This window comes from Nelumbo lutea, chromosome 2 (assembly GCF_056320005.1).
Source record: "Nelumbo lutea isolate HS-2025 chromosome 2, American lotus-T2T, whole genome shotgun sequence".
Classification (NCBI taxonomy): Eukaryota; Viridiplantae; Streptophyta; class Magnoliopsida; order Proteales; family Nelumbonaceae; genus Nelumbo; species Nelumbo lutea.
In genome coordinates, this window is record NC_142685.1 from 101,912,665 (window position 1) to 101,984,753 (window position 72,089).

At 36.6% G+C, this 72,089-nt stretch overlaps 2 protein-coding genes and 4 non-coding genes across 7 annotated transcripts; 5 read left to right on the forward strand and 1 right to left on the reverse strand.

Moving 5' to 3' along the window:
• Positions 1-25,894: 25,894 nt before the first annotated feature.
• On the reverse strand, positions 25,895-26,728 carry LOC148872366 (DTW domain-containing protein). The gene has a single exon (XM_088972662.1). It carries the CDS (start codon positions 26,726-26,728, stop codon positions 25,895-25,897), a length of 834 nt encoding a protein of 277 aa, XP_088828788.1.
• Positions 26,729-26,974: 246 nt separating this feature from the next.
• Positions 26,975-47,658, forward strand: LOC148872367 (amino-terminal glutamine amidohydrolase). Of its 2 annotated transcripts, none has more exons than XM_088972663.1 (6): positions 26,975-27,152; positions 27,992-28,097; positions 34,189-34,266; positions 34,423-34,553; positions 37,730-37,854; positions 47,297-47,658. In XM_088972663.1, the coding sequence occupies exons 1-6, from the start codon at positions 27,028-27,030 to the stop codon at positions 47,452-47,454; spliced, it is 723 nt and encodes a 240-aa protein (XP_088828789.1). In that variant the 5' UTR covers positions 26,975-27,027; the 3' UTR covers positions 47,455-47,658. The 2 variants fall into 2 exon arrangements, with proteins under 2 accessions (XP_088828789.1, XP_088828790.1); XM_088972664.1 differs by lacking the exon at positions 26,975-27,152 and adding an exon at positions 27,221-27,481.
• A 9,657-nt stretch (positions 47,659-57,315) lies between these two features.
• On the forward strand, positions 57,316-57,412 carry LOC148872368 (small nucleolar RNA Z161/Z228). Its single transcript, XR_016108396.1, has one exon. It is a non-coding gene; the product is annotated as a small nucleolar RNA Z161/Z228 (small nucleolar RNA).
• A 74-nt stretch (positions 57,413-57,486) lies between these two features.
• On the forward strand, positions 57,487-57,562 carry LOC148872369 (small nucleolar RNA Z105). Its single transcript, XR_016108546.1, has one exon. It is a non-coding gene; the product is annotated as a small nucleolar RNA Z105 (small nucleolar RNA).
• A 238-nt stretch (positions 57,563-57,800) lies between these two features.
• Positions 57,801-57,900, forward strand: LOC148872370 (small nucleolar RNA snoR99). Its single transcript, XR_016108390.1, has one exon. It is a non-coding gene; the product is annotated as a small nucleolar RNA snoR99 (small nucleolar RNA).
• Positions 57,901-57,973: 73 nt separating this feature from the next.
• LOC148872371 (small nucleolar RNA SNORD14) lies at positions 57,974-58,097 on the forward strand. Its single transcript, XR_016108511.1, has one exon. It is a non-coding gene; the product is annotated as a small nucleolar RNA SNORD14 (small nucleolar RNA).
• Positions 58,098-72,089: the final 13,992 nt, after the last annotated feature.

The following is a 72,089-nucleotide window of genomic DNA, read 5'->3' on the forward strand; positions in this document are numbered from 1 at the left end:
CAATACACTCTTAATTCCAGGTTGTGCACTTGGAGTGGTCCGTGGAGCAAAATAGCTACTTATTAGCCCTGAAGATGCTTTCCCCTTTCCCGATGATGTAGTTGTTTTTTTCCCTTGATAGGTATCATGTGTAATTGGTGGATATATTTCTCTAATCTCAATATCATCATCATTATCATTCCTTTCACATTGTGCTCTAGTGTCAACAAAATTCATTGGTTGCTTTTCACTTCTTTTTTTGTCATTGATTTCATTCAACGATTGCTCCATTTTGAACCTTACATCATGGGGTACTTTACGACAAATTGCTATCTCACATTTCCTTTGGGCAAGGTGTTGTTTCATCCTATTAATCCCTCCCCCTTTAAAAGTCTTTTGACAATAAAGACATGTCATTGACTTTGATCCATTAAGAGGGTGAACTTTAAGGGAAACATGCTCCCAAGCAAAATTAGTTTTTCCCCTAACTTTTGATGAAATGGACTCTTGTGATGGAGCTGGATCAGATGTATTAGCATTTGGATTTTGAGATTCCATCATCTTAGTTCAATCAAAGAAACCCAAATAAAAAATAAATCCCTTCATACAAACACAAAATATAAAATTTAAAACCTTGCATTGACTAAAAGAATCAACCAAAATGTAAAATCACTCCATATAAGCAAAAAATAATTAAGCAAATAATTAACCAAAATGTAAAATCACTCCATTAGAAATGAGAGTAAATTGCTTGCAAAAATTTAAGCAAAACTTTCAACATCTGATCATCATATGAAAATTAAGCAAAATATGCATATGAAAATTAAAAACAAATTAAGCCAGATTAAATAAATAAAGAACTAAGCATCTGATCATCAAATGAAGTTTGAGGGTTCAACAAGGCATATAATCAACAAGAAACTGATACAAAAATGCAACCAACAATTTTCTGCTAGTAAATCTATCAACTTATCATCTGCTGCTCCTAATTATAAACTATAAAGTATTCACTAAAAGCCTCTGCCTAGCAGGTCAAAAGCAAAATGATGAACCAAATGAAGAGCAAACAATGACTGATGAACCAAATGAATCAAAAAAATTCAAAAAATCAATTAAATCACAAAAAAAATCAGAAAAAATTATACCTTATGGGTTTCACTGCCGAGTGCCGGTAATGGTGGTGTGACAGTGGATTCGCTGTCGGTGGGCTTGGGTAGTCGGGCTTGGTTGCAGGCAAGTTCTCGCTACAAGCTTGCAAGTGCTGAGTGCCAAGTGGATTCGCCGCCGCTGCAAGCCTGCAAGTCGGGCTTGGTCTCGCAAGTGCAAATGCCGAGTGACGCTGCAAGCTCACCATCCGCCACTGCAAGTCGCCGCTGCAAGTGCTGGATCTTCTCGTCGTTGGACGCCGCTACAAGTGCTAGGGTGAGGGTTACTTTTCGTCATTGCAAGCTCGTCGGTCTCCGTCGGATGCCGGAGGTGATGGCCGCCGCAGGTGATCGCTCGGTAGGGTGTGAGGGTTGAGAGGAGTGAGGAGGGAACTCAGGAAAATGGGAAATAACCCTAAAGCTAAAGGGAAAATTGAATAAGGATTCGGATTGGTGGGATATAATGGGTATTTTATTTTTTGTTTTTTTATTTAAAACATTAAAAATAAAAATCTTAACCCACGAACCGTTGCCCGGGTCGAACGGTTTAGTAGTCCGACCGCCCGGGTCAATGGTTTTTTTGACTTTTCAACATTTTTTTCAATTTTTCGGTTTCTAGTAAAACCAGACCCGAATGGCTAACCGACTACCAGTTTTTCTGGTCTGATTGTCCGGTCCGGTCTGGTCCGGTTTTGAAAACCATGAGTGACAAGCATCCAATGTTTTGTCTTTCTTCTTCTTTTCTGGCTTGCCCGCTTTCTTCTAAGGCCTCTTCTTGCCATTCCTCTTTCTCTTGCCTGATTTGCCACCTTCAACAAGCATGGCTATCGGTTTGTCCTTCTTAATCAGTTCTTTAGCCCTCTATAACATATTGCTAAGTTCTTGAAGGCTAACTTGTAGCTTGTTCATGTTGTAATTGATGACAAACTGATTGAAGAAGGGAGATAGAGAGTTAAGGATGGCATCGTTTTTCGTGTCTTCATCGAGCTAAGAACCAAGAGCCTTTAGTTCGTTAATATACCCCATCATTTTCATTGCGTAGTCATGAACCTGTTGGCTCTTAGTCATTTGCATGGTCATCAACAGTTTGAGGACCTTTTGATGGGCAGAATGATTCTGCTCCTCGTATGTAGTCTACAAACTATCTAGAATGTCTTTGCTGAATTCGATCTTATCGAATTGCCTCTGCAATAGCATCATCTAAAGATGCTATGATGTAACACCGGGCAAGAGAATTTTTCTGCTCCCATTCCTGATATTCTCTCCTATGATCTTTAGAAGCCCTATCACCTGGATGTTCCAAAGTAGGGTTCTTAGTAACCTTGTCCAATTTCTCGGACGTCAGAACTAGATTAAGGTTACGATACTAGTCAGCATAATTGGGTCCTTTAAGTTTGTTATCATCCAACAGTTTGGCGAATTGTCCGTGTGCCATTTCTGATAAAAGGCAACAGATATTAGTCTATGACCTAAAATTGATTCATGTTATCTTACATAGAATGGTCTTTTATATATGTTCCATCTCCATTTATTCATCTCTGAGATTTCCCTCCTATCTCAGTGACAGAGACACGATGCATGTCTCTGGAAATGTAGGAAATCACATAGGTGCATGGAGTCAACTGTTTTAACTACAAAACCCCTCCACCCATCTAATGAACTTTTCCTTTGGCCTTTACCAGACAAGGTTGATTGCCATTTTAGGTTAAACCTTTCTGTCTAGCAAGTGCTGACCCATCATATCGTAGACCCCAAGGTACTGTGAAAGAGTCTTCCATTTTAGAATAGGCCTCTCCCACATCAGTCTATGATGCCACTATCATCATATAAAGTAATCCAACCGACTGGACCAACAAATGGATAGCGCAATTTTATGGTGCATCTCCACCCACCAATTCAGTCTGCTTTCATACTAATGATGGAAGGCCTTTAGAGAATTCATCATATGATATTTCCTATCACTTGCACCTATATTAAATTGGAGGGAACAAAACAGTCCCTAGTTCTAGTTTAGGTCAAACCAAAGTGGCTCCCACTGACTTTCATAAAGTCATATTCAAATGGGCCCAAAACGGGCTAGGGTTCTGTGGGGTTCCTCTTGAGGAGGAAATTGATTAGGGGGACCATTAAAAAAGGGAGATGATCCAATGATCTGAGGGCACCATGGACATGATGGGCATTCAGCCATGGTGTTTGTAGAGAGCCACAAACGATTAATCATGGGCCAAGCACTTATGGCCATGTATGAATCTCATTCAGCACATCACAAGCATTGACAACCACAAAATGATCCAATCAATCAAAAGCTTGTAAAACCTTAATTTATTTAAGTTAACACATAATCAACCCATTAAGGCCCATGAATTATCAAATAATATCATCTAGATATATGGGCTAAACTGCAAAAAGTAGTTCGGCCCATATAGCAGTTACGATGAAATTGGGTACAAATCTTTATTTGGATAAGGACTCTTTTAAGTGGATAAGACTTATCCTATTGCTGATCCAAACCGATATCCATACCCATATTCGCCCATGTCACATGACAACTTTGAGCTATCATGTGACACCCTGATTAATCTAATTAATCATGGACCTTAGGCCCATTTACCAAGTGGCTCACGTCCCCTTGTAGTTGTTGGCCAATTTGGCTCTCTTTGTATGGCGTTGGACCCCAACAATGACCTCAAAGCCTGGTCGAATTCACTGCTAAGCATAGTGAACCCCTGAGTCCATCAGTATGGTCTCTTAATGGGCCCAACATTTACACTAAATGGTCGTTGAGTCCAACCATCCTATGAAGGCCCAAAGACAATGAACGTATGTGAGATATAGCCCATCAGGTATAACAGCCCTAAATGGTCTTATGCTTAACCTCTCAACCCTTAATGATCAAACACTGCCCGACAGGGAAGGACCTCTCCTTTGGTTGCAAGGTACAGTGTTGCACTCTCTGCTTGGATGGATCTGGGAATTAAAAAGATTTGCAAACATTTTTCTTAAAACATAAATATATATATATATATATATATATATATATATATATATATATATATTCATAAAAATATATTTTGCAAAACAAATCTCAAGCAAGTTGGAAATTGACTGTCGACAATTTTGGTTTCCATTAGAGAGAGTGTAGTCCCGATCATTCATTTTGTCTGACAAAAGGGGTGATCCTGTCACTGTGATCACCCACTCGAGTGAATTCTCAGACTGCCCCAACATACCCAGGTTTTGACCCCAAAGGATATCATTGATTGGCATATCAAAGATAGCTTAATCTGACACATAGTGTAGTATGATAATTGAGTCTAGGGGTTAGGTGTAACTTTCCAGTTTTGCACATCAGACTCCAAGGTCCAGGGCATAATTGGAAAATGGTCCAGGTTTAGTGTTTCAAACAAATACACACTACATGTGCCTTGAGTCTAACCCTGGAAGCTAAGATAAGCTACCCCAACCTACTTGGCTGCACATTAGTGTCATATTTGACAGGACAAACTTCCCTAAGTCTATCCAACGACTGAGAACATTCTAAACTAACACAAGTCTCATAAGTGTCTAGTTTAGGGGTAATTACACAGAAACACACCGAATATTACATGAATCAATTATGTACTTTATTAATTTACAATAAATAGATGTGTACATCAATCTGCTTTGATCTAAGGGCATACACTGTCTATCAATGATCGCACTTTGAATGTCATTAGTGACGGAATTCTGATATGGAAACTGATCCTCAAAGAAATGGATATCTCACAAAATGAACAACTTGTTCTCTTCCAAGCTATATATGTGATACCCATTTTGTGCATGAGGGTAACCAAGGAACACGCATTTTTGAGAGTGAAGCAAATTTGTTTCTCTCTTGCTAGCATAACAAAGGCAACCAACTGTCCTGAGGTGATCATAGGTGGGTGCCTGGTGATACAATAGCTCATATGGTGTTTTACCCTTCGAAATTGAACTAGGAAGTTAATTGATGATGTAGGCGGCAGTGAGAATGCATTCTCGAGCAACTTTGAGGACGTGCCAATGTTTTCATTCCACCACTCCATTCTATTGGGGAGTGTCTATGCAGGAACATCGGTGAAGGATCCCATGTTCATTGGAATAATATTGCATAGACCTCAAACGGAATTATTGTCCATTGTCTGTCTGTATGCATTTTACATGAGATTGGAACTGTGTTCGGACAAGGTTGTAAAACATAACTAGATACATGTGGGCATTAGATTTACAATTCATCAAATAAACCCAAGTAGCATGAGAATGATCGTCTACATTTGTGAGAAAGTATCTAGCACCTGAAAAAAATGGGGTTCAACCACCCCAAATGTCCACATGTATTATTTCAAAACAATTGTTAGACTTAGTAGTGCTAATGAGAAAATGTAATCGAGGTTGTTTAGCCTTCAAACAAGTGTCACAACGCTGCTATTATTATCTGTAGAGACTTGTATTGCAAGAATCAAGGCCAATCACTAATAAGATGCATGCCCCAATCAAAAGTGCCAAAGACTGGAAGAGACACCCATATTGGAACCTGAGGAGTGTTAGGCTATTGATTGTTGACTGGTACAGAATGGTAAAGACCGTCACACATCTTGCCGAGCCCAATCACTTTCTTTGAGGTTAAGTCCTATAATACACAAAAGGTGGAAAAAATATTGCCACACAGTTCAATTGAGAAGTAATCTTGTTGATTGATAGTAACTTGCACTTGAAGCCATGAATGAGTAAAATATCTGTCAATTGAATATCATGTGTTATGCTCACAGAGCCATGAGACTCGGTGATCAATTTTGTGCCATCAGGTAGATGAACTACCCTTCCAACCATTCCGGATTGACTTTGATCAAGAATGTCTGTAGTGGGAGCCATGTGTTCTGAGGCACCGTTGTCAAGCAGCCAACATTCGGTATTTAAGATTGAGCAGGGATCCGAAGACTTACTAACAAAGTTGGAGGCAGAGGTTGACTGCTTACTCGCATCTAGGAAGGTGATGTGTTGATGATATTGTTCAAGTGATAGTCCAGGAAGAGGGGATGCACCAGTCCCAGGAGTAGGAACAAAGGATGTTTGGTTCATAGAGTGTTTGCTGTTTTGGTCGTTATTTGCCTTATTTTCCTATGATTTGCCTTTTTCCCATCCTGAAGGGTACCCGAAAAGTTCATAGCACAAATCTTTGTTCTGACCTTGTTTTTTGTAGTGGTCACAACGAATCTTGGATCGTTCCCTCTATCTTGTGGATGAATTATTCGAACCAGAGGAAAAGAATGCAACTTCGGTGGTTGGGGAGTAAGAAGTTGAGAACAATTGATGGTTCTCTTCTTGAGTAATCAATGCGTAGACCTTGGTAACCAGTGGTAATGGCTCCATGCATGGAATATTAGATCGTATGGTGTTGAAACGATCATTGAGGCCCATCAAGAATTGACAAACATTTTCCTTTTCCTTTTCTACAATGAGACCTTTGGCTCCGTAGCTGGTGCAAACTGACATTGGAGTATAAACAAAGAGTTCATCCCAAATCCTCTTCACTTTGGTATTGTATGATGAGACTAAGAGATTTTCTTGACATAGAACAGCCAATTCACATTTCAAATGAAAAATGTGGGGAGCATTACCCTGTGAGAATCTCTGCTCCAGGTCAAGCCAGATTTCTTGTGCGATTTCAATATAAGCAACACTCTGGTGTAGTTCTTGTGCCAAGGCATTGAACAACTACGAGACTACCATGTAGTTACATTTGGACCAAGCTCTCAATTCTGTCGGTCTAGTGAGATCTAACATGCTTATTGTTTCGCCCACAAATCCGATCTTATTTTTGGCGTTGAGAGTGTTGATCATTGCACGTGTTCAAGTCAGATAGTTTTCTCCATTTAGCAGAAATGACACTAGTATTGCATCAGGATTATCCGATGGGTGGAGAAAATACAGTGACATAGGATCAATTCTATAGTCATCTTTGACCACAAGTGAGAAAGACAAAGAAAGACAAAAAAAGGTTGTCAGTCAGTGAGGGAGAACGAGGTTTACAACCTGGAGCTCTGATACCATGTGAAAAAGATAAGGACCAAAAGAAAAAGTATGTTTATTGACTTGAGAGTGATAAGTATATATAGACAAGGGTACAATAAACTGCGATGAGATCCATGAGATCTTGGTAGTTCTGTTTAACTGTCCAACCAGCTACTTGACAGCTGTCTAACAAACTACAGTTGTCTGTTACATTTGGTTAAGACTTCAACAACCTCTTTCTCCATTGGGTATAAATAGTAATGTTGTTGACACGAAAAGGTTAAGGTTAAATGTCAAAACAGTAGCCAAAGATCAGTTTGGGGGGAGGAAGAAGATGAATAGTAAGTTTTGCCTCCCTTCTCAATTCGATGAAAATGGGGCAATTTGGTAAAAAAGTCTCGCATATCATTTTCGTAATATATTTCAAAACATATCGGAATTTGAAAATTCATGAAACTTTATTATTTTTTTTGTAAAAGGCCCTTGTTATAATTTTTAATTAATATTTTAATTTACCTTAAATAACAATATGGTTATTATGTACAAAAAAATTATAAAATACTCAAGAATATAATATTAAATTAAATCTATCAAATCCACTAATATATATTTATATAAAAAAATTGTTTGTAATTTAAAATAATTATAGAAATAAAAATATTAATAATGAAATAATTATTTTAGTAATTAAAATTAAGCTGACCTTGGAGCCTAACTTGCCTTAAAATAAATTCTTAAAAACTTCAAAGATGTAAGAATTTGAACCCAACTACTCATGATTACAAAGACTATATTCTCACTTGACCATTGGATCAGTTAAATAAATTGATAAATTTTCTCCAAATTAATATTTGAATGTGTATAATAAGTAATGTAAAAGGTATATTCATAAAATTTAAATCACAATGATAAGTTTTGAACTATATACTATTATTATTGAAAAATAAAGTTAAACATTTTATGATTGTGATATTATTATTATTTTTATAAAGAATAGGTTCTAACCGGAATCGACCTCAGAATTGCCCTTACCAGAACCATCCTTAGAACTGACTTGACATGATAGGTTTTAGACTTTTAGTTCCAAAAACTTGGAAACAATCCTTACAAGATGGATTCCAGATTTTGCCTTGGAACTGAACTAAGCTTACCTATGCTCACCCTTAGACTAGAAGTTTTGGCCTTGTATCTAAAGTAGGGGTCCAACTCAGGCCAAATTATGTCAAATTGAGATCAACTTTAGCCAAACTGACATGTTAACCCTCAAACCCAATCAGCGTAATCAACCTTAGGGTCCATTTGGTTCGCAGTTGGAATTGGAATCAGAATTGGAATTGTCTATTCCTATAGTCTGCTTGGTTCAAAAAGGAATTGGAATGAGAATTGGATTCAGCTGGAATGAGATTTCATTTCCAAGGAAGGGGGAGGGAATGGTCATTCCCTCATAGCCCTCAAATGAGGGAATGCCACTCCACCAGGAATATGAATGTGATTCTGATTCCGTTTAACCAAACAGTTGAAGTCAAAATAGTCCATTCTGATTGTACAATCATACAGTTGAAATCGGAATAATCCATTCCAATTCTGATTCCGGACCCCTATTCCTACAAACCAAATCAGACCTTATTTCAACCGTGAATATCATTTCTTGAATTATGAGAGACGGCGAAGCCCATCACCAGCCCCACTGATGACAGAACGGCAGTCTTTCCTTCAATGGACCCTGAAAAACTCATCATCCACTATCAACTTTGAGAGCATCCCACCTAAGAAGTTAAGAACATTAATTAGGCTCTGCTTGTGCTTGGTGTCAGAATTCAAATCCTCATGAAGGCAACCAGATTGTCCTGCTTTTTCTAACATCTCATAAGCCCACAAATCAAAGTTGAGGAAATCCAAGGAGGTAATATCTCTGGTGTAAAAGCTAATCTGAGAAGTTAATGACAGAAAGGAAAAAAATTTAAGTTTGTCAACAGAATCATGGACAATTATTTCAATCACTTTTGATGGTGTTTTTTTTAGTGGCAGGATCTCAGAGGGCCCGGCGGTCCTGGCCGCACCACCATGCTTTCAGTAGCATGTGACTTCGCCATACAACAAGCAACGATGCTTCCTAATTGCTTTGTATGGCCTACCATAAGAATTGCTACAAAAAATAAATAAATAAATCCAGACTAATAAATCAGATTCTTGACCATGCAAAAGAATTGAATTTCTGGATGGCTGGAAATTTAATATATGTATAATATTAAAATAAAAAATATATTTATTCAGAAGCTATGGGAATATATCATCATACACAGCATTTGTCGAGCCCTATAGTAAAAATCTATGATGCAGAAAAGATATAATATAGAAAGAATTTTGACTAATCAAAATCCACTTATGAATATATCCGTTCGCTTATGAGTATACCACTTAGGCCTTATTCGCTTTTTGGTAAGTTATTTATTCCGGTAAATGCATTTACCTTGGTAAGTGTTTCTCAAGAAAGATTTACCAGGGTAAGTACATTTATCCATGTTCTTTTATTTTCCATGCAAACAAGACAATGACCATTTTAGCCATAAAAATCTATTATTAAAAGGGACATTTTTATCCCATTCAAGTGTTGGCAACTTTCCCCCAAGGTGAGAAGTTATTTATCCACCTAGGAGATGGGTATCTAGGAAAATAAACTTTCCCTGGTCCCCACATAAATATGAAAAAAGAACATGGGATTCTTGGTAATCCCATTGACCAACTTCCCCCCTCTGTGTTTGGAAATGATGCAAATAAGTCTGAATGTAAATATATAGAGTATAAAACGGTTCATATAAATTGCAAAGTTGGGTTAGTTTTGGACTGACAATTTTACCTTCTTACCAAACAGACTTTTAGCAGTAATGAATGCAAACATGAGTTTCAACAAAGCATATGCTTTGTTTTTTTATCAAAAGCCCACTTGAATGCAAATTTACTTGTTTTTTATTGATGTACTTTTACATCAAATTATCAATGTAAATATGCATTGGTCTATCATTTGTCAATGCATAAATGTAATATTGCCAAACACAGGCAAAAGTAAACCAGAGTGCAAAATTACCCTAAACTGTGATTTACACTCCATTTGCATCGTTCCCAAACACAGCCATAGTTTCATGTAAATAGTAAGGCCTACCCTATATTTTGTGTATTATTAAGACATCCCTCTACTTTGTAACTACTTATCCAAATTCAATTTAACAAGAGAATCATGTGATTTGAATTTAATTCAAATCTATCGGATTTTCAGGTGTTCATTTTGAATTCGATTCAACTATGTTGTCGGATTGATATTGAGATTCAATTTGTGTGTAGATGATCAATGACTGGTTGAAGAAGAAGAAAAAGAAGAAGAAGAAGAAGGAAAAAGGGGAGAAGAGAGGAAAGAATGGGAAGAAAAGAGGAAGAAGAGAGAGCTCAGTCGCTCATTTACTGCATGCCCACATTTATTGTGTCGTAGCCCTCTCCCTTCTCTTGTAAAAAAAATGGAATTAGAGACGAACAGGATGAGACCTAAAGCCCATATTTTTCTGTTGGGAATCATTTGTGTATCTATTTAGGAATGATTTTTTATTCTGAAAATATCCATAAAAAATCTCATATATATCACCTTTTTGGAAACAAAACCCTCCCCCCCATTTATTTTACATTGCAAATAAAACTAAAAATAATAGGAAAAAACCAAAAACAAAATCTAAAGCAAAAATTAAGGAAGATGAAAAAAGTACAAGTAAAACATACAATAACATAAAATAATATTTTATATTTTATTTTTATTTTATGTTATTACAAATTGACATATTGGTTATTTCTTTTCTTTTCATTATTTTGACCAAACAGATATTATCTAATAATTTTAATACAGTTTTTATTAGTAGATTTTAGAACGTGTTTATTAATAAATCATATATTTACTTATTAGTAAACTTAAAATAATTAAAATATAAAGTTATTCCTTCAGAATGCCCATTTTGGCTATTCAGTAACTCAATACCGTGAGAACGAAAAATTGGAAAAACTAATATACTTTGACCACCAAAAAAAAACGAAAAGAATGAAGTAAAGATTTTCTTTCTTTCTTTTTTTTTTTTTTTTTTGGTTCATTTTCATCCATACTATCAATGCATGTGATTTATTGGTTTAGGCTCTAGTCAATGTGCATGCTTTTGCTCATGGTTTTCAAAACTTGACCGGACCAGAAAACTGGGAACTGATCAGGCGATCAGTTCCGTTTTACTCCAAAGCCATTGATTTGGTCAGCAAACCACTGATCTAGGCGATTGAACCATTTGAACTGTTCAACGGTTTTGACCATTTTTTATTTTTTTATTTTTTTTTGTCAGAATGGACCATCCATTTGGTTTAAACACTCGGACCATTCGACCCGAAAACCGAACCCCTGACTGGTTCATTGTCTGATTTGATTTATGGTGGCTTCCCTTCACACTTTTGGAGTACTGGTGCACTATCTAAAATGGATCCTTACCTATAATACATGTAAGCATGGTTTTCAAAACTGGACCGGATTGGATGGTTGGACCAGAAAAACCAGGAACCGGTTAGGTGACTGATTTTGTTTTACCCCAGAACCGTTATTTCACTAAAACCGTTGATTTGGTCAGAAAACCTCTAACCCTGGCAGTCAAACCATTCGAACGGTTCAATGGTTTTGGTCATTTTTATTTTTAATTTTTTTTTTATTTTTTTATCAGCACAGGCCATCCGTTCGGTTTAAACAATCAGACCATTCGACCCGGGAACTGGACCCCTGACCAGTTCGCTTTCTGGTTCAGTTTTAAAAACCTTGCACGTAACATGTAAGTATGGGAATAACTATTTTCCTAGTTTTCCCCAGACTGGGCTTTAGGTAGTCTTTTATTTTGGAAAAAAAGAAGATCCTTATTATCTGGTTAGTGAAATATTTGAAGAGAGCATCTTATTTCTGTTTTTCTTAGGAACTGGAAATGATGGTGCCGGTTCAAATGCTAGGTAAAGCCAAGATAGAATGATTCCATTCTAAGAATCTTGTTTGGACAACATGATTCTTAGAAATTTTAGGCCACAAAAGTAGTATGAATCCCCCTTTTTTTGGTATACATTACAAGTAGGGGTACAATTTGGGTTTGGTCAGATAGAAAGAAAGAAAGAAAATCAGCTTGATATCACCTAAGTTGCACCCCCTGATTATAAGGTGCACATGAGTCTCTGTGTAGGGCTGCAAACGGATTTGACCAGATCGGATTCATTAAGGGTATTTTTGGCCCAATTCGATAATACATCCAATCGATTCTTATCCATTTTGATTTGAAGTGTAATAAGAAAAGCTTGATGATATGATATATAAATAATATACTATAACACACATTCGAATTTGATGAGTGCTTAAATCATTTTCTATCACCAATTGCTGATTTTTACAAGATGATGATGAATTAAAAAATAGAATTGAAGAAATAAGAAAAAAGAAATTGAGGAATATACATTTAATCAGTTGTGTGAACAAAAGCTTAAACTCCCATATTGCTGAGGTTCAAGCACAAGCATGAACACTTGGTTCACGGGCAGATAGTCTGACTCAATTAGTGTGGTTTTCAATTGGATAAAAACATGAAATTTTAGTTTATTTAATTTCAGAATTTATTACACAATAATCCCTTATGTTGTGGGGAATCAACTAATTGTGTATGTATTGTTGTTTCTTGAGTTTAATTATCTTTAATATTCATATATCTACCTGAGGATGTAATACATCTAGTAAATATGGATATCAAATATTTTAGGAATGAACAAGCAAAAGTCAAGGTTTTTAAAATCATTCCATTTCATGTGGTATCCGTGTACTAGCAGAGAGATTTTGCATAGACTTATTTGAAAGTTGGAACAAAGAGTGAAAAGGAAAAGTGAAAACACCGCAAGTTGGCCTTTTCCTGTAAAAAAAGAGGGTCGGTCCCTCTCTTCGATATGGTGAAAAAACAAATTTGCCTTTTGAGTTTTGGCTAGGGACCATATTCAAGGGGCTTTCACTGAAAAAGGAAACACTAACCATTCCCCACTCATGTTCACAAAAGTATTGTCCATTTGGTTGGCATTGAGCCAAGGCCCACTCTACCGGTCCAAGTACAAGCTTTACAACGTTACATCTGAGACTAGCTTTTTCAGTGACTTGCACTGAGCAAAGCTTGCACTCTGGTTTATTACTCCATAATCCATATGATAATAGCCATCAATACGTATATTTTAAGATTCATATGGACGATATACTTAGAGTCTTAGATTATTTATTTATGTTTTTAAGTTTCAAGAATTGAGCCAAGACATCTCTAGGAAGGGTATTAATCTTTAAAAATGGCCACATGTCCCAACTCCAAGTATTTAATGTATGGATGGGTTGAAAATAGCGATACCATATGATACACACCGATATATATATTAATAGAAATCGGATTCAGTACTCACAAAAACGGTATTTACACCATATTCACAGCTTCTTGCAGCTGTACATTGGAAATATCTCCCTGTGAATAAAAACATAAAAATACAAAGATATTCCCAATACATGGTTGCAAGTGGCTGTGAGAACGGTGTGAACACCATTTTGTAAGGACTTATTGGCAAAAAGAGAGTTCACATCTCCGCCCCACAGCACATCCCTGCCGTGTATTGAAAACATCTTCCGATGATGACATCATCGGAACTGGTACTATCATCGGGAGATATTCCCAATACATGGTGAGAATGTGCTGTGGGGCGGAGATGTGATCTGGAAAGTGAAGGCTAGGATGGGTCATCTGGAAAGTGAACCCATTGATGGGATGTGCCACTGCCTTGCATCGTAAGACATGAGCGTGGGTCCCACTAGAGCAGCATTCTTGTGGTCCAAAGTCCAATCCAATCTGTCCCAGTATTTTGAGAGATGGACATGGACTGATTGACAGAGAAAAAAAGCAGGAGTAAGAAGCATGGACCACTAACGTTGGGATTTAGAGCTAAAAAGGTTTATCAATTCAATCCTTTCAGAGATGGACCCAGGAAGTTGCCTATCGGAATCAATTCATGAACTACCTACCCAAAAACCAGAATCATTAGCCCTCAACTGTGCAACTGTGCAAGATCAAGGCTCTATTTGCCAAATTCTGTGTCATATAGCCTTCACGTCAACACCCCCATTTATATAAAGGGGTCTGAAAGTAGTCATTTGGGTGGGCTTGGGCCTTATAAATCCCAACTCAACGTAAGTTTTAGGTTGGGCTCGTAATAATTTGTGAATCGGATAAAGTATAAAAGGCCTGAAATTTTGCTGCCAAAAGAGAATAATACTTCCGAACATGGTTGCATGGCAAACAACCGTAATGAATGGTGATTGGTGACATAATTGTTCCTCCCCCTCTATTCATTTTCCTTGTTCTGCCAGCTCCTTCGCCCATAGACATGGGCCCTGAAGGTCCAAAGGTTAAGAATTTATTATTGTTTCTTCACTAGACGGAAACATCAATATTGATAGGATGACACGTGACTACTGATTTTGAATTGAAAGTAAATAAATAATCTAAGAATGTGCACAGAGAACTATTATTTTTCTCACAAAGATTCGAGGGGAGATTAGAATTAGCATGAGCATATGGGCCAGGCTCCAAGCCTTGATTTGTCCAGATTAGTGAAAAGTTCTATGATCTGTATTTCAGTTGGGCCTCACAGGCAGGGCAATTTTTCTGATCAGAGTGGAACTTATGGAATTTCCATTTATTTAACCTCAACTGCATTGGTACAAATCCCATCTCAAGGGACACAAACTGAACCAGAATCCAAAGGCAATTGAGCACCCTAAACGATCCCTTTGCTTTTTCAGGTTGGGTGGTTTTGGTTTGTAAGGAATGCCAACTTGGCAACTTCCATCGTCATCATCATCTGGGCCTTATGAGGTCGGCTTTAGCGCTATGCCCATTCCATTGCCCAACTTCCACCAATCCAATGTATAAAAGTAATGTTTTCGTTGAGGACTCCTTAGACAAGGTTCCTTTTGATGCTATTCTTTCACCTTATACATTGACATTCACGTACTCACTTGTTTGGCTCTTCTCCTTGATAGAACCATGCTTTGACACCATATGAAACCTCTCCTCCGAGTTTCTTTTTGAGAGGTTTCATAAAACCAAAAAGAAGTTAGAAAGATGAGAATAATGTATGTACTAGAGAAATCATTAGAAATTAGAAACTTAGGTAAATAATTGATCTGAAAATACCTGGTTGAATTAGGCTGCTAGAACTATCTTGGATCTGGACACAATGTTGACATAATGAGGACCTATCAGTATGTACTATGTGGGAACCTCACAGAAAATTAGCCATGTTATCTACATGTTTCTTTTGCAGATTTGATTACAAGAAACTACTAATATCAAAATTGAATGTTTTAAGAACATTTGTCTAGTAACATATTCTGACCATGTAGACCTGTTAGACAGAACAAAGGCACTAGGGCATAAGACCAGTTACATGGGTTGTGTTTGGTACCATTGATGTTTCTACCTTAAGTGTTTTGGATTGATTAATGCAAATTGGTATGAAAATGTGTTGTCATATCACATATGAGAGTCACTTCAACTAGAAATATGCATGTGTGGGACTGATCATTGATGTTTATAGTTAAAACACCAAATTTGATGTTTCAAGTAGAAATAACAATTTGTATTGATCAACCCAAAACATTTCAGGTAGAAAAAATCTCTCCCACAATCAACCCAAAACGTTTCAAGTAGAAACAGCAATCCTACCAAATACAACCATGGTCCAGCATCACAAGTGCAATAAGCCCACATGATCAGGTCCCAGCAGTGGCCAGCACTGAATTCCGACCTCAAGGATTAATTGGAATGAAAAAACAATCAGGCTAAAATCTATTTTTTTTATGCAAATATTTGGAACTTTAGGTGGGGAAAAGTTCTAGAACTCTTTGACCACTCTGAAAATAAATGCAAAAATGAAATGGTTTAAAGGCACAGGTAAGACCATGTTGATTTTTGGTGGTCTTCTCTTGGATGGGATCCACCTAATGTGTAGAACAGTGTATGCCAACTTTCATAATGGTCAGCCTTGATCATATACTGGATTAATAATGGGTAGATCTAGCAGAATTTCCCCAACCCACAGGTCCCATACCAATCATCCTCTCAACATTCCAAACATTCCAGAGATACTTGCAATCTAAGGGAGATCCAAACCAATCAAAGGGATCATCATATGTCTGACCATGTTCAAATATGTAGCTTCCATGTTTTCAAACCAAATATCTGAATGCTGTAAACTAGGATTTGCTCTGCCATTTTTTCATCCCGTAAGATCCACAAGGGTAAATGGATACTCCCTCAAAGGTCATTTTTTTCAAAATAATTGCATGCTATTGATAGTGGTCACTAATGTTTTCTGAGAGATCAAAATAAACCAAGTAAAGAAAACAATGCATAATGCAAAGTACAGTACATGAAGGGTTTCTTTCTTTATCAGTAGTTGTGATACAGAAGCAATAGGTCCAGCTTCATAGGAAGTGTGCGAATGCAAATGGAATGAAGAATGAGGCCCCTTTATTATAGATAATAGATCAACTGAAAAAAAAATACTAAAGATGACGATGAAAATCAGTATATTAGTGACCATCAAAAAAATTAGTATAATTGTCAATTCACATAAAACAGAGGGAAAGACCAAAACAAAAACTTACGCATGGATGTAATAAATTATCAATCATATAAATGCATGGTAAGAATAGATGCAGGCATAAGTAGGATGAATTTGTACATCTGTTCCCAGGGATGTGAAATTAATTTCTCTTATCTATATATAGGAATAATTAGGTATGTTATTATATTGTTGGTGACAATATTAGTTCTGGTTTTTTAGTTATTTTAGGATTCAGTACAGCTGGACCAAATTCATAGCAACACCAACAAACACTACTGAGAGCCTCAAATAGAAAAGCCTCCCTACAAGACTTGCTCCCTCCTAATTATGAAATATAAAATGTCTGAACTTCGGAAGAGTGAGAGACGAGAAACAAAGAGACAAAGACTGTTCGGTTGGTCTCAATGGACCCAACCCAGAAACAACATTTATATTAAAACAATAAAATGACAAAACGTCAAGATAAACTACAGCGAGGTACAATGGTGTCTAGTGTATACACTACAATAATAGTATACAATAGAACACATAAAAACAAAACAACCCCTTCTCTCTACGTTACCCCTCAAACTGATGTTGGGGAACAAGCTTCAGTTTGTCTATAAGAAACGTATGTCTGGCCCAAGTTATACCTTTGGTAAATAGATCTATGAGCTGCAAGCCAAAAGAAACGTGGGGAAGAGAAATATGGCTAGCAAGGAAAAGAGCTGTGATGAAATGACAATCCATTTCTATATGCTTGGTACATTCATGAAAAACCAGATTGTTTGCTATCTTGATTGCACTCATATTGTCAACAAAGAGAGGAATGGAGGAGGAATGATCAATGTCCATATCAGGGAGCAGAGCTTTGAGCCAAACTATTCGACTGCAGACAAAGACATTGTTTGATAGTCTACTTCAGTGGATGCCTTGGACACTGTTTGTTGCTTCTTACATGTTTTTTTATTAATAACTGCATCAATTCAATTTATTAATGAATTAAAAAGTGTACAATATATAAGAATTACAAGAGAAATCAGTAAATGAGAGATAAAACCACTTATCTCTCCCCTGGCTTTCCTTCAATTACAGAGTGCCCAAAATAAAGATTCTCCCCCACCCCTTGTTTTGCTAATACATCAACTAATGAGTTGGCACAATGTTTTAACCAATTGAAAGAAATTTTCATATCTCTTATCAACCACCTTATTTTCTTCTTTTCATTATTATAGATCCAGAACTTTGAATCTTCTCCTTGTAACCAGCTTACTACCAGTTTGGAATTTCTCTCAACAATCAGCTTCCTAATGTTCAAGGGAGTCCCCCTCCCCAGCTGGTCCCGAGTAAAGAGTTAGAATTTTGCCCTCCTCATCTCTAAAAACCCCACCAATACCTGAAACTGAAATACCTAGGTTTCCCAAGCTTCTGCCATCAAAGTTAAGTTTAATAAACCCTCTTCCCAGAGGAGACCAGTAGTAATTGGTGATGGGCTTAGTTGAGCAGGAATCAGCTACTTCCTTCCACTTTATAAAGAACACATCCATTAACACATTGGAAAAATTATTCTGGAAATTCAGCGAATATACTACTTTGAAAATGATTATTTCCATTAATTCTTCCTTGCTTCTCTCCTTCTCTAGAAAAAATTCTAGAGTTCCTTTCTTCCCAAATTGTCCATAGTATTGCTGCTCTTAAGCATTTATCTCCACATAATTCTTCTCCTTTTCTTTGGCCAAATAAAGAAAGGAGCAAGTAAGCTTTGAACATTCATTGAAAGGGTCCACCTGCACCCAAACAAGGCAAGAAACCACTCCCAAATAAAAGACGTAAATGAGCAAGAGATAAGTAAGTGATAGCAGCTCTCACCATTGCCCTTGCACAAGGTACACCAATGAGGGGATAAACACCAATCTGATCATTTTCTTTGGAATAAGTCACAAGTATTAATCTTTTCATGAGCAACTTCCCAACAGAAAGCGCCAATCCTAGGAGGAACAGGCTTAGACCAAACCTCCTTAACTGGAAAAGAAGGCAAAGAGCTAGAGGAGGGCTAGGACAAAGCTTTGGAGGAACAAGAGAAGGAACCTGAAGGGGTACAAGTCCAAATTCGGTTATCTAGTTTAGAGGGATCAACAAATACATTTTCCAACATCTGTAGTAAGGTGAGTATGCTTTGGAGTTCAGAGTCTCTTATACCCCTCTGGAATCCCAAATCCCAACTGAATCAATTACTCAAATTTGAAGGAACCAGGAATCTAGAAATGGTTTCATTTTTGGAGCAAGAAAGAGTAAATAATGATGGAAATTATTCCTTCAATGATGAGGACCCAACCAAATATGTCCCCCAAATTTAATTTTGTTACCACCACAAAGATTGTATTTGACAAAAAAGAGTGGTAGTACCACATTGATGGCTTTCCAACATCCTAGCCGTTGTCCAAGACCCCTAAATTCTCACTATCACTTTTGCCCACAATTTATCCTTATCTTGTAGCATTCTCCACAACCATTTCTCCAAGAGAGTTGTGTTCCTCCTTTGTACATTACCTATTCCCAGCCTCCTTCCTCTTTTCCTCTACTAACCACCTCCCAGCTAATCCTATGGTCCCTCTTCCCTTCCCTTGATACCATAAAAAATCCCTCATTAGCTTCTGTTTACTCACTCCTAATAGGATTTTGAAGACAGACAAAAAGTAAATTGGTAGGTTGGAAAGGGCCGATCTAATCAGCATTATTCTTCCACCTAGGGAAAGATACCCCTTTTTCCAATTTGCTAATCTCTTAGAGAATCTTTCTACAACTAGGCTCTAGAACCCTGCTTCTTTTGGATTCGCTCCTAGAGTTAATCCTAAATAAGTCAAAGGCCACTGAACAACATTGCACCCTAAAATGTTAGCACACTCTTCAATCTCCCCATCATCCATATTTATCCCAGCTATGCAACTCTTATCAAAGTTGATTTTAAGATTTGACATTCTCTCAAAATGTTGCACCAAACATTTTAGGTTCTTACCCCAATCTAACTCATCTCCCTCCCAAAAAAGAATGGTATCATCTGCAAACTGTAAATTAGTTATTGGCATATCGATTCTTGGGGATTCCGATTCCGATCCTAGACGTGAACCAAACAAACCTTAAATAGTACAAACATCAGTGTATAAGATGAAAAGGAACAAAAGCATGTTCAAAAGAAGTTGGAAAAGGAAAAACATGACTTTTACTATAGCACCAAGTCAAACAGAATTTATCAACATTCTTAAATGAAGAGCTAGTAATAGGTAAATGGCTAGAAAAAAGCATATAATTCAAGCTTTTAGCATGAGTTTGACCCAAACATCTATGCTAAAGATCCACACGTTATTACAAGAAACAAAGGGAGAACTATTGAAATTCCAAAGCAAACAAACATCCAAGCCTATACCCCTTCCCCTTCAACTTTCCAGTGTGTTGGTCCTAGATAAAACAATCCTCACGAGAAAAAAGAACATTGTTACTATCATCGACACTTTGCTCAACAGAAATTAAATTAGTCAACTTAAAAACAAAGAGTGTTTTAGGAAGATGAAAGGGATTAGATGGGGAGGTGGACAAATATAAATCATCATAACCACAGATTGGAAGAGTTTTACCATTAGCAATAACAATGTGATTATCAGTAAGACATGGTTTGGGAGATTGACCAAAGGAAGCCCCAGTCATGTAATTTGAGGCTCCAAAGTCAATTATCCACAAATGAGATGGAGAAGAACATAAGTAGACTTACCAACCAGACCAATAGCATAAAAGGTAGAAATAGTTGACATCAGTTGTCGAATATTATATTCAGTAAGAGAACCTTGAGAATCTACCTTGGGAGTTGAAATGGAGGAAAAAGAAGCATTTTGATGGTTCAACTGAAACTTGGAAGGCTTTATGTTGTCCTTTCTTGGAGGCTAAGTGATGCTTTTAGCAATAATGTGCCACTGTTGTTTGCAATATGTGCAAAAGTTCCTTTTTTTTTTTTTTTTTCTGATAAGTAGGTGCAAAAGCTTTTCTTCCAGTGAGATGCCACAGGTCCAAATTCTTTACACTCATAGCATTGAATCTTCGAAAAATCTTTTTTCCCCTTTTCTTTGGTAGCCAGAAAAACTCCATCCATGCCATGCTCCTTATTATCAAGAGAGGACTGGGTAAGAAGTTGGGTTTCCTCTCTTAATAACTCACCAAGAATGGCATCCAAATCTGGCATTTTCTCCCTACCGAGAATGTTTGGTCATACTGTCTCATAATCAAGTCGGATGTGTATCAAAAAATGCATAACTTTCCTCTTATCAAAATATTTCTTCATAGTCTTCACACAACAATTCGTAGATAAATCCCCTAGACGAACCAACTCATATATATCAGCAAAAGGATTTCATTAATACAATTGTTGGAAGAGATTCCAACACCCATCAGTAACACCATTTACAAGTTTGCTCAAAAAAGACTTGGCCTATCTACTCTTTTTTTAGCTAATGCATCTGCTACCCTGTTTACAGTTCTCACCCAGCTGAAGTTTTTTTTTTATCAGTATGAAAGGATTTTAATAATTTTAAAAGAAAGCAGAGAAACAAAACATTGTAGAAGAAACAGAAGACACCAGATGTCTAAACCCCCCAAACATTACAGTTGAGCCCAACTCACCCAGCTGAAGTTTGAATTTAATTTCTTTTTAATCACATCAATCTCCCTAAACGCATGTCTGTATTTCCAAGGTGCTTCTTTGAGTTGCTTTTCCCAATGAATTACCAGTTGCGTATCACCTTCAACTTCCAAATCTCCAAGACCAAGCTGTGGTGCTAATCTCAAACCTTGTAGAAGTGCCATGGTTTCTACCTTGACTGAATCTCCTAAGTCTGCTGGACCTGAATACATCACAGCCACCAAACCTTTACGCTCCCTCATTGACTCAGCCATCCACATCCCCAACTTCAATGCTTTCCCCTTCCCTGCTTGCAATAACTATGGATATATCTTCTTCATAATCACCCAAATGTAAATAATTAGCAAGAACTTCAGAAACATCATCCATCCTTCCTAGTGAATGATGAATAACACAAAGTCTACCCTTTAAGCCTTTCCTTTTGTAGACCCTTTTTAGAAGGACCAGCGCCCTACATAGGCAGATACCACTTTTTATTCTAGAGAATACTTTGGTAATATGGACCAAAAGATGGCTTTAGAGCTCTTAACCCTTCTAACTTCATTAACACTCTTATCTTTCAACACAATTCATCATTAGTTGAAACCTAAATGCCACCATTAACAACATTTGACACAAGCATGGTTTAAAATGTCCCTAATTTCCCTAATATTTCCCCGACATATTTCCATTTCCATGGGTAGTGACATAAATTTTACTGGAATCAACATTTCCCCAATAAACACTATTAGCACTATATGGAGTACAAGAGATAGTTTCCACAACATATTTCCATTTCTACTTCAATGGGTAACAACATGAAATTTTTCTAGAATTGACATATTCCCCAGTGGACACTACCAATACTATGTGGAGTCTAAGAGATAGTATTATAACATTAGTTGGGGACAATACTTTAGGTATGTGAATTTACAATGTTATTGTCCGCCTAACTTACATGATTACCACTTTGGGCTAGCTCAATATTCTTTTCAAACATGAAGTTAAATATTGATTTTTTGTTGGTGTAATAGATTATTTGGTTGATCTATTACAACCATTTACATTTTCTATGAGTTAAAGTTTTGCTTTAATTCATTCTATCATGAAGTTCTAAATCTTAAGGTTTACAGGGCAACTTTAGAATGCATTCTTTTGTCTATAACCTTAGGCCATGTTTGGTTCATTGCTCTGGGCCTCATTCTTTTAATTCTTGTTCATTCTAGGCAAGAATGAATAACATTAGAGTGTTTGGTTACAAAATTCTTGCCATGGGCTACATTCTTTTTAGAATGAAAAATCAGCCCCATAGCACAAAAATTGAGTAGCTTGCAACATGAAAAATAATCATGCCCCATCTTTCTCATTTTCATTCTTTGAGGAAACTCTGCCCATAAAACTGTTGCCATAGATGTTTACTTTTGCGAAAGCACTTTTACAAAAGTACTTTTATGAAAGTACTTTTACGAAAACATTTTTATAAAAGTACTTTTACATTAAAGCACTTTTATAAAAGTACTTTTATGAAAGCACTTTAATAAAAACACTTTTACAAAAGTACTTTTATAAAAGCACTTTATGGAAATACTTTTACGAAAGCACTTTTACGAAAAGTACTTATATAAAAGCACTTTTAAGAAAGTACTTTTACAAAACATCTATGTCAACTCATAAACATTGACTACTGGAGACCTAGGTTGGCTGTTTATGAATACCGGCAATTTTTTTTTGAAGAATAAAAATGAGCAACATAGGACACTTGTTAGTTTGAAAAGAATTCATTTTTAGGAAAAAAAGCATTTGGTTCATAGCAATATTTTCTCATTCTGCCTATTTTTACCCATTCTTGTCTATTTTAGAATTTCATCTTGGGTAAGAATGAGAAAGAATGAGAATTAAACCAAACATGGCCTTAGTTTCTTAGCTTTGTTTAATGATTTGAAACAAGTAACAATTTAAAAAGGTGTGCCTATGCTTCTTTTATCATTTCATAAAATATCATTCTATATTTTGCATATTTTACAATGTTTCCACCATGTCTATAATTTTTACAATATTTCCAACATTGCCAACATGTTTCTTATATTTTGGTGACCAACATTTCCACCGACATTGACATTTTAAACCTTGAACACAATTCATTATGACCTATTCCATTACCTTAGTTCAATAATCCATAACAAAGGAGAGATTTAGGAAGATGTCACCCATATGATAAGAGCAAGATAAGCAAAAAGGATTTGGAGGGGTGTATCAAGTCCTTTATGATAGGTGAATACCAGTACACCACTCAGGCTAAAAGGAAAATTTTATAAAATGGTTGCAGGGCCAACAGTATTGTATGGAACAAAGTGTTGAGCAGTCTTGGGGTTTCCTAAGAAATCCAGATGGACAAGCAAGCTCAATGTAGTTCATGTCATGGTCTTTTCAAGGCTGAAGTGGGAGCAAGGCCGACCAACAAGTATAAAAGAATCTATAAAAGAAGGGGAGTAAAATTTAAAACACAGAGTCTTGTGAATCCTAGCTTGGAACTTCCTTCATCTTCCGGAGAGGCTGATGGTTTGATTGTTCCAGGGGGTCCTTAATGGGAGAAGTCGAGAAAGGGTGATTATTCAGGGATTTCTTGCAGAGTTGAAACTGATGTAGATGAGGCATTTGGTAAGTTGGTGCTGGAGGAAAAGGAAATGAAGATAGGAAGTGTGGACTTGAAGACTCTAATTGATAGGGTGGTAGAAGTCGACAAGACTTTGGGCCTGTTCTTCCTAGGAGGTGAAAGTTTTGCCAGGAAAGCTTTTGAATGGTTCGAAAGAAAGAGAAAGTAGGAGAGTATGAGAAAGTTTCCTGAAGCCTTAGGGGGAGAAACCTAGGATGAGGAGGGAGGTGTAGAAGAATTCGATGAGGAGGGAGATTGATCTGCTCCCAGTAGTTGTTGCTTGGTGATGGTGCTTCGGTGTTGCATCTGTGGCTTCTTTTCTATTTTTATTTCTTTGTGTTGGTTTGGAGAGTAGTTGGACCATTGATGGTTTAGGGGGTCTTGTCTTAACACCTGCCTTTAGGATTATATCCATTTTTTATTTTTAATAATTTTTTTTTGCTACTTATCAAAAAAACATAACATGATTGATGTAGCTGATCCTATATAGTTGGGACAAGGCTTAGATGATGATTAGACCCACAGCACAATCAGTTAGTTCCAATAACAATTAACAAAATATCAACTTGTGCATTTACCACAACACTTGTCATAACCTTAACACACCCACTTCTTTGAATAGCTATATTGCCCTTTACGTCTAGGCCACCATGAAGGAGTCAAAGAGCTAACTTTGGAAACTTTTGGATTTTTTATGTTTTTTTTTTTTAAATAGGGTATTTGGTCAACTAAAATAATATATACGAGTCTGGTCTAATAGTTTGATTTGTTGTCTAGTTTCTTTTTTTTTTTTTTTTATGATAGTGGCAATTCTATAATTTCAGTTTGCCCTGGTCCTAGTAGGGTTTATCATCCCTATAGTGCATATATATGTATGTGGAGTTACAAAATCATGGCTAATGAATTATGGGGAATATTTTCTGCTTATATGATGGTAAGTGATTTCCAAAGCATAAGAGTAACTCTAGAAACCTTAGGAGTGATTCCTACTCTTGTCTTCTCTTTCAAGTTTTTTTGAGTTCAACCACCAACAGCCATCAAATACCTAGAAATAAACAATCATAAGCCATCATTGAACATCATACACACACATTGACAATTTCCAGTGTTGATTTGACATAACGTAAATATATAGGCACCAAAAAACAAGAAACAATAAGGATAATCAGATATTCTGGAACCTTAGTATCAATAGAAGGTTAATGCTACCTGGATGATCCAAAGATGAAATCATTCCTATATATGTAGTATATGGTCCTGATGCAAAAGGGTATACATTCACAGAGGAAGGTCCTATGCAGGTGCTTTTCATGCTATATCCAGTGTAAAGTTGGTTAGACATATGCTATAAAATGTGCCCCCGATGTAATAATACTCTTGAAAGACGAACACTCTTGAACAAACCAACAAACACAGTATATGCGTATCACTTGTTTCCACACGCCAAAGCAGTACACAGAGAGATACAGTAGATTGGCCAATTATCTAATAAATCTTCATATTCCTTTGTGCGCTTTTCAGATAAGATAAGAATGCCCAGAAAGAGTACTGAGGTATCAACACAGTTAAAGGATAGATGCAACTTCTCAGAGAAAAGAAATTATACAAAGAGAAACAAAATTTTTCTCGATCAGGGTTTCATAAATATAACCATGATGCAAATTGCTGTGCATACAACAATGCGACTGATTAAGTCAAATGAACCCGTTTCAAATGTAAGAGAGAATCCACTAACCCAACAAATCAGAGGTGCTTATTCTTATCAACTTCTTTTCCCTTCTTAGCCAACTTCGGCCTTGGTTTCAGAGGCTTCAAATAACCAGTCTGGAACTTAACCATAGCCCTCAAAACCGAAATCAATCTCTGCTCAATCTCAACCCCACGAGGCTCGAGAACCCGCAAAGACCGAGCAACGGCCTCCATCGTACTCATACACCCATGAAATGGCTCCTTTCTAAGAACCAAGTCGGAATCAAATATAGTTCCACCCTCCACGCCAGTATCATAATTCAAAGAAACTTGAGTCGCAAACATTGACAAGAACGGAAGACTCGCACTCACCATCTCCTTAGCATGTTTCCAAGTGCCATCAAATACAATCAAAACCAAATTACTTATTCCATCTTCTTTTGAAGAGTTTAACAAAACCCAATCGTTCAGTTCAACCGAGGGCGACGAATCGGTACCTGGAAAGAGATATATCGCTCGACGAGGTCGACTGGGGTTGTCAACAGAGGCTCTGTAGAGGGAGTCGAGGAGAGGGGAAGAGCCAAGACGGAGGCGGCGGCCGACAATGGTTTGGCAGTTCCGGAGGCATTTGGAGAGTACGGGGACGGTGGCGAGCTTGTGGCGGAGCTCGTGAGGATGGTGTAGGATAAGGATTTGGGTGGAAGTTAAGAGGGGTTCAGAAGGGAGTTCAGAGCAGAGGCACACGTTAGTAGGACGGCCACAGCCATTCAAGCATATTTCCCGCCTTTCCTGATGACTGGTAATACCTTCGTTCTTCCCGCCCGTTTCTTCGAATACAAAACATGTCAACATTCCTTCTTCTTCCACTCTTCTGCCATGATCCATCATCCATGTAAAGAGTTTCTGCTCGCCCTCACCAGGGTGAACTCCTGGTTCGAGTTACGTGGTCGCAGTGCTCCCTCTGCGACCTTCCAATGAAACACGTTGACGCTGTAGTGGCTGTTGGAGTATTCCAAATTTTCAACCGCTGCTCAAAAGACCGCCATGCCCTAAGCCCCTAACCAAGACGGGGGTCCATCCGAGTATTACGAGTAGAACTGTAGACGGTTCGAACTCGTCAACTCGGACGCTCCCCTCTCTCTTTCTCGCGAGGAGTCGGGGACAATTAAAAAAAGGTCAGATGGGGCATGGAAGGAGAAAGCTCCAAAAGTTTGAGCAGAGAAAGACAGAAAACCAAAAGCATGACGAGCTCCACTTCGGTCCTCCCTTCAGCCATCGATGTCTCCACTTTCGATCACACCCCTTCATATTGGTACTCTCTCTCTCTCTCTCTCTCTCTCTCCACTTATAAAGAGCAGCACAGACACATGTTCATGGACAGAGAACTAATTAAATGAGTTCTACATACATTACTAGTTATAAGGAATTTGGTTTAGCACATCCTAATCGAAGCAAGATTTGCAGTATGATTACATGTATTTACTGGAATTGTTCTGGTTCTGGATTGAGATGTCCTAATTCTTATTATTGTTGTCTTGTCGAGCAATCCTTATTGCATATGCTGAACTTGTATTTTAGCCAAGCTAGTTTTTGGGTTTCGACGCTCAATCTCGGGAATCTTCTCAAATCTCTCAATTTCAGGTGTTAGATGTATATATGCTGCTTTATTTCCGGAATGGTTTCAAATGAGGAAGGCTCTTTACAGCCATCAAAAAATAAGAAGATTATTTACTGAAACGGTTCATACATAATTATTTTTTTTTAAAACAAAGAACATATATGTTAAAATCTTTTGAGAGGGCAAAGTAATTCCTTCCAATGTTTAGTGCTTCTGAAATGGAATCTCTGTTTTGATCAGGAGAAGATGCTTAAAAATTAAACCATCTGATGTAGAGAAATTTCATATACCCACGATTTTGAAGATCAGAATAATAAATAGTTTCATTTCGATTTTTGGATTTTGGTGTCAAAATATTTTATTTGTCTGTACATTTGTTTGGCTTAATTCTGTAGTGACTGGGTTATCTTTTAGTTATTACTTTGTTTGTTAATGTTGTATTGTTGCATTGGTTATCACTTGTGAATTTGACATTTTCCTTGATTTTTTTTCATATTCTTCACATGTTTAAGTGCTGTACCTTTTTCTTACAGTGAAGAGAATGTATACTACCTTTGCAAGAAGTTGTGCATGATTGGGGCTGCAGAGACAAATGGTTCTGATCTTTTTGTTGTGTTCATTTCCAACGAGAAGAAACAGGCATGCATGTCTTGATTTCCTTACATGAAATTACCTTTCCAGGTAGTTTGTTTCAAGTTGAGTTTTTTTTTTTAATTAATTAAAATAAACTTTATATTCAACTTACCAGAATACATAACACAGATGCAAATGCACTCCCCACAAATTCAAAGTTTGGTTAATTTTCATGTGTCGTTAATAGAACTAAAGATATTCAGGTTGCAGGCAACATTTGATTTAGTCATATGGTTTGTTAAATTGACTAAAAGTGTCTATGACTTAGCTTAAGTATTTTGTGCTCTTTTCTTCTTGGGTTGCATATTGTGTTCAACTGACAAGTTTTTATAACACAAATGCAGATGTGCATATGCAATATGCACTGCAATATGGCTTAAGAATATATTTCGCTATTATATTCAGAAGTGTTGGGCTGAACCTTATTTATTTGTGCTGATCATAGATGAATTGAGTAAAATTATTCAGGAGGAGGTCCTAAGGTGCTTGTTGTTTGCTTATAACATTGTTTTAATCAAGGTTCAAAATTTTGCAAAATATCTGTACAGGCTGATACGTATCGTTCCGTTAAATGCCTGATACACGAAACATATAGAAACCAATTGTCTTGTTCCTTTTCACCTGTATCGGGCCGATACGGGACCGTATCAGACCGTTTTGGGTCTGTAATTCGAGCCGATACTCTTGCAAATCAATTACTCACCCTCTCATTAATCTTCCTTTTATTGCTAATCCTTCTAATTAATTTATTTCCCTCTCTCTCATTAATTACTATATTTACATTAATTACTCCCTCCCTCTCTCACCTTTATTACTATAATTACATTAATTACACCCTCTCTCTCTCTCTCTCTCTCTCTCTCTCTTTAATTTTAGGTGTAATTGTGTAAAAGCTAGAGGCTATAATAAGATTCAAACCTTGGTCACATGTTTACAATGCCCATGAGTCTACCACCACACCGAAATCCATTTTGGTGTTCAAATGTTATCCATTTTCATCCTTAAATAAAAGTTTTCTTTTTAGTGAATGTTTATTGGGGTGATTATGTGTCAGGTCACACTTAAGTCTTTTATGTATAAAATAATGTATAATATGTTTATACTTTTTTTTATGCATTATATATTTATATAGTATAAAATGTTACATACATTTTATAATATATATATATATACATATATATATATATATACATATATATATATATATATATATATATATATATAGTTAAATATATGGATTGGGCCAAGCCTGAACATGAAACCCAACTCTAAACCTGGAATTTCCGAGTCGGGTTGGGCCGGGATAATCACCCCTAGATGTTTGTTAATAAATGCTAAAATTGATTAATATATATATTAACAAATATTAAGACGAATTATTTTGATTTTCTAAAAACCGATGTATATATGCACACAATTTAGTTTTTGCATCATTTTTCAATAGTTACTGATTATGTCCCAATCTCTCACACTTCATGTGAACCATTAAGATAAGGTTTTTATGTTTAAATAACTTATTTATGGTCATATATACCTTGTACTTTATTGTTATTACTATATTTTTTAGGATTTATTTGAGTTTCATAGTGTATCCATGCATATCTTAGTTTTTCGCCCGTATCTATGCATATCCAAAGCGTATCCTGATACGCTTCTTCAAATTGCCTTACACTATGTGTTTTTTATGCTTTAAACCTTGGTTCAAAGTATTTTTTTTAATTTTACAGGGGGCCAGGCTTACCTTGACCTACCCCCCCTGAAAATAACCAAAACCCAAAACACCAAGTATTATGCATATTCGGGTGTAGCCAGAACAATACAATATGCCTGATATAACTCAGGTTGTGATATTTTGAACCTTGGTTTTAATTGATAAGATATTGAAGGTAAATGCATAATTAAGTTTATGGATGTATTCCTTAGAAACAAGAGGTTTTAAAAAAAGTAGGATAAAGCAGAACATATGCCATATAAATTTAAGGGTAAAATATAAAAGCCTCCCTTAAGTTTTCTGACAAATATAAAATCCTCCTCTGTAGTTTTGAAAAATCACGTATTTACCTCCCTCCCCCATCGTCCCATACGAAAATTGCTGATTTAATGTGTTTAGTTCTTCTCCAAGAACCAAGAACCAGAGGCAACAAAGACAACCTAATCGTTCATCCCTCCCTCTCTTTCTCTCTCTCTCTCTCTCTCTCTCTCTCTCTCTCTCTCTCCTCCTATCTTTCTTCTTGTCTAACCACTCTGTCCTCCCTACTATGTCAAATATCCCCACCTCTCTCTCTCTCTCTCTCTGAAGTCTACCGGATTCTTTGCTATTTCCATCACAGATCCATGGACCATGGCCTTTCTTCTAAACGGCCATGGGTATGGTATAATGATAATTTACTTGTTCCTTGTGATTATAATATGATATATTGATAACATACTTGTTTCCATTTTTGGTATGATATAAATTTTTGTCGCTCCATGTAAATATATACAAATATTCGGCGCTAGCCTTCTCTCTGAAACATTTCCCTCAAATCTTCTACAAACCCCATTTGTTAAACTTATTCTCATCTTACAATATTTGTGTCCTAGCTTAAATCCGAAGTTCTTTGTTAGAAATCAGAATAGAGCACACCATGAATTTCTGCAAAAAAAAAATACTGTAGTTTGCCTCCTTAAATCCTCTAGTTGTGGCCTGCTATTTATTTGTTGCAGAAATTGAAGTTCTTGCAGACATTTTTCTTCGTTTATCAATAGGTACCACCAATATAAGAGGTGAGAAAGAGCTCACCTGCTCAAATACCTACTTGTTGTAATCTCTGCAATTCCAGATTTTGTTGTTATTTATTTTTGCCTATATCCTGCTCCTAAAGAAACAAGTGTTCAAAGACAAGGCCTCCTAAACTTCAAACTTGGAGGGCTTTCATGCTCTGGAGCTCCTCACTGCTTTTATATGAAGTTTCAGGTCTTGGATTTTGGAAATGGCAACTATAGAGAAGCCTCACTCCCATGTTGATTTAGAAGAAGGCCATCGGCGTTTTGTCGTTGCAAGCAACGCAAGAGTGAGGGAAGCATCTGCTTCTCTGATTCTGATGACAGATCATGGCATTCCCAGTTTGGTTCCACTACCAGTGGTATGAAGAGCATAGGTTCTCCAATGTGTCTGATCTTGAGATTGGGGGACTTCGGGCAACCGCCGGAATTCTTTGATAACAGATTGTTCAGTCAAGGTAGATTTGTAAAGTGGTGTACCAGAAATTAGATGTATTTGGTTAAAGTGGACAAGGATTGCAGGATTTGTCATCTGAGCTTGGAGAGCACTATGAGGAATCTGAAATTCCTATTGAATTGGTCTGTTCTTGCAAGGATGATTTGGCTGCTGCTCACAAGAAATGCACCAAAGCCTGGTTCAAGATAAGGAAAATAAATAAAAACTCAGGGGAGGGAGTTGAAAAGATGGAGGCATGAACAGTTGGGTTGCACCTCTAGTTCTTAGTTTTTGGAGAAGAAGATGAATAGTGTTTTGGGGTATTTTAATGAATCTATATCTGAATTAATAGATATAAGGGCAGAATAGGTATTTTAAAAACAAATGCATTAGGTCATCAATTTCTGAATAGGACAATGACAGAAGGGAGGTAAATGCATGATTTTTCAAAACTACAGTGGAGGATTTTGTTAAAGTGAAAAGACGGGAGGGTTTTATGATTGTCAGAAAACTTGGGGGAGGTTTTTATATTTTACTCTAAATTTAATAATAATAGGAGTGCAAATTAGGGTTCACATAGGATTGGAGACTAAGAGATAATTCAATGTGACTTTTTTCTGGTACCTTGGTTTGATAATCATAACAAGGGAAAGATTGAGGATGTTGCCCATAGAATTAGAGCAAGATGAGCAAAATAGAGGGGCGCATCCAGAGTGTTTAATGATAGGCAAAAACCATTTAGATTAAAAGGAAAATTCTATGAAACAGTTATAAGGCTAACTATGCTTTATGGCACAAAGTTTTGGGTAGTCAAGAAATAACATGTCCATAAAATGAATGTGGCAGAAATGTTGTATGTTGAGATGGATGAGTGGAATAACTAGAAAGGGTAGGGTAGGGTCAGAAATGAAGTCATTCAAAAGAATGTAGATGTAGCTCAAATAGGTGATGAAATGAGAGGAAGTAGACTAAGATGGTTAGCACGTGCATAGAAGACACATAAAACCTGTAAAAACAAGTTATCCGTTACAAGTTGAAGGGGCTAGAAGTAGATGTGTCAATGGGTCGGGCCTGGTTTGGGAGAGGGGTGCACCAGTCCCGAACAGATTAATAATTGGTTCCATATGATAGACCTAGAACCATCCCAATTATTAATCGGGACAATTGGTCTGACCCGATTAGACCCAATTATATATAATTACCTATGATAATAACAACTTAAAACTTTATTTTTGATAATATAACCTTAATAAAATGATAGTAAAATAGTTAACTGTTTATATGTTGATAAAACAAGTGTTGTTAACCAAAATTATCCCATATACTATCTATGAAATTTACCCTTTTAGACATTAAATACAACAAAAGTTACAAGAAAAACAGGAGGCCTTTATGTATTATTAACTACACAATTAGTTCGGATCTGAACTGGTTTGGAGAAAATTATTAATTGGGACAAAATCATAAAATCAGAACTGACATACTGTTTTGGTTAGTTCAGTTCTGTTGAATAGACCCAACACCCAACCCATTAACAGCCCTAGGTACAAAGGGCTAGGGGCAAACCAAAAAGGACATATGACTAATCAAAAAAACAAAAAGGACATGGGTTAAGGTGGTTGACAATGATTTAAGTTCTCATAATTTAACAATGGATTAAAGGACTTTCAGTCAATGATATTAGCAGAAATATTCACCCCTTTCTGTTTCTGCCTCATCCTCAGCAAACTCCCTTGAGGCATCCCATATCCATCAGTGAAGGTGTGATAACCCTTAATTTTGACAGTTGTGCCTTAGGCAATCCGGACTTTGCAGGTATTGGTGGTACAGTAAGGGACAAAAGGGGCAATATCTGCTGGACTTTTAGTGGTCCAATCGGTTGGGCCGACTCCACAAAGGCTGAAGTGATGGCTGTTCTCACTGGAATCAGGATAATAAAGAATTTGGGAATTCAGAATTTGATCATTGCAGGTGATTCAGCAAATAAGCTAAAACGGTTAAGAGACAAAAAAGGGGGCCCTTGGAGACTATATCACTATCTGACTTAAGCTTGGGATTCTTTGGATGGTTTGAATGTTAACGTAGTTTGGATTCCTAGGGAACACAATCATACTGCAGATGACCTAGTTAAATTTGGTGTGTATTTGGAGCATCTATATAGCGACAAGCTTCCTCTCCTTTGTAACTTGCAGGGGGTCCCCCCCCCCTTTTTTCTCAATAAATTCTGGTTAAATTTTCTCAAAAAAAAATTTAACAATGGATATGCCATTAAACTGGAAAACAGGATTCATGTAACCAATCGATATAGTTGGGATAAGGCTTAGATGATGATGTTCTTCAGAAATGCTCATAAAAATTTTGAGCCAGAAGATAATTTTATAGAAGCAATGTTGGCTTATGCATAATTTTATTGATGCTTCAATCAGTCATTTGATACCAGAGTGGTGATGCCTTTTCTGATCAAGCCCCAAACTAAACTTCAGTGAGATTATTTGTTTAGGGATTCAGCCTACTTGGACATGAACTGTATACAAATCGAATTTATGTAAGCCCTATCTAATGCTATTTTCCATTTCTGTTAAGATTGCCAGTGTCACCTTTTTCTATTGAGTTCTTCATCTCCTGGATTGGCCCATGTATTGATGTGTTTGCAACCATATTGTTGTCATAATAATCTTCCTTATAAGCATGGCTTCTTATGGCAGCTATTAGTTTGAAGACTATCAAAAATGAAGGAAATCACTGTTAAAGGGGATTTTATGCTGAAATCAAACGAAAGATCAACCTTGCCATGTTTTACTGAACAAACATTTAATCCTTGTTCAATAAATCATCATAATTTAGATTTCTTTTTGGTCATTGAGGCAATTAATCTGAAAGCTGGAATATGCTATCTAGATTCCACTGTGGCATCAGAAAGCTAGTGCAAGAGCTGATGGAATTATTCTATGGGATTATCATGTCATCTGCATCCAGGTCAGAGCCAAATTTGTTTAATCTACTGATAATTGGTGCATCAACAGACAGTAAAATCAGGTTTACTTGGACAGTTAGATGGTTTAAATGCGTCTAATTCAGTTACATTCTTTTGTGGTATGTGATGTGATCTTAAAATCATAATGGAACTCACAGAGAAGTGGAGAAGGCAATGCACCCCATAAGGTGTGGGATCTGGATTCGTCTCTTACTTTTCCTACTCCTCTGGATCAATATGTCTCAGAAGCTATCCGTCCATCATTTCAGCTATTTCCTGAGTATAAGAGGTAATTTCTAATCTTTTGCACCTTTAATCTTGGTGACTACCTAGCACCTAGAAGAACCATGAAAATACACTTCATTTTGTTATATTTGTAATCACTACCATCTAAAGTTTCTTATATAATCTTTAAGATATGCACCAACTCTTACATAATGCTATGACGGCAGTATAATTTTTAAGTAGCATAGGTCTCCTATGTCTTGTATTCTGACTGTTAGGCGACTTAGAAATTCATCTGCTATCATGGAGATTTATTTCTCATTTTTCAAGAACACTTTCATTTTTATTTGATAAGTTCATTTTTAGAAAGTTTTTAGAGAATTTGTTTGTATTTATTGCTGATTTTGATAATTTCCTTTCTATTTGGATTCACAAGTGGTCCAAATTTTAGTCCCTAACGAGGTTGACAACATGCATTTGATTAAAATATTTAGTGGTTAGGATTTTTTGGACCAGATGAAGCCAGTTTTAGAGTTTTTTGTTTTTCTAAGACATCTTTGTAGAGCAGATGGAGGGTAGTTCTGTAATTTTACTCTCTTTATTGTAAACTAGTAGGCATGTATATTAGTGTACGGATCTGTCCTTTTACTTCTTTTGTAAGGACAATCTTGCCCATTCTCTTATTAATATAAATTCTTTTTTCTGGGTTGGTTCGATCATACTGATCAACCCTAACAGATCTGAAGTCTCCTGGCTTTCTCCTTGTCTTCTCTTTCTCAGACGGATTAACATGGTATCAGAGCGGGTTGTTCTCTGATTCATCTCTTTTTTTTACTGTTTGAGGTTTCTTCACTTCTGCGTTTGGTTCTGGACTGTTTTGATGAATCCAAGAACTAGTCTTCTCTATTCTGCGCAAGCAACAACAGAAATCTTACTGGATCTCTCTTGAAAGGCCTCCATTTGTGGTAAAACTTGAAAGGAAGTGTTGTCTGGCCCTATTCTGCATATTCTGAAAGTTACATCAAGTTTGGACAAACACTGAGAGAGATCTATACATCTCTTCTAAGCGGCAGCAGGTAGTCTTTCCTTTTTTGGACTGTGTTCTTAGATCCCAGTCTTGTTGTGCTTTGGACACTTTTACTCAACTGTAAGAGGTTTCTTGTCTTCCCTTTTTGACTCTCTTGGATTGGTTCTCAGTTTATATTGCTTGCTTCGGCTATTTTTGTTCTGTGTTTTACTCGACATGGGTCTTGAAAAGAGTAAAATTACAGAACTACCCTCCATCTTCTCTACAATCTTTTCTAATGTTTTGGGACTTGGGAGTTTGATTTATTTTGCTGACCCATCCCCATATGGTTGGGATAAGGGAGTTTAATTCGTTACTTATTTAAACACTTTTTTTAATCATTATTGGATTACATTTTCCTCTCATTTTTTAATACATCATACTTCTATTATATTAGCCTCATATGTCATGTTGCACCTTATAAAAGCCCCTAATATAGATCTAGTATTGTTCCACACACTCATATATGCTCCATTAGATTACATCTTTCAATTAATTATGAGAACCATTAACTGCATATAAATCTACTTGTATGATGTTACATAAATATTTCTTATTTAGTACGTGTTTAAGATTTTCCACTGAACAGTTTTTAGTTTTCGTTGTTCTTCATGAAGAAGATTCTTTTTCTTCTAACTTTTAATGATCTCATATCATGGGGCCCATGGTGTCTAAGCTGATACCCAAGTGACAAGTTCACATGCATGTTCAGTGCCTTCTTAGGCAAGGAAGAGGGCAAGGTGGAAACCTTATCATATATTGTGTACCATGTATTTTATATGTGCTCTATGACACAAAATCATATAGTATATATGTGATCTGTTAATTTTTTAATTTGTATGGATTAAATGTTTTATTGTGGTACTTGTTTGGTTGGATTAACTATTCTATGACTCGTTGCATTGCTTATATGTTTGGATTCTTGTTATATGAAAATTCATTATTCTAAAATATGCCTTTCTACTTTGTTAAATGGATTTAGAAGAAAAACAGTCCCAAAAGAAATAAAATATCAGATTAGAAAGAAGAAGAAACAAAAAAGTGACACCAAGATGAGAAGAAGAGAAAGGGAACGATTGAGAAGAAAAGGGTGAAAGAGAAGTCTTGTTTGTACCTCTCATCCTTTCCCTAATCCTTTTCATTAAAGAATAATCACTAATGATCAGAAATTACAAGTAAATCCTCAGTAATTACAAGTAGGTTTTTAGTGGGGCAGCTAGCTAATTAAACATAAGAAAACTAAAGTTAACAGGACCATAAGAAAAAGGCCCATTAACAAAAGATGACATAAACATAAAATTAAAATACAATTGTGTTCTACGGGCCATTCGGCCCATCTTCTCTACAGATTTGATTATATTATTTACATAATATTGAAGTTTATGTATAACAATTGTAAATATGGCACATGTCAACATGAATCATACCCTAGTAATCTAACAAATTATGTCCCATTTCTTTAAAAGCCACCACCTAACTGGCATCTAGGTAGCATTTAATTGACTAAGTCCTTAAGCAACAAGACATTATTCTGTTGCCCAGTCTCACCTTGCCACCTTGATGACTATGATGGACCACATAATGGATTCTGAATGTCCTTTGGGGTTTTCCTGATTTACTCAACTAAATACAACCCCAACCATATGGGGTCAGCTACAAGAATCTTGTAAAACCATAAAGCCATTTTTCTCTATTAAGAGCCATATTTATTTGTCAAATCATACGTCATTAATTCATTTCTTACCACTTCAACCCATCTGCTCTAATTTAGCAATCTACAATTTTGCGGAAGTTTGACCTATTTGTACTCTATCACACCATGGACTACTGCATTTATTGACTCTATTGTCAAAATTTCTGACACTTTTTAGTATCTTTTGGCCTTCCATCTTCCTGATTTCAACATCTTTGAATTTAGAGATTTTTGTAATTTTTTATTGGTAAAAATATTTGCGGTTTTTAGTATCAAATTCTTTTTGGTTCCTATTCAGATGTGTAGGTTGTACTGTTTACCTTTTAAATGAGTTATACTGCAAGAGTTGTATATTTTGGTAAAGGGTTTGCTTTTTAGCACCTCATTTCTTTTATTTGCTTCATTTTACAGCCTGGAATTATTTGTCAACTCTATTAAGTTTTTTAATATCACTGCAAGAAACCTCTTCTGTGATGTCCAGGCTTTTTAGGGTGGTGCATGCTCCAATTTTCCTTCGCTTCTTTGCATCTGATAGACGACACATGAGGGATGCTGTTGGAAATTGGATATCTCAACCTCCTACTTGGGAACCCATAGTTGCTGAAGGTGAATTCCAGGGTCCATCTTTGCTAGAATTTTTCTCTCCAACTTTATCTCTTCCTTTTTGTAGTTAAGTTGACATATCTATTGGGAGAATTGCTTAGCAGGTTTTGCCCTTGTTACTGTTGAATATCATGTGCTAAAGATTATCGGAATTATGCAATATTGGGTAGTATTCAGTTGAAAGATAAGTGTGAAGTATGTTTCTTAAACAAGAACTTCAATTGCATGCCCCCTCTATTGACCAATTTAATCCTACAATATCTTATTCTGTTAACTCAAAATCCTATCTAATGCCACCAAAATCATGCAAAACTGACAAGTTTGGACTCTTTAAAAATAGGCTGAGAGAAATGACGTGATTACAACTTTAACTTGTCAAAAATCTAAAAACTCTAGAGGTTGCCTATGCTACTGGGACCATAGGAGCCTATTGGGTACCATGCGTGAAATCCCAGCTTTCCATTTCCTTTTCTTTTTCTTGGTTTGCATCAGATTGCTTTTGAAAGGTGCTTTCTGTTATTGTTAGTTTACTGACTGCTTCTGTTGCCAAGGATTAAAATATCAATATGATATGCCCATACTGGAGTGTATCATATCCATATCACTGTACCTAGATATGCTTGGGTACACCAATACAGAGGTAACCGTAACTTTTATTTATTTATTTTTTATTTGTAACCGTAACTTTGATGAGATAAATAGATTACAAATGTACAAGAATGCAAGAACATAAATAGGCCAGTCAAATACTTAACAGTTCAACTTTTGCAATTGTTCCCAGAAAGTTCCTTACCTGTTAATCCCATTTTTGGTCGATACATCTGCCAATGGTTGTCCTTGGGACCCAACTGAATCTGCACACCATTCCATTACAGACTCCTAAGTTTACTTATTATATATCTATACTGCCACGGTTCTTCTTTGCTCCCTTGCAGCCATCCCACCACTACCCATGGGTCCCCCTCAACCAACACACTGCTGTAGTTTAGAGATCTTCCTAATTGGAGGCCTTGTAGAATTTCCAGCAGCTCAGCTTTTATAAAGTTCCTTCCTATCCCCTGTTGGACCTGAAAAAATGGCTTAGTATTCTCCCAAGTCTGCCCCCAAAAGTCACCCCTATACTTGACGGGCCAGCATTTCCCAAACTACAGCCATCAAAATTTAGTTTTAGTTGATCTCTGTTTGGTGGTTGCCAAGAGAATGTAATGGCAAATCTCATTAAATAGAAACTGCCAAATGCAAGTTTAAGCTTTATTGGACATATAGATTGGCAAATGTGGTGGAAGATGTAATGCCAGACAAGGGGTGAATTGGAGACAACTGTTTTCTGTAAGGGGAGGAGGCAAGAGCCAGCCATCATCAAAGATTGTGGGGCATTCTTTTATCATATGTAGTTAAACCATTCTTTGCACTTAATGAAATAAAATTACAGTTTCTGATAAAAAAAATAAATTAAAATAGAATAAAGCAGCCAAAAGTCTTCACCCAATGCATCACCTGAATAGAAATATTTTCAATGATATTCTCCGTTGGCCACACCTTCCGTAGGAAGATTCTATCATTTCTTTCCTTCCAAACATTCCAAAGTATTGCAGCTGTCATGCAACTCCATAGGTTCGCCCCCTCATTCTAAGAAAGGTGAGGAAAGAGGCTGAAAATAGGCTTCCCAAGCTTGTTGGAAGAGTTCACCTGTGTTACAGACTGTATAATTAAAATAGGAAGATGTTACAGATTGTATAATTAAAATAGGAAGTAAATACTAGGGAGATATGATGTTACAGACTCTATAACTAAAATAGGAAGTAAATGCTAGGGAGATATGATTTACCTTGATTGTAGGACAGATTTGTAGGAATTTGATTAGTCTTCTTTCCTAATATATTCTTTCCTAACATAGAATTTGTAACTTGTATATATACATACGAGATTGATGAATAATACAACAAATTCTTCTTCTTCCTCCGTTTACTCTTATTTTACATGGTATCAGAGCATCTAGTCTCTGCCTGCCCTTTTGTTTTAAGTAAACAGTAGGTAGAGGAAAATTTCTGGGTGTTTCGGGTCACCCCCTTGGAGCAGTCAGAGCATCTAGTCTTTGCAAAGTCCGGCAGTCAGCAGCCCTGCGCGTGTGTCTCACGCACCGCCTGAAGATTCTGCCACAGTCACACGCGCCGGCACGTGGAGGCACATCTTGTCTTTTGGCTCGCCTCGTCTTGTATAGAACATATTTGTGCTTTGTTACATGCATATCCATTCCGGTGTTTTCAACAGGTGTGCTCTATTGATTTTCGGTGTTCAAAATATTCTGTTTATTTGAATTTTGAGATTATGGCAGACAAGAAATCAGTAGTTATGTCGGATGTTATTCCAGTGATGTCAAAAATAACTGAGCATAAGCTTAATGGCTCTAATTATCTGGATTGGAGTAAAACTGTTCAACTATATTTGCTGAGTATTGCTATGGATAACCATTTGACTGATGACCCTCCTAATGATGACTCGAGAAAGTCTTGGTTGAGGGAGGATGCCCGTTTGTTCTTGCAAATACGCAACTCCATTGAAAGTGAGGTGGTTGGTTTAGTCACTCAATGTGGATTTGTTAAGGAATTAATGAACTATCTAGAGTTCTTGTACTCCGGAAAGGGGAATATTTCCCGCATTTATGATGTGTGCAAAGCCTTTTACGGGGCAGACAAAGGTGATAGATCTCTTACAAGCTATTTCATGGATCTCAAGAAAACATATGAAGTACTTAATATGTTGCTTCTGTTTAGTACTTATGTGACTATTCAACAAGCTCAGCGAGAAAAGATGGTTATGAGTTTTTTAGTTGGCCTACCTTTTGAATTTGAGACTGCTAAATCTCATATTCTTTCCAGTTCAGAGATCTCTTCTCTACAAGATGCTTTCAGTAGGGTCCTTCGTACAAAATGTTCTCCACCTGTTCAGCATAGTAGTGCCCTTGTCAGCCGCAATAATACATCTGAATCAGGGAGACAACAATACAGGAGTGGTAGTGGTAGGTCAAGTAACTATGACAGGAATACTAATACTCGTGGACAGGAGTTAGGAGAGATAGTGTGTCATTACTGTCATAAGCCAGGACATATGAAGCGGGATTGCAGGAAGTTGCAGAATAAGAAAACTCAGTCAGCCCATATTGCATCCACCACGGATACTTCTGAGAAGTCTGTTATGATATTTACAGATGAATATGCCAAATTTGCTCAGTACCAAGAATCATTGAAACCTTAATCTACTCCTGTTACTGCCATCGTCGAGTCAGGTAAACCCAATACATGTCTTGTTTCCTCCTCTTCAAAATGGGTCATTGATTCTGGAGCTACAAATCATATGACAGGTAATTCAAGTCTGTTTTCTACCTTTCAGTCACATAAATCTACCTCTCCTGTTACTTTAGCAGATGGATCAACATCTTGTGTTATTGGGTCTGGCACAATTAGTCCAACACCATCACTTCCTTTGTCATATGTTCTTAGTTTACCTCAGTTATCATTTAATATAATTTCTGTTAGCAAACTCACTCGTACCCTTAATTGTTGTGTCTCATTTTTTCCTGATTATTGTTTATTTCAAGATCTTACGACGAAGAAGATTATTGGTAAGGGACATGAGTCTGGAGGTCTCTACATCCTTGATACACAAGTTCCAAGATCCATAGCCTGTTCTGGAGTTGTAACCCCTTTTGAAGAACATTGTCGGTTGGGCCACCCCTCTCTCCATGTGTTAAAGCAAATTTGTCCTCAATTTCAGAATTTGTCGTCATTAAATTGTGAATCTTGTCAGTTTGCTAAACACCATCGTCTTAGTTCAAGTACTAGAATCAATAAATGAGCTAATGCTCCTTTTGAATTAGTCCATTCAGATGTTTGGGGTCCGTGTCCAGTTGAGTCCAAAACTGGGTTTAAGTATTTTGTTACTTTTGTTAATGATTACTCTCGTATGACATGGTTATATTTAATGAAAAATCGTTCTGAGGTGTTTTCTCATTTTTCTGCTTTCTGTGCTGAAGTTAAACTCAATTTAATATTTCTGTTCAAATATTGAGAAGTGATAATGCTAAGGAGTACTTGTCAGAATCCTTTCAAACTTACATGCTTCAACATGGCATTCTTCATCAAACTTCTTGTGTAGATACACCATCTCAAAATGGGGTTGCTGAACGGAAAAATAGACACCTTCTTGAAACTGCAAGAGCTTTGTTATTTCAAATGAAGGTTCCTAAACCTTTCTGGGCTGGTGCAGTTTCCACAGCATGTTTTTTGATTAACCGTATGTCTTCATCTGTTCTTCAGGGTAAGACTCCTTATCATGTTCTGTTTTCAAATAAAACACTGTTTCCTATTGAGCCTAGGGTATTTGGGTGTACATGCTTTGTTCGGGATGTTCGTCCTCAGGTTACCAAACTAGATCCAAAATCTTTGAAGTGTGTTTTTCTTGGGTATTCTCGTGTTCAAAAAGGGTATAGATGTTATTGTCCTACTCTTCACAGATATCTTGTGTTAGGTGATGTTAATTTCCTAGAAGATACACCTTTCTTTCCATCTACTCCTCATTCAAGTCAGGGGGAGGATGATGATTTGTTAATCTATACTGTCACATCATCTGGTTCACATCCTATTGAATCTGCTCCTATCAGGCCTAAGCCACCTACAGTACAGGTTTATTCTCGGCGACCAACCCCTCCGGATCCATGTCCTACACCAGCTCCTTCGTCGACAGATCCAGTCTCAACTGATCATGTTCCTTCGTCATCAGAACCAGTCTCTAATGATGATCTTCCTATTGCTCTTCGTAAAGGTAAGCGTGAGTGTACTTATCCAGTATCTTCATTTGTGTCTTATAATCATTTGTCATCCTCTTCTTGTTCTTTTATTGCATCTCTTGATTCTATCTCTGTTCCTAAGACTGTTAAAGAAGCCCTTTCTCACCCTGGATGGAGTAATGCTATGATCGAGGAGATGAATGCTTTAGAGGACAATGGTACTTGGACCTTGGTAAATTTACCTGCAAATAAGAAGGCTATTGGGTGTAAATGGGTGTTTACAGTTAAAGTCAATCCTGATGGGTCCATTGCCCGATTGAAAGCCCGTCTTGTTGCTAAAGGATATGCTCAGACTTATGGAGTGGATTATTCTGATACCTTTTCTCCTGTTGCTAAACTTACTTCTGGCATGTTGTTTATTTCTATGGCAGCTATTTATAATTGGCCCCTTCATCAGTTAGACATCAAGAATGCTTTTCTTCATGGGGATCTTCAAGAAGAAGTTTATATGGAGCAACCGCCTGGCTTTGTTGCTCAGGGGGAGTATGGGAAAGTTTGCTATCTTCATAAGTCTCTGTACGGGTTGAAGCAGAGTCCTCGCGCCTGGTTTAGAAAGTTTAGTCAAGCAGTCGAGAATTTTGGTATGAAGAAAAGTAAGTCTGATCATTCTGTTTTCTTCAAGCACTCTGCTGCTGGCATCATTTTGTTAGTTGTGTATGTGGATGATATTGTCATTACAGGGAGTGATATTACAAGGATTTCATCCCTTAAATCCTTTCTCCACACTCAGTTTCATACCAAAGATTTGGTAATGTTGAAATACTTCTTGGGTGTTGAGGTAACAAGAAGCAAGAAGGGAATATTCTTATCTCAAAGGAAATATGTACTTGACTTGTTGTCTGAGACGGGAAAGTTGGGAGCTAAGCCATGTAGCACTCTAATGATTCCTAACTTGCAACTTACAAAAGATGGTGAATTATTTGAAGATCCTGAGAGATATAGAAGATTGGTTGGAAAGTTGAATTATCTTACCGTAACTCGTCCAGATATTGCGTATTCAATTAGTGTGGTGAGTCAATACATGTCCACTCCAACAGTTAATCATTGGACAGCTGTAGAACAAATTTTGTGCTACTTAAAAGGAGCACCTGGGCGAGGAGTTTTGTATGGCAATCATGGTCATACTAGAATTGAATGTTTTTCAGATGTTGACTGGGCAGGATCCAAGGAAGATCGAAGGTCTACTTCAGGCTATTGTGTATTTGTTGGAGGGAATCTAGATTCATGGAAAAGGAAGAAGCAGAATGTTGTCTCACGTTCGAGTACAGAATCGGAATATAGAGCTATGGCCAAGTCTGTGTGTGAAATAATGTGGATATATCAGCTTCCGACTGAAGTAGGTCTTAAAACTTCAGTACCAGCCAAGTTGTGGTGTGATAACCAAGCTGCTCTTCACATTGCATCTAATCCTGTTTTTCATGAACGAACTAAGCATATCGAGATTGATTGCCATTTCGTTCGTGAAAAGATTCAGCAAGGTTTGATTTCCATAGGTTATGTGAAAACAGGAGAACAACTGGGAGATATCTTCACGAAGGCTCTTAATGGGGTTAGGGTTGATTATCTTTGTAACAAGCTGGGCATGATTAATATCTATGCTCCAGCTTGAGGGAGAGTGTTACAGACTGTATAATTAAAATAGGAAGATGTTACAGACTGTATAATTAAAATAGGAAGTAAATACTAGGGAGATATGATGTTACAGACTGTATAACTAAAATAGGAAGTAAATTGTTGAGGGCCCGGGAATAGGATCTCGTCACGGGTCGGTCCACGGGGAAAACCTCCTGTTTTCCCTTGTTCCTTCCTGCTTGTGATGAACCTATCTTGGCGCCTTCGGTGATTTGTCCAAGAGATCACCAACTCTCCTAACTCACTCTTGACTGAATAATTTGATATTTCATTCAATAATGGGGTCTCCTTAAGTAGGAGATTACAAGAGTCCTAATCAAAGGGAGTCTCCTTGCTGAATAGGGAGACTTCTAGTTCTATCTTGCTAAGGATAAGATAAGCTAATCCTAATCTGATAAGCTACTAAGAAGATAAGATAAGCTAATCCTAATCTGATAAGCTACTAACAAGATAAGATAAGCTAAGCTAATCCTTATCTGATAAGCTATTAACAAGATAAGATAAGAGATAAGAACAATAAGATAAGAACAAGCAAAATGAGCTAATCTAATCTAGATAAGGCTGCTGTTGCCGAACTGGGTAGGATGAGCATCACTGAATCCCTGCTGCTGCTGGCGGTGGGCCCGGGGCCTGTTGCTGCCGGTGGCGATGGTACGTCTTCCCGAGGAAGGCGTCCATAACATAAATACTAGGGAGATATGATTTACCTTGATTGTAGGACAGATTTGTAGGAATTTGATTAGTCTTCTTTCCTAATATATTCTTTCCTAACATAGAATTTGTAACTTGTATATATACATACGAGATTGATGAATAATACAACAAATTCTTCTTCTTCCTCTGTTTACTCTTATTTTACAACCTGCAAGCCAAGAGAGATAGAAACCTATCCCAAATACTAGCCACAAACACACAAGCAGTTAGTAAGTAGAAAGTGGCTTCGTCACCTATATTGCAAAGGAAACAAATATGTGGTAAAATAAACCAATTGGGCTTTCTTTTTGAATATTTTCACAAGTATTAACTTTTCTAAAAACAAGTATTGATTTTAGAGTGATAGACCTCCCAACAGAAAGTCTAATTTTTAGGTGGTATTGTTCTACTCCAAATTTCCTTAACGGAAATGTTTGCAAGGATGAGGAAGAGGAGTGCATAAATTTGTTTGCAAGGAGATGAGGAAGCAAACGTACATATCTAAATTCAAGAGGCTTCAGCTTGGCGAATAGGTGCTGTCTTTGTGAGGAACAAGAAGAGAATGTCAGACATTTGTTTATCAGATAGTATGCTGATTTCCTATGGAGACCGTTCACCAAGATGTTTGGGGCACATTTCTGCCAAATTCTGCTTCAGAAATCTTTTCAGCTTGGCCAAAGTTAAGAGGACCCAAGAAGGCTAAGGTGTTTTGGAGCTGCATACCTTTTGCAATATGTTGGAACTTGTGGAAGGAGAGGCATAGAAGAATTTTTTAAGCCAAATTCTATAACATGGATAGGATTGTGGCTGCTGTAAACAAGTCAGTTTCTGATTTGGGTTATGGTTCTTCCAGAGTTCAGACATATTGGTAGAAGGGATCTGGGGGAAATTTTAGGGGAAGTGCTGGAATTTCAGATCTGTAATCTGGAAAATTTGTATTGAGTCTGGATTCTACATTCTTGATTGTAAGGGGTGATGCCTCATCACCTTCTTCTTGTATCCTCTTTTATTTTAATAAAATCTTCGTTTTTTACCTATCAAAAAAAAAAAAACAAAGGAAGCAGCCTAGAAATAGCTTTCCAAGGAGATGCAAACATTGCTTTTGAGGGCAGACTGGCATCCCACCCACTATTTTTTTTAATCAGCATTTAATTTAGTCTCCATACACTGTTCAACTTCAACCTTGGGTTGGTGGGTAAACTCAAGATCTGCTACATGCTTTTGTGAAAAAGGTTGAAGATTGAAAATTCTATGGTGGGTTATGCCCCAAAGATCAAAAGTAGAGAAAGAATAATAATGAAACCCTGGATAGAAGAATACTTTATTTCTTATCAAAATCTAACTCTATGGCCAATCTTTATATCTATCCCCAATAGGAAAGAAACAAAATATGTTGAAAAGCCTTAGCTCACTTCGTTAGAGCATTTTGCTATTAATATGAAGGCTTTGATCTTGTAAGTTTAATCAGTCATATTATATTGGCCAAATTGTGTAAATTAGATAATCAAAATCAAATTCAAGGTAATTTCATTAATGCATGGTTAGAAGCCAGGTAAGGTGCATTGTACAAAGCAAGCCTCTCTTGTGACCAATTGGATTGACCACAAGATTTCTTCATGTGAGTAAAAGAGACTAAGAGAGTACCTAGTATAGTGAAGCTCTGACCCGATTAGGGAACCTTTTTCCTATTCTATTATATTATATTATTCAATATTCCTATTCATTGTATAAAAGTTGCCTATATCTTAATTGTTTGGGAGTAAACCAGATGATTTGTCTATATTAATCTTCTTCCTCCATTTTATTCCATCTGGAATCATACCTTTGTTAAAAAATGAATTGTTAAATCTTCTTCCTCCATTTTATTCCATCTGGAATCATACCTTTGTTAAAAAATGAATTGTTAAATCTTCTTCCTACCACCTGAATCTGTCCTTTACTCCTTTTTGATTTCCACTTGCATAGATGAACAAAAATGGCATCTTTTTCTAAGTTGGCTTGTATTCCTCTTGGATTGCCGTCCAAATATTATGCACCAGTCAGCTAGTCCTAAACCATGACGGTTGCACAAGTTTTACAGTACAATATAATGTTCAACTAGAACACTCAGCTGGTGTATAAGCATGAAAATACTCAGTCTATTACCACCCCGTCTACTCACCTCTCTCTGAATTTTGATTCTTCTTATGCATACTGAAAGAAATAAAAGAAAATTAATTTTTAGAATTATATGTATCATTGAAGTTCTTCTGTTTCCTCTCTTGAATGTTTTAGATGGAACTGTACACAACCTGGATGAGTATATTCGAGTTAGTACCACAGATGTGTTGACAAATATTGAAGATGATTCAATCCAATCACTGTTCTCTCAAAAATTTGGTTTGGTAGCAAGTGAAAGTCAGTTGGAGGACTTGTTTTCTTTTATTTCTTGATGGTTACCAACAAATCAAATGGAGGATCAAACAAAATCTAGATACTGGTTTATTCTTGAATGTGCCACTGTAAATACGTTTTTAACTGGTTGCCCTTATATCTTGTTTGATAAATGGATTGATTTTGTGGAATGATCAGCATTTAGGGTTTGTAAACTACTAAACTATATTGCTAATGGATTCTTTTAGATGGTTCAAGTCTTATTAACTGCAAGATGGATTCTTTAACAAGTGAGAGAGAGAGAGAGAGATAGCAAGATTTGAAATTCCATAGTTAATGGTGTTAATGCCTTGATGGTAGTATTAATGCCTTTAATTTTGAAATTTGAAATTTGAATTCTAAGATCATAATTAATAAGCTAGAAAGTTAACACTTTTAATGGCATAATTAATTTTACACAATTTATATTAAAAAAAAGTGGTTTGCATCTAGGGATATCAAATGTGCTGGATTTGGTCCAATCCGATCCAGTCCAATGTGAGTCCATTACAAATGGACCAAATCCAATCCAATCCAATGAATATTTTTGGACTGGTCCATTTCAATGTCTGGACCATCCAATTTGTTCAAATTTGTTTTAATTTAGATTAATTCTAACTCAAACCTGGTCCATTAACACCTATATTCCTATCTTCTATCAATGGACCAGATATTGGTTGAATCCAACCCAATCCAATATAAATTCATTACGGATGGACCAGGTCCAACCCAAATTTGATACTTTGGACCATTAAGTCTGGATTGTCCAATATGTCTTGTTGGTCCATTCAACCCGTCCAAATTGATTTTGGTTTAGACATGATTTAATCCAAAACCAGTCCATTGACACCCCTATTTGTATCTCTGTGGCAATAGTGGCATTATTATTAGTTTTGGATTGGTCCATGCCAAATTGTGAGAAATAAATGTTCTCACGTCGTGTCTGAATATTATTTTAACTAGAAAAACCCATGTGATGCACGGGATTACTTAACCAAATTGTAAATTAGAGTTAATGAGCTTTTAAAGAGCCATATATACTTATAAACACCTTATCACAAAATTTCATCACAGACCCCCATTTAACCCTTTATAACATTAAGATTTTAATTTGGGTTATCTCATTGGCTAAGATATTCATTTCTTAAATGCCCTTGATCATACCATTATGGAACAATCAAATCCCACAAAATGATCTAAGAGATCAATACCTCTACAAACTCCATTGTCAGCACTTGATTTTTTTCTTAATTCGTCGTTGAAACCCCAATTTACCTCGAACACCCAATTAAACCGCTTTGCTCCTTTCGAAGTACCTAAAAATCTCCAAACACCATCATCAAACCTAGGACCTCCTAAAATATCTACCCCTGAAATTTCAATCCAAGATTCCCCTTCGTTTATTCTTTTATCAAACCAAAATTTCCTTTCGAACCCTCTCGTTAGTTTGAAGCACACAACCCAAATCTCCTTGATCCTAACACCTCTGAATCAATTAGACCATACAATTGAACCCTATACACACCAAAAACATCTACACATAAATTTTCAACATAAAATTCTCTCATCTGCCCCATCATCGAACAAATATTCCATTTCATATGCTCTCATTGACCCAAATTTTCATGATTTTGGCCCTCCAAAACCAATCATATGTTTCAATAAGATCCTAGACACCCTAAAAGCTCTACCCACAAAAATTCAGCCCAAAATACCTTTGTTTGTTCCTCTATTACAACAAGATTTTGTTTCAAAGCTTTGCATTAACTGGATCAAGTCCTTTTCCGAATTGCCTGATCTTAGCATAATTAGGCCTATTTGACCCTACCAATCAATGCATAATGCTCAACACCACACTTCCAAATTTCAACAAAAAATCCCCTCATTTGCCCCTTCATCACACCAAGATTTTATTTCTAAGTTAATAAATTAATCGAATCACTACTCCTCTAGATCTGCCTAGTCCAAGCCTATTTAGAACAATCTGGCCCCACTAATCGGTTCAAAACGCCTAAAAACCCACCCTGTAACCGCTACGTGATACCCACAATTACTCATGCCTATATAAAGACACTTCTTTAACTACAAGGTACGTGTGGTTGTGCATTCAGACTCTCTAGCTCTCTTGTTCTCTTGTATTTTTCACACTTATCGCCAACTTAAGCATTGGATTGCCCACCCCGGATATTTTGACTGCTCTCTTGCAGCTCAACTAGCCGACCTCCTCGGCCCAATGTCCAAGCTGTACTCTAGTAAGGAGCTACCAGATCTTACTCCATCAGTCCTCATTTACTAACTCAAAGGTGTGTTAAACAAGAAATTGGGAGTTTGGGACTGGGGGAATTGGTGGAATTCTCTGATACCACTCTCTGGGCCGTTAATGGTCTGGGTCAATCCAAAAGATCCGACCCATACCTTCTACACAAGGTCGGGGTTTGCATTTTGAGTCCCCCAACCCAACATTTTTTGTCTTAAATTATTATGTTTATTTGATAATTGGATCTTATTAGGTTGAAGCCGGTAGGTTACACACTGTATATAGTACGTACAGACCCTATAGCTATAGGGTGGTCCGAGTATGTTTTGTTCAACACCCTATCTATAGCCGTAGGGTTTGAGCTTGTTGAATATGTTTTAGCATATGTGTTTTTAAATGGCTAATGCACTTCTGCATCTCAATTCCCTACCCAATAGTTTTTTAAGTGTAAAATATTCCCAAATTGAACTTTTTGTTAAAAATTCAATGGCCTAGCCTAAAAGTTTGGGTTCGATGCAGGGTAAAATCTTCAAATCAAGTACCCGATTTGCACCCCTAGCTAACACCAATTCCAACATCGGTTTTGCCAATCATCATGGCCAAAAAAGTCAAAGTGAAAAGGGGTTTAAGAGGATTCGACCATTTTAATAAACTAGTAATGGGTACATGCGTTGTACATAAAAATTTAATATTATAATTGTAATTAGATATCAGGGGGTGGATTTGAGCGAGCCGAGCCAAATATTTGGCTATTCGAGCTCGAATAGTATTAGGTTCAAGTTTGAGCTTGATTTCGATTCGAGTTAGAGACTTGATCTCAAATTTGGCTCGGTTCATAGTTCGCAAGTTCAAGTTTGGCTTGACTCGAGCTCGACTATAAGTCAAGTTTTGAAAAATAAAAATTATTTTTTTTTATTTTTTAAACAAAAATTAAAAATTATTTACTATTATACATGAAAAATAAAAATATTATTATATATAATAAAATAATTTATTATATATATTTATATGCATGTATGTATGTATGTATGTATAATAAAAATTATTTATTTAATACTAAGCTCGCAAGCCTCACAAGCCAAGCTTCATTTGGTTCAAGCTCGGCTTGATTAGCAAACGAGCCTATATATCTAGCTCGAATTCGGCTCGAAACTCGATTTAAACCGAGCCGAACTGAGCTCGAATAGCTCGTGAAAGGCTTGACTTGTGGCCACCCCTACATATCATACTCATATTTGTTTAGTATAACCAATATATATTATCAAAGATATGCCTAATCTTTTTATTTTCTTGTATCTTTATATTTTATCTCTCTCTCTCTCTCTCTATATATATATATATATTTAAATTTTATTATTTAATTGTGGTAACATTAGTTAACCCATTTAACCTAAAATGATTGAATTGCTCATCCACCACTGAGTAGGAAGAAAATGGTTTTTATAGATTAATTACTTTTCTATTAAAACTAATATTGTAGATTTAATTAGTAGAGTTTAATAGTGAGAAACAAGTATATCTTAAATATAGGATTTAATGAGAGAATGAGAGTTAATATCTTATACGTGGGACTTTATGAGAGAGAATTTGAAAATTGTTTCATTTCTAGTGGGTTTTAAATTTAATATTTCATCTCCCTCATTAATAAAAATCTTTTTTTTTCATCAATGTGCCCAAAATTTTATATAACTTTTCTTTTTATTTTATTTATTTTTGAATTTTATTGTTTAATTATGGCATTGTGGGCTGGCCCATTTGACTCAAAATGTTTAAACTTCTTATCACCATTTAAACAAAATACAAATTTGCTTCCTTATTAAAATATAAAATTTTATATTATTAAATTATTATCTATTGATTTAATTAATAGAACTTAGTGATGAGGAACAAAAATGCCTTAAATATATTCAGTGAGAGAAAATGGGAGTTAATACCTTAAATTTGGAACTTAATGAAAGAGAATTGAATGAACTTAATAATAATATTTAAATTACTTGTAACAAAAAGAGACTATATTTCAAAAATAGGGGTATTTTAGTCAAGAAAAAAACTAAAAATGTAAGACTCTATTTGTACTTTTTATAAAAAACAACTAACTCGGTAATTACTTTCCTTCAATCCATCAGTTTAGTATTTCAATTTGAGTGCAAGGGTATTTAATTGAGTGTATGAGAGAGATTGACTACTATTGTGATGAAAATGGTTAAGGGTTAGGGTATTTATAAGGGCAAATGTCTTAAAATATGCTTACTATTTAGTTAATTGACTAACTCTATCCTTACCATTTACATATTGTCTTTGAATATCCCTAAGTTTTCTGACAATTTACTAAAACCCCCCTTGCCATTAACTTTCCGTCACAGTCATTCACATGTGACCGATACTTTTTCCAAAAATTCCAAACGATTTGGATGATTGTCACACTCCCTCTCAATTGCTGAAGGTACAACCAGAGAGAGAGAGAGCAAGAACACTGACGAGGAGGATGGCAAAGGCAGATATTAAGGTTTTTCTTTTTTATTAAATCTGGTAGAGGATTCAGATGGGGATTTAGTGGAGAGTAAGAAGGAAAGGGGTGGTGCTGGAGGTACAGGTCGAGGGGAGGGAGAGGGAGGGATTGTGTACGGTGGAACAAGGAAGAGCAAGGCAAGGAGAGAACGAGAGAGGCGTAACATCCAGGAGCAAGAGGTCCTAAACCTTCTCATTACCCTCACCACTCAAGATAGCAGCGCCATAAGCAATGGCTTCATCAGGGTTGATACTCTTGCAGAGCTCCTTCCCATTAAAAAAGTCCTACAACAGTTATAAGGGTCTCAATGAAGGAGACAATTGAGGTGGGAAACTGAGGAAGGCCGATTTCTCCAACTTTCTCACTGATGTCAAGAGTGACATAGACAATCAGATGGATGGATTTTCGTCGAACAACTAATGGAGATACCTACTGTATCGAATGTTGTAAACAGAGTGAGAAAGTAATAGACTTCCCTCGTGTAAATACTGAGAAAGTAACAAAGGACGAGGCTGTTTAATGTTAGTCCCATGTCTGTTGTAGACAGACTTCCCTCGCGTTCCGATCGAGGTGGCTTCTTTATCCTCTCTCATCGAGCGGCTTCTCTATCCACTCTCATTTCTTCAAATCCTAAACCCTAGCTCAGATCAGGTTAGGTCAAGGTTGAAAGTATTGATACGTATCGGCCAATACGTATTGTTTCTGTACCTTTTCAATATGCCCTTATAGTAGATGTATCAATGTTCTGACCGATTTAAGGGGTGGAGAAATCCTAAACCGGCCCCCCTAAATCGATTTTGAAAAAAATAAATAAATAATAAAAAAAAAACAGTATAGATATCACCCACGTATTGGGCATATCAATATTTTGAACCTTGAATTGGATATCCACATGAATTCCCAAATTTAGAAATCCAGTCGAATGAATGAATGAACAAAATTAGCAGCGGCAACAACCACCACCCCGGAAGCAATGGTCTTTGCAAGATTTTGATATGAGAAGGCCTCTTGAAAAAGGGAAGTTTGGGAGAGTATCTTGCCAGAGAAAAGAAGGTACTCACGATTCAATTTTCCAACATTTTCATTTAGATTTCTAATTGTAAACACAACGTAGGATGTAGGGCTGCAAATAAGTCGGATCAGATCCGATTCGAATCCGATACCGATTCGTTAAGAGGCATATTCAGATATCCCTCTTGATCCTAATAAATCGGATCGGATTGAAAAAGTTGATCCGTCAACTTAATGATCAAATTTGGATATTGGCTTATCCGATCCACTGTGACCAGATCCAATCCATTAATTATGAAATCTTATATATTATATATGCATATTCTATATATTATTTATATAATTATATATTATATTTTATATTTTATATTTTAATATATTATTATATTATATAAATAACATAATATATTATTTATATTACATAATATAAATATAATTCTAATCGAAACGGATATCCAATAATACATTTGAATTCAAATCATGCTTTTGAAAATCTGATGAATCTTTATTGAATTCGGATCAGTCAGATTTTTTTAATGAATCGGATCGGATATATCCTTACTGAATCCAATCTCATCCGATACATTTGCAGCCCTAATGCGATGGAGTAGTCATGTTTCCTTATCATTGGTTATAGTTGATCGTGTTGCCTACCCTAACACAGGAATATGTTGTACCAAGATCAATTAAAATCGTTGGACCTTCACCCTTACTGCCATTCTTCTCGTAAGAACCGATTAAGGAACGGGAAAAACAAATTACAGACTACACAGAAAAGAAAAATTGAAGATTGCACTAGGGTTAGACGATTCCGTTCAGTGACGGTGATTATTCAGATTCAAGTACATGATTCCAGTCTTTGCTCAATGAATGTAGCTGGCGGCAACTGCAGCAACGATTCCGTTGGTTGATGTTGTCAAATCACAGGTTGTTTGGATTCGAAAATATTTTGTTTTGAAAAATTGAAGAAGAATAATGGGTAAAATAGTCTTTTTCGTCTTTTCATTGTATAGATTTCCTTACCTTTACCTTTCTTTCCTTATTTTTTCTTTCAAACCAAACATAACCTTAAGGGTAGAGTTAGTCAATTAACTAAACAATAAGGATAATTTAAAAAATTTGCCCTATTTATAAAAATTGAAAATGATTGAATTGATCAAAATACTCCTACCAAAGACTAAACTAGTTGTTTATAATTGTTGGAAAGAGTTTTTGATTATTGATAAAATTTATTTATCATTTAACTTACACTTGAACTACCCCTAAATTGGTTGTTTATATGCACTGCCTTTGGCAAAATACACAAAATACTCTCCAACAAAATACCCTCTAACAAAATACCCCTAAATTGGTTGTTTATAGGTGTTAGAGGGTGTTTTGGGGATTCAATCCCCCTAAAACAGCTATATAACAGTTGCAACAGTTGTTTATAGCTGTTATATGCACCGTCCAGCCCGTTTTACACACTACAAGAAAAACCATCTAAGGTGGCATTCTCAACAAGACCGCCACCTATAAAATTAAATTAAGATTACTCAAAGGTCGGGCGGCGGACTCTCAAGCACGACGGTTGTACATTTGAACTGGATTTTGATCCGACCTAAGCCCCATTCAAATCCAGGAACGCCCCCTTAAATGGATCTGCCTAGAAAACCTATTTGCATCATATTTCTCCTATTGAACAAACATGTTTCCATTCCATATTTGACTGATTGTCCTCATTTACCAATATTGAATTGAACCACCATTTTTTCATAGAGCCTTCATGCCCCCTATTTGAATTTGAAGGTAAATACAATAGATGGATAGTCATTTGATGAAAAATAATTTGAATATTTCATTTCCTATAAGAATAAACATATAGATCCAATCACTAAGGATCATTAACTAATAACAAGTGAGTGTTGAAAGAAATGATTGGAATGTGGGGTACCACGTTTTTGTCTTTTTCGTTTAATTGGAGGAAAACTAGCCATTGAAAGAAATGATTCTATTTTGTGGGAATGTGGGGTACCACGTTTTTGTCTTTTTCATTTAATTGGAGGAATATTAGCCATTGATTTGGGATTATTTTGGAAGATTTGAAATTGAGTTTTTCGTCTTTTTTCATCTCATCTTTACGCAAAAAGACGCACTTCCAACCAAACGGTTGTGAGCTGCCAAGATCTTTATATGGAAGCCCACCATGTCTTTTACTTTTTAGATCTTCCATAAAATCTTTCAAAAAGCACTTGCCCAATGGCACCTTGATGGTGTGATGACCATTCACTCAATTATCAATAAATAAATAAATAAAATTAAGTAGTGTAAGAAATTGAAACCATGGGAATTGGTGCAATTCTCTTAAGTCGATTTGGGGCTATCAACAGTCTAGGTCAATTTGACAAATCACAAGACTGGGTTTGCATTTTGTGTCACAACACAGGACTAGGTTTGCATTTTGAGTCATGACATTTTTTAAAGGGAAAATCCCCGATTAGTACGATATACTTTGGGCTTAATGTTACTTTGGTCCCCAAACTTTAAAATGCGACAATTCAGTACTCGAACTTTCAAAATGTGACAATTCAGCACTTGTCATTAACCAGCTATTAACATGGGCATTTGAAAAAGATGCAAATACCCTCAGAGTGTTATCTAATTTTTTATCAACCATCCAAACATTGACAAAAAATTAATAGTCCCAAATCCTTGCCTCTTCTATTCAAGAAAGTTGGGGCCACCAGAATGACCGCAACTTTCTTGAATAGAAGAGGCAAGGGTTTGAGACTATTAATTTTTTAAATGGTTGATAAAGAAAATTAGATGACACTTGAAGGGCATTTGCATGTTTTTCAAATGCCACTTAGGCTCAATTTGGAAGGAGTACAAATACAAATTCGTAGAGTGCAAAACCTTGTATTTTGTATTATTTTGTATGTATTTGCATTGTATATATTTGTATTTGTACTCCTTCCAAACTGAGCCTTAAATAATACAAAATACATAGTTTTGCACTCTACATATTTTCATTTGTACTCCTTCCAAATTGAGCCTTAGGATGTGTTTGAAAACAATGCAAATGGAGTGTTGATCTCGTTTCAGGGTAAATTTGCACTTTGGTTCACTTTTGCCTATGTTTGGCAACATTACATTTATGCATTGACAAATGACAGTCCAATGCATATTTACATTGATAATAAGATGTAGAGTTCAGTTTTGAAGCATTACAAATGCAAATATGTACAATGTAAATACATACAAAAAAATACAATATATAAGGTTTTGCACTCTACATATTTGCATATGTTCTCCTTCCAAACTCAGCGAAAAGTACAAGAAGTAAATTTGCATTCAAATGGGATTTTGATAAAAAAAAAAGCATATATTATATTGAAATTCATATTTGCATCCATTACAACTAAAAGTTTATTTTATAAGAAAGTAAATTTATCAATGCAAAACTAACCCAATTTTACAATTTATATAAATCATTTTACACTACATATTTGCATTCACACTTGTTTGCATTATTCCTAAATACAATCTTAATCGACAGATTAACAAATACTAAATTGTCACATTTTAAAAATTCAGATAGTAAATTATTGTATTTTAAAATTCGAAGAGCAAAATGGCACTAACTCCAAATTACAGGATACTAATTGGGAATTTTCCCTTTTTAATTGTGTAGATGTATCGTTTAATCAAATTGTCATACATATTTGATAATTGGATGTTATTATGCCCGAGTATGTTTTCTTATCAGTACGGACTATCCATACCCTTCCTAGCCCAAACCCGACCCATTAACATCGCTAACTATCACTGACTCGTTCCACTCCAACGGGCCAGATATTCGACGTGCTAGTTCAGGACTTTTCCAAGTCAAATTTGAATTTCGAAACTCAAAACCCTAGTAAGGGTATAATCGTCAAACCAATATCCTAATGGACAGTTCAGTTTCCTATAAAAGGACATTTGTCGATCTCAATGTCATGCCTTGATCTAGAAACCCTAGTGCATCGTGGTTGAGAGGAGCAAACGATAAGGTAGCGAAAAGGAAATCATAGCTTCCAATTTTCCCACTGTTTTCATTTCCTCCATTTGATGTTTTCAAAGGAGAAACCAGGTGATGAGATTGGATTCAAAATCTCACGACGGTCGTCTGAGACGCTACCGCGTCGATTTTGATGCAGATGTTCCAAAAATTCTGATGGTTTTATTTCTTTTACTTGCTATTGGTTTTATTGCTTTTTTGGCTTTTTCTTTTTATTTTCAGCAATATTAATCGATGGAGCGTGATGAGGATGATTCTAAATTTTCAGATTTTAATGATCGGAAATCAATACTTACCTCCTACTCATTCTGAGCGCTCGCTTAGAGAAAATTCGATTTTCTCTGTGTTGTAGTGTTTTAAGCTTTAATTTCCGTACTGAAGAGTTTATTTTGCAACTTGGCACAGTGAGGAATTATGTCTGAACTAATGTGCTGAGTTCGACAGATCTGTGAGGTTTGTTAGTTAGATAAAGTCCTTTTCATTCTGAGTGCCGCTTGTGTTATTGGCCTGTGGGACTTATACGTCACTCCTTTTGGCTTGCTTCCTTTTGATGCCCTAGGGATGAACCAGTCCCTGATATTCTTCCATCCTATTTTCTTTTTCACTTGGTCAGACGATTGTGTTGATCATCTTTTAGTGATGGGAAATTATTCTGTTTCTCTTATTCTTTTTATATAGGTTTGCTGGAAGCCTTATTTTTTTCTTCTTTTATCTTGAATTTATGGCCGATGATGACAAATGGAAAGGCTTGTTTCTCAAAACATTCGCAGTGGCCGCCTGAGAGCTTTCGCCTTCGCCCGGCTTGAGAGCTTCTGCTGTTTCAATCCTTCCTTGGATGTCTGAGGCTTAAGTAATAACCCTATCATAAGTTCTTTTAGTCTTTCTTATTTTTGTACTCTAGCCAGAATCCAAAATTTTGTTTCTCTAAATGGTTTTACCTCTTTTGTTCTCTGGTTCGAATTAAACTAAGTAGCCTAGAGAAACAAGGAAATCAATAATCTTTCATTCTTTTGTTTAGGAAAGGATATGTGTAATAGATTAATGTTCTGAAGCGAAACAAAAAAATGAGATTTACGTTGTTGCTTTACCGGTACAGAACATTGGTATGTTCATTCTTCAGCATCTATATCCAAGACTGAAATCAGGTTCAGTTGCAGAATACCTAGCCTTCTCTGGTACCCCCTTTAATCGTTCCAAGTTTGGATCCTATGGTTCTCCAACTCCTTGGGAGCAAGAAAGCAGTTGTAAACTTGTGATCTTAAAACAGATAAAATCGTTAGAACCATGAAAACAACCCCAGCAGTTAGATCCTATGGTTCTCCCAACTCCTTAGGAGCAAGAAAGCAGTTGTAAACTTTTAGTAATCAAAACAGAAAATCCGAAGAACCATGAAAACAACCCCAGCAGTGCCCATCAAACCCGAAGAACCATGGAAACAACCCCAGCAGTGCCCATCAAATCCGAAGAACCATGTTCATTCTTCATGCAACATATAATCGGAGTAGCTATTAGTGACCCATTTTGAGGACTTTCTCCCACTTTGGATATGCCTAATTTATGTTTTGTAAGCCTAAACCCCCAAATTCTAGTTTGAACAGTAACATAATCGAGTAAGTAGAAAAAGTCCACAGGAATTTCCTGTTGATAATTCAAATGGGTTTTAATTTAAATTATAAAAATCCATTTTCAAGATGCTATTGAAAATGAGAATTTGTGATGATTTGCCGTTTCGGACTCCGAGAGAAACATTTGGAATCGAAATAAAGTGACAAATCTAGTTCTAAATAATATGTGGACGAGTATTAAAACTATTTTTAGATTTTCTTAAATCATACAACTATAGAATTAGAGGAATTGATAATGATGGTGCTTGCTTTGTGGAGAGATTTTGCATTTGGATCATATTGTCAATAAATGCTTTACAGTAGACAAAATTTGGCAGTTTTTGAGTCCATCTATTACGGATCCAAATGGTCCAATATTGGAAAACCTTCAACAACTCTTCCGGGCTACCCAACACCACAAGGTCATTGAATCTTATTAGTGGCACTGGCACCCTCTTGAATGTGGCCGTAGGAGAAGTTTTGGACTATAAAGCTTATTTTATAGGTTTCATAACCATCAACTTGGTTGAGGTTTGGGTTGCTTGTGAACTTGACAATTTGTTGTGGTGGCGATTCAAAGGTGATTTCACTCATTTTGCAAAATCTTTATTAAAGATAATAATTATTGAATTGGCCTTGACTAACTTATTCTCCCAAGGAGAGTAAAGCCAAACTTTGTAAGAAATTGACAATCATTAAGACTATGTTTGGTTTGAAGGAATAAGTTCAAAAATTTCCTTCCTTTTCTTTCCTTCAAACCAATGTAGCATAAAGAAATATCACTGATTGGTATGGCATGTCTTTAATAGAGTTATATTACAAGGTAATGCATAAGCCAAGACACCCCGTCACCCTATCCCTCTAAATGAACAACTTGTTCTTCCTATGATATGGTATGCATAAACCCATACACTCTCCTTTGTATTTTTCATTGGACTAATATACAACTTATCAACCAAGTATCCAAGTCCAATGATCTCCATCATGTTTTATGGGTTTAGACCTTTTTTTGCTTTCAGGCCCAACCGCCTCTTCCCCTAAGTCTTGTTGAATTCCTTTTCTACCACCTCTCTCTCCTTTATAAGCAATTGTAGTTCAATCCACCCAAACTTCAATACTTCTAATTCCTTAAGCTCCCAAGGAAAACTCATCCACTTATCACAAACAAACATCAAAATCACTTTTTTTTTTTTTTTTTGTAATTGACGATGGAAGTTGTATCGAAAGGCATGGTTTAATAGAAGGATGGAGTTCAGGAAAAACAAAGATGGCCTGGAGAGGATTTTCAAACCAAAGTCAGTTGGAAACATGAACTATAGGTGGGAGCAAAGAGACTCTTTTTCGAGTAGGGAAAATCCAAAGGTGTGGTTGTGTTAAAGTTTAGGAAAGATAGAAGAGCTCACATTCTTCTTCCTAAGGTTTCCATTATTTGGCTAACAGATGATTTGCTTACCGAGGGAAGTAGAAAAAAGGGTGGACCATAGTTTTAGAGAAACTACAAGACTTTCTCATTGCCTTTTCCAGGGGGTGTAACAAGGAAATCTGTCTTTTGTGGAATCGAGGAACAATATGTTCCCGATTCTCTAAATATGAATGAAACATAGGAAATGGATGAGAGTTCCAAGGCTCAAAACTCTATACCTGGTGATTTTCTGATGGCAGGTTCGAGAGATACTTAAAAGGTGCTGCTTGAGGTAGAGAGAGAAGTCTAGAACCATAGAATGGCTCTCATGATCAACAAAGAGGTTAAAGATTGGGGGTAGATACTAGACATAGTGGTAGTACGATTGGGGTTTTAGAACAATGAGGTGCTCTTTCCTTTTGATGAGAGGAAAGTTGTTCTTGATATCAACAAGAAGAAACTAGCCTTTACATCCCTAGAATTTGATGCTAGGTTAATACAAGTGTAGAGTTGAACTCCTTTGTGCAATTAAAAGGTTGTGGTTGTAAAGATCTACTGGATTAAACTTTTGGCGTTCCTCTTCCATTTGTGGAAAGAATCAATTGTTGATAGAGTTGTACATGCACTTGGAGGTATTCTTGAAGAAGTGAAGCTGAGAAATGTGCATGTGGTCTTTGCTAGGATTGTGGGGTGAAACCTAAAAAAATTGCCTCCCATTGTTGAAATTTTCTCTGATGGAGTATGGACTTCCGTCTGTTTAATCTCTAAAGTTGAATCATCGTTGTGGAGGTTGAAGACGATGGAGATGTGGCAGTGCAATACACACGTGGAGGGGTGGAAGAGGAGGAAGCAAGAGAGTGGCCGGGTTACTCTCCTAAGGAAGTTGAATAACCTTTTTTTGGGCCCTTACAAGGTGGCCTTCCTTTAAAAGAAACTAATTCAAACAACTTTGAAAAAAAAGAAGGCTGGGATAGGCACCTTATCTTATGCTGAGGTGGTGAAAAGTGGACCTCACTTTCATTGTTAGAAAAGACTCAAAGAAAACTGTAGCAGCCCTCCTTGAACCAACTAGGGGCTTTAAGGGGTTGAAACCAAGTTAGGCTAGGACCCAGACTGACCCACATGGAATCTTAAGTAATCACATGACTCGGGTCCAGCATGTGTTGGAAGACCATACATCTTGTCTATCATCGTCCCAATTTGGTCCAGAAGGCCGAGACTTACCTCCTGGGAGGTGAAAAGAATCTGAAACATCGGGGAATCCTATTGATCATCCAAATCCAAGATATTGTAAAGTTAGTTCAGGAGAGGAAGAGGAGGAGGATGAAGGCTAGATAGCATGCAGTAGTGAGGAAAATGACGATGATGGTTTAGATGAAGCTTCAAGTATAGGGAGTATAAAATCAGAGGAAGATTTCGACGAGTCCATAGGGCGGACATTGGACCTAGAGTTGTTGTTTATAGGCGCTTTAGGAAAGAACATGATAGTAATGCCTCCAGCATCAACCATGAAACATTTAGGTGGATCAAACGAGAGTCATAGTAAGGTGGTTGGGTCATGCACTCATACTCTAGACAAGGACCCTATTCTAAAGCCAATAATGATACAGGGGGGGATAATGAAGTACCTGATGATCGTCAAAGATCAAATAAGCTCTAGCCCATAAGGGACATTCCAAAAGGTCAAGGAAGTCTTCATAGGGAAGATCAAGTGAAGGGTACGCTTCCTAAAGAACCTCAAACCAAGGTGGATGGTGAAATCCATGCCCTTAAATAGGGAAATAATCTTGAGCATTTGTTCCCTTATTTAGATCCCTCCTGAAGCTAGAACCTAGGTACATCTGTCAATTTAGTTTTTGATACTAATGTCTATTCTATGTCCAATGCTGCCTCTCCAAGTTCTGTCCCAGCTTCATTGCCAGCAACCCAGTTAGGTAAAGATAGAGCTCTAAAGTTAAAGAGAGTTTAGGAGTTTATTGAGACATGTGCAAGTGAATCCAAAGAAAAGGTTCTAGTGGAGGGGGTGAGGGTAAAGTAAAGAAAGATTACTCTATAGATGAGGGTGCAACAAGGAATAATAGTGAGGAGTCTATAGTAAAATTTGTTGAAAAATTAGGTTGCAAGTTGAAGGACCCAAATAAGCTGAAAGTGTATATCCAAAGACGGAAAGAGGAAAGTAAGATGAGGAAGAAGAACCTAAGTGAAGTTGAGAGGTTAAAGTTGGTGGTGGAGGGTGATAAAGCTTTTAGGATAAGTTGGGACAAGAGGAAAGGGAATAAGTAGCTCAACACTAGGACTTGAGGGGCAAGACAATAAGGTATAAATCAAATTAGTGAGATGGAATGTAAGAGGTTTGGGCAACGCAAGAAAAATATCATTAATAAAGGATGTTTTCTAAAGGTTGAATTCGGATGTGATATTAGTGCAAGAAACAAAAAAGATTAGCTTTTGATTGTAAATGGGAAAGGAGTATATGGAAGGTTAGAGGAGTTTGGTAGATAATGTCACCTTCTTGGAGGTCCTTGGGTGGTTTAATGACTTTGTGGAATAATGAAGAACTAGTGGGCATGGAAGAGTTGGTTGGCAAGTTCTTAGCAAATATAAAGTTTAAGTGTGTGAAGGATGGATTCAAATGGGTTTTGACAAATGTTTATGGACCAACTAATTATAGAGAAAGAAATGAATTTTGGGAAGAGTTGGACATTAAAGGCTCATAGGAAGGACCTTGGTGCATTGGAGGAGATTTCAATACAATAAGATTTTTTGAAGAATCCAACAATCCAAGGCAAAGGGTGACAACCAGCATGAAGAAATTTAACTTTTTAGTGGATTCCCTCGAGCTGAAAGAGACTCCACTACTACATAGCAAGTTCACTTGGTCTAATCTTCAGTCCAACCTTAGGTGCTCCAAGATCAATAGATTCCTTTTCACTACAAATTGGGTAGAACATTGGGGTAATTTGACCTCTATGGGCCCTTTCAAAAGTTACTTGTAATTATTGGCTTATTTTGATTTGTAAAGATGAGTTCAATAATGCTGGACCTTCCCCATTCAAATTTGAGAATATGTGGTTAGTTTAACTGGGTTTCACTAGGAGAGTAAGGGATTGGTGGGAGGAATGTGAGAAGGAATGAAATTCCATAAGAATCTTAAATACCTAAAAAATAAAATAAAAGATTGGAGTGCCTTGGAGTTTGGGAGATTGGAAGAAAGAAAATCGATCACTGATTAAATTGAAGAGATTGATTTGAAAAAAGAAAGGGGTAAACTTAAGAAAAGGGATAAGGACAGGTGGAGATTAAGGAAATAATGAAAAGATATTTTGGTGAAAGAGTAGAAAAGTTGGAAGTAGAAGTCTAGATGCAAATGGTTAAAGTAGAGAGATAGGAATATCAAATTCTTTCATGCGGTGACAAATGTCCAAAGAAGGAAAAAACTTTATTTCCAAATTGGAGGTGGGAGGGTTAACCCTAACCCAACAAGAGGAGATTGCCGACACCTTTGTAGATCATTTCATATCTTTATTTAGAAGACTATTGAATAATAGAGTTTGGCTTGAAGGTATGGAGTGACCAAACCTAGGAGTTTAGCTTAGTAGGTGGCTAGAAAGAGAGTTTGATTTGGTTGAATTGTAGGAGGCAATGTTTTTAATGGATAGATCAAAAGCCCCGAGCTTTGATGGACTTATAATGGCTTTCTACCAAGGTTGTTGGAACATTGTGGAAAATGACAATATACTAATGTTTGATGAATTCTACAGGAGATAATTAATCCGGGTTTGAACTCCACCTTTATTGGTTTGGTACCCAAAAAATCTGATGCCACCCACCCAAGAGACTTTCGACCAATTAGCCCAGTGAATAGTTTGTACAAAATCATTTCTAAGATGTTATCTCTCAGGATTAGGCATGTCCTTCCTACCATCATTTCTTCTAACTAAGGGACTTTTGTGCAAGGGAGGCAAATTGTGGATCAAATTCTAATAATCAATGAATGTGTGGAAGATGTGAAAAGATTTGGGAGGAAAGGAGTGGTGTGTAAGCTCGACATAGAAAAGGCTTACGATATGGTAAATGGGTTTTTCTTGAAGGAGGTGATGGAATGCTTTGGGTTTGGAGGTAGATAATGCAAATGGGTGATAGGGTATTTGAGGACTTATCAATATTTTATTTTGGTGAATGTGACAATAGTGGATTTCTTTCTGGCCTTAAGGGTATCAAACAAGGAGGCCCTCTCTCTCTTTCCTTTTCACTCTAGTTGCAAGTGTGTTCGAGAGACTGGTTTCAAAAGTAGACTCTATGAATCTAATAAGAGGATGGAAAATTGGAGGGGAAGGGATACAAATTAGTCGTTTACACATTGTTGACAATACAATTCTCTTTTGTTATTGAGGAAACTTGGGTTGAATTAGAAATATCAAACTGTAATGCAATTTTTTGAGCAAATGTCAAACTTGAAAGTGACATTTAGTGGCCTTTATTGCACATGTTTTGTGTAAGCCATTTTAATTAGGTATACTTTAGCTAATTTACCGGTCTACATTTTTTCGGTACTCAAAATTCCTAGTGGAATAGCTAGGAAGTTGGAGAATATAATGAGAAACTTTCTTTGGGAATTGGGGAAGGAAAAGAATGATCATAAAGTGAAGTGTGAAGAAGTGTGTATGAGCAAGAAGCTAGGGGGTTTGGGAATTGGGAATGTACGGAAACAAAATTCAGCTATTTTAGATAAGTGTCTCTGGATATTTTTTGATGAGAAAGAAAAACTATGAGCTAAGGTAGTGATGAGCATTCATGGGTCCACGGAAAATGTTTGGAACACTAGAATTAGAGAAAGGACTACAAGAGCACCCCCATGGAAAGCCATCCTTCCATTATTCTCGCCTTGTATTAGGTACGATTTGCACTTTGAAAATTGCATTAAATTTTGGGAACTAGTGTGGTTGGGGAGTCCTCCTTTTAGGGGCTAGTTCCCTTCTTTGTTTACCTTATTCCATTATAAAAATGAGCCTATTTCTACATTCCTAGTTCCCTCTAATTTTGGTTCTAAGTTTGGTTGCGATTTGCGTTCGAGAATGGGTATTAGGGATATTAAGGTAGATAGTATCATGTCTTTGAAGAATTTACTTGGTGGGTTGTTTTTGGACCCCCCTTCAAGCTGATAGAAGAGTTTGGACTCTTACATCCCATTGTTTACTTGTTTTTCTTTCTTCAACACCCTAACCCAACCAACAAATAGTGGGGATCTACCCTTCGCTGTTAAATAAGTGTGGAGCAAATTAATTCCATCAAGGGTTGGTTGTTTTTATTGGGAAGTCTACCAAGAAAGAATCAACACCTATGATTTGCTTCAAAGCAAAAGACCAAAAAGATGTTTGTCTCCTTATTGATCTTTTGTTTCTTTGTTAAAGGTTTATGGGAATGGTTTTCCTCTTTATTTGGAAGCAAGTGAACCCTGCCATCGTATGTGAAAAGTTTATTTGCTCATTCATTCTTCAAGTTGCCAAAGAAAAGGGGAAAAACAATGTGGGGTTGTGTAAGGGCTGCTGTTATTTGGACTATTTGGGAAGAGAGAAGAGGAACTATTTAGGAAGCGATTTGCTTTAGGGCATTCCATTGGATTAAGTCTCTAGATATTTTCAACAATTTTTCTATAGATGATCTATAAAGAAAGTGGAAAGAAATTGCTTTTTTTTTACCCCTTACTTAGGAGGCTTTAGATCTAGTTATGTCCCCGAAGTGGATTTTACAAAATGAATTTTGATGGGAGTAGTATTGGTAACCCAGGGCCCTCAGGTAATGGGGGGTTTCTTTAAGGGATGGGAATGAGATTATAATTGCCTTATTCTCAAGCCCCAATTGAAGAGGGTAACTCTCTTAGAGCTGGGATTTTGGCGGCTTTAGAAGGTATTTAAAGAGCCAAGGAATTAGAGTTAAGGAATATTTTGTTTTGGGTTAAGGGATGTGCCAACTCCTTTGCTGATGAGCTAGCAAAACATGGGGTAAATAGGGAGATTTTGTTTTGGGCTCAAATGTAACTTTTTCTATTTCTTTTTTTCTTGGGGGAGATAAGAGAGTTTATCTCCTACCTTTGTAGACCTCTTTTTTATTAATTAATGAAATCATTTGTTATTGATAAAAAAACATGAAAATCACCATCAATTTACATAACATACTATGTTTTTTTTTTTCAGCAAATACTTATTTTCTAATACCATTTGGTTTAATTGTTGATACAAATACCTTAGGCTCAGTTTAGAAAGAGTACAAAAACAAATATGTATAATGTAAATACATATAAATAATACAAAATACAAAGTTTTATACTCTACATATTTCTATTTGTACTCCTTCCAAACTGAGCCTTAAGAACATTGGACGTAACGATAGCTTCTTCCCTATTGCTAATAGAGTAGCCATCCTAACCTACACAAAACATGTGCAAAAAAGGCCACCAAATGAAAACCAATGTCCGTTTCTAGCAACTCCTCTCATTACACTAGTACTTAGCCCAATACTTAAATGTGTTTTTTCCTCTATAACCATAAAACTAGCCAATCTAGTCACAAAACACTATGAGTGCTTTCTCTAGCATCTCAAAAATCACTTGGACCAACCCATCCAACTTGGAAATCACTGCACGAAAAGTAGAATTCACCTTCCTATATGCTAACAGACCCAACAAGCGCACCACATCCTCCAAAGTTATATTAAATTCCCCTAAACAGAACAAAAAGTATGGATGCATTAACTTCATTTACCAAGAAAATAGTCCTTAAATTTGCTCAATTTCCTTGTGCCTATTCCTCTACTGTCTCCCACTCCACCTTCTTGTTAAGAGTCACCCATTTATTTAACCATGTACAAAGACAAAATCTCCTTCCTGCTCATCATCTTGTACTAGAAAAAACTGCTAGCAACTCTTTCTCCAACAAGGGATGGTAAACATTGCTCACCACCACCTTCAAGACACTAATATTACTGTCCAACCTTTCCATATCAATAACCTTCACCATTTTTGTAAAACATCCAACTGTAGGCCTTTTAACTTGCACTTGAACAATTGCAACTTTCTTCCCAGGCTATCTCGTATCTAAAAACCTTGGAACAAAAAGAAACCCTAAAACTTGGATGCACAAAACACAACACTTAGTACAAAATCACTCAAATGTTTTTTATCCTCTTCGTTTCCCCCTTTCATACGTAACATAAACAACCCATGCTAACACATGACATCTCCTTGTCTCATTGGCCCTTACTTTAAATTTTGAATTCTCGACACATTTTAAGCACATGACATGTGCCTTAGGCCCACTACAACATGAAAAAAACTCACTCCATTGTAAAATTACGTCATGTAGCCACCACTCTCACATTGATGGTGCATAAATCCTTGGTTTCACAATTTCAAACCTCATTTAATTTTCGGGGACTAAAATACCCAAGTAAAATCTTTTCAAATTTTTATAGGTTAATTAATTAAATTTCTTTTTTTAAATTTCCGGGGGCTAATATTCCATGCCAAACATGAAAATTTGAAAATTGCTAACTTAGGCTAACTAAAACTCATCTTGCAAAGTCACCGTGCATCGCCTAATCTTGCCCTATAAAAACTTTGTGCATCGCCTGATCTTGCAAAATTTCCCCATGCATGTGTCCCCAAAAGCCACTACACATTGCTAGATCTCAAAAGATCCTCCTATGCACACCAAAGGATATCTAGCAAGCAGTAGGAGTGCAAATGGATCAGATCATGATTTGATCTGAATTTAAATCTGATCTTATTTTGCCAGATCCATATATCCCCTATCGGATTTTTTGATTGGATCGGGTCGGATTATAGAACCCAATTAAAAATCACATCAAATTTGGGTCACCCCTATTCAATCCAATTCTACATATATGTTATTTATTTATAAACATGTTTATATCCAATTCTTATATATATTTTTTTAAAAAGACATGTGTATACATGATGAAAGTAGTTGGAAACACTTGTATCTTTTTGTTTTTAATAATTTATTAAATTTGAATTGACACTTGTAAGATCCAATTGGATCTCTAGATTGAAATTATAGGTTGGGGGTGGTCAGGCAACTCGGGAATGGTCTAGTCCCTGTAAGTCCAAAGAAGACAATATGGAAGAGAGTAGGAGAGCAGAGAGAAAGGAGAGTCCCCTTGTGAGAAAACCTTAGGTCCAAAGTTATTGTTTTCTCTTCGGGGTCGGGCCTAAATCAGTTAATTAAAAGGGGGAAAAATCTGATTTATAACTTGATTAGGATAAGCTGAAGGATAAGATAAGTCTTATCCATTTAAGAGTCCAAATACAAATATTAGATTTAGATAAAAAAAAACTCTCTCCTAATTGGATTAGGAGGTTGATCCAAAGAAGGCTATAAATAGGGGTCAAATTCCTCAATTTAGAGACATTCAACAACCTGTAGAGTTCTTGCCACCCCTACCCAATTCGATTTCCATCTGTGGAGTTGATCAATAAAGGTTCTTGATATTGTTTCTTTCCAGAAGAAACAATCTGAAGTCGTGCTCACCAGCCCTTGTTCGATTCTTACTAAAGAATTTAGGTTATTGCTGAAGAACCATCCTGCTGATCCTACCTCACCATATGCTATGTCATCTCTGGTACAGGTGGGTTTTGGTCTTCTCTTTGGGTGTGAACACCTACATTGGGAGTTACTGTTACTTCGTATAAGATATATCCCTCTCTTCCCTTTTGGTTTCAGATCTTGTCTGGTTTTGATTCAAGAGTGATCATTCAAAATGCAGTTTTATAAATTAGGGAATACGATTCCCAGATGGGAGAGAGAAATTTTTGAAATTTCGCCCAACCTTCTTGTAGGGTTCGACCATCCATATGACGGATCCCCCATCCTTTCAGTGGTATCAGAGCCATGTTCACATTCTTGAACCAAAATCAGACTTGATTTGAACCTACACAAATATGCAGAATCGATTCTACCCGATTTGCGCAGATTAGGGTTTTCTCGGTGCAATTCGGTTCTCAGTTATTGGTGAATGATTTGAAATTAAATTTTTTCTATTTATCTGCAATATTTATAGATATGTTCTATATTTATTTCTTGAATTATGGGTCGTTCGTATGGTGGAGATCGAAATCTTTATTGGTGCCAAGAATTTTCACTTCCTGTTGTATCATTCTCATCAATATAGTTTGCAAATAATTTTTTTTTAGACGGAATGTATAGGATTTATTCTAATGTAAATAATAGAGAAATTAGGTTTTTTTCTATTTTTTCATTGGAAGATGTGCTAGTTCGCATGGAGGAGAAGAACACACTTGCACAGATAGAAGATCTATGATCTACGATTTACAGAAAACAAATATGCAAACTATGACTAACCACTTTCTTGGAGGTTAGCAGCCACACGAACAACCCACTGTTATGTTTGATTACTGGTTGTTGATTATCATTTATCAGCCATAATTAATTTATGTTCATTTTCTTGATTTGGATCTTGAATTAGACACCAAGCTCTAGACCCATTCGGCCTAAATTGGACCAAATTGGTTGGATCGAATTTGTGGCTTAATAGGGACTGCTCACAGGCCTAAATTTTTATTTGGGCCAAGGGTTTGATGGCTGATTGCAAGATGCAATTCGGCTCAACCTGTAAAACCCAGTGTTGTTAAGTTAAAACTACATCAACCCTAATTCAATTATATGGGCCGAACTGCTTTTTGCAGTTCATCCCACGTACCTAGATAGTGTTATATGATAATGTTATGGGCTCTAATGGGCTGATATTAATTTAGCATAACTATTTTAAGGTTTTACAGATGATTAAATTGATTAGATCAATTGTGGTTTTATTTCATGCATGTGATGTGCTACGTACATGGGCCATAAGTACTTGGCCCATGTTATTTCAATAGTGGCTCTTTCGCACACCATGGCTGAATGCACATCATTGCCATGGTGTCTTTAAGATCATTGGGTGACCTCCTTTCTTGATGGGCCTCACATCAGCTTCCTCCCCGAGAGGAACCGTGTAGAACACTAGCTCTTCAGGGCTCATCTAAATCTGACTTTAAGAAAGTCAATGGGAGGCACTTTGGTTTGACCTAAATAAGAACTAGAGCATAGTTATTTGTTCCCTCCAGTAAAAATATAAGTGCATGTGATAGGGAGATTCATATGATGAATTCTCTAAAGGCCTTCCATCATTAGCAATAAGATGGGTCCTTCAGTAATGAGGAGATGCACCATAAAATTGGGCTATCCATTTGCTGTTGGGTCTGTTGGATTGTTTCATAAGATGATAGAGGCGTCATAGACCGATGTGGGAGGATCCTATCCTAAAATGGAAGACTCTCTCATGGTACCTTGGTGTTCATGAATATGATGGGTAAGCACTTAGTGGATAGAAAGGTTTAACTAAAATGACAATGAACCTTGTCTGACAGAGGCCAAAGGGAAAGCTAATATGATGAGTGGATATGAACATTCACAGAAGGCGATGGGGTTATACAGCTGAAACAGTTGGCTCCATGCATTGTATGTGGCTTCCCACATTTTTAGAGACATATTTCGCAGCCTCTGCCACTGAGATATGAGGAAAATCTCCAAGATGAACAAATGGAAATGGAACATAGATTAAAAACCATATCTATGTAGTAGACATGAATCAATTTAGGTTGTGGACTAATAACCTGCCTTGTCTTTTATCAGAAATGTTAAATGGACAATTCGCCAAGTTGATGGACAATAACAAACTTAAGGGCCCAATCTATGCTGACTGGTTCCGTAACCTTATGCCAGTGTTAACGTCCGAAAAATTGGACAAGGTTGCTAAGAACCCTGCTCTGGATCGTTCGGGTGATAGGGCTTCTGAGACACGTAGGAGAGAGTGTAAAAAATGGGAAGGGAAGAACTCTTTTTTCCCGGTGCTACACCATAGCCTCCCTTGACAATCCGATACAGAGACAATTCGATGAGATCGAAGTGTCCAAGGATATCCTGGATTGTCTAAGGACCATGTAAAAAGAACATAATTGTTCTACTCAGCAAAAGGTCTTAAAGTTGTTTATGACCGCTAAAATGACCGAGAGCCAGATGCTTCATGACTATTGTCTAAAGGCACTCGAGTTAGGGCTAGATCATGTCTCCAAAATTGATGCCATCCTAAACTCTTTGCCTCCCTCCTTCAATCATTTTATCATGAATTACAACATGAATAAGCTAAATGTTAGCCTTCAGAAACTCAACAATATATTGCTGAGGGCTGAAGAACTAATTAAGAAGGACAAACCGATAGCCATGCTTGTTGAAGGTGGTAATTCGGGTAAGAAGAAGCAGAGGGCAAAGAAAATGCTTCTAAAAAATACTAATAAGCCAAAAAGCAAAAGAAGGAGAGTGCATCAGATGCATGTCACTTTTGCAAACAAGCCGACCACTGGAAGAGGAATTGTCCTCAATATCTAGAGACCGAGAAACAAGGTAATTTTGAATATTTTGTCATAGAAACCAATATGTTGGTTACTTCTGCATCCTGGTGTATTGACTATAGGGGTTCAACATAAGCAGAAGGATGAGTGACGGGAAAGTGATACTTTATTTGAAGACTTCTGCAAGTGTTGCAACTACAACTATATGAACTGTAAAATTGAGTTTCATAGAAGGAATTATTACATTATAAGATTGTCTTTATGTACTCAATTATTACCGCATGCCATGCTATGCACTTAGCCCAACATTGCTCAGGTAGTGAGTGTGATAAATAGGTTTTAGTCTAACCCATGTCAGGATCATTGGACAGTTGTGAAACACATTCTAAAATACATTCAAAGGACAAA

What these genes read in the sequence shown, in the direction of transcription:
- LOC148872366 (XM_088972662.1), bottom strand. Translation starts at nt 26,728, where the DNA reads ATGATGGATCATGGCAGAAGAGTGGAAGAAGAAGGAATGTTGACATGT.
- LOC148872367 (XM_088972664.1), top strand. Translation starts at nt 27,234, where the DNA reads ATGAGTTCTACATACATTACTAGTTATAAGGAATTTGGTTTAGCACAT. An exon ending in ATCATGTCATCTGCATCCAG is followed by an intron (nt 34,267 to 34,422) that starts GTCAGAGCCAAA and finishes TGGAACTCACAG; the next exon opens with AGAAGTGGAGAAGGCAATGC. An exon ending in CTATTTCCTGAGTATAAGAG is followed by an intron (nt 34,554 to 37,729) that starts GTAATTTCTAAT and finishes TGTGATGTCCAG; the next exon opens with GCTTTTTAGGGTGGTGCATG.